Below are 72,089 nucleotides of genomic sequence, written 5' to 3'. Positions count from 1 at the left end.
TCCTTGAGTCGCGCGGTCTCCTCGCTCCATCCCAGGCTGGCTTCCGTCGGGGCCGGTCTGCTGCGGACAATTTGGTGCGGCTGGAATCTGCTATCCGTACGGCCTTTGCCCGACGTCAGCATCTCGTTGCTGTATTTTCTGATCTGCAGAAGGCGTATGACACCACATGGAGGCATCACATCCTTGCTACGTTGCATGAGTGGGGTCTTCGTGGTCGGCTCCCGGCTTTTATTCAAACCTTTCTATTGCGACGCTCTTTCCGGGTGCAAGTCGGTGCCGCCTCCAGTTCATCTTATACACGGGAAAATGGGGTCCCGCAGGGCTCGGTGTTGAGCGTCTCCTTATTTCTCGTGGCCATTAATGGTCTGGCTGCAGCCGTGGGGTCGTCGGTGTCTCATTCTTTGTATGCTGACGACGTCTGCATCTCCTTTATCTCCACGACTACGGGAGTCGCCGAACGCAGGCTGCAAGTAGCCGTTCGCAAGGCAGAATCATGGGCTCTGACTCTTAGTTTTCAGTTCTCTGCAGCCAAGACTCGAGTTATGCACTTCTGCAGGCGTCGGACGGTCCACCCTCATCCTGAACTTTACCTCGACGGCCACCTGCTTGAAGTGCTGGACACTTGCCGCTTCTTAGGACTCGTCTTTGATGCCCGGCTCACATGGGTTCCTTATATTACTCAGCTGAAGCAAAAGTGCTGGCAGCACCTCAGCGCCCTCCTCTGCCTGAGCCACACATCTTGGGGTGCGGATCGCTGCACGCTGTTGCAATTATACAGGGCCCTTGTGCAGTCCAGGCTTGATTATGGGAGCCTGGCCTATGGGTCTGCATCAACCTCAGTGTTGACGTTGTTAGACCCCATACACCACTGTGGGGTTCGGCTTGCCACTGGCGCTTTTCGTACGAGCCCTGTGGATAGGCTACTGGTGGAGGCCGGGGTTCCCCCGCTGCGGCTTCGCCGCCATCGTCTGCTCGCCGACTATGCTGTCCACGTGCATTGCTCGCCGGGCCATCCCAATCATCGCCTGCTTTTCCCTGCCATGGTCCTCCATCTGCCCGACAGGCGACCTAGGTCTGGGCTTCCCATAGCTGTCCGCGTCCAGTCCCTACTGTCGGAACTAGGGTCATTCCCTCTTCTGCCTCCCTTCCGGGTCCGTGCACCTATGCCTCCCTGGTGTTTGCCCCAGCCGTCCGTCCGTCTGGACTTGGCACAGGGACCCAAGGACTCGGTTCTGCCTGTGGCCCTCCGTCGCCGTTTTCTTGCGCTCCTCGCCTCATTTTCGGGCTGTGAGACTGTCTACACTGATGGTTCCCTGGTTGATGGTCGCACTGCCTACGCTTTTGCTCACGCTGCCCATGTTGAGCAGCGCTCCTTGCCGGCTGGCTGCAGTATTTTTACTGCAGAGCTGGTGGCCATATTGCGCGCTCTTGAGCATATGCGTTTCTGCTCAGGTACGTCCATCGTCATCTGCAGTGACTCCCTGAGCAGCCTCCAGGCCATCGACCGCTGCTATACCTCTTCTCCTCTGGTGTCCTCTATTCAGGAATCTGTTTCCGCCATTACCCGTTCTGGTCGTTTGGTGGTCTTCGTTTGGACGCCAGGTCACGTTGGCATCTTGGGGAACGAACGTGTTGACAGGCTGGCCAAAGGGGCGATCGACACCCCAGCTTTGGAGATCGGCCTCATGGCTCGCGATCAGCAGCTTGTGTTGCGCCGTAAGGTGCTTGGGTTGTGGACTCCTGAGTGGCGTGGCATGACATCCCCGAATAAACTGCGGGCTGTCAAGGAGACGACCGATGTGTGGCGCTCCTCCCTGCGGGCTTCTCGCAGGGACTCTGTCATCCTGTGTCGGCTCCGCATCAGCCATACCTACCTGATGCACGGCCATCTTTTGCGTCAGGAGGATCCCCCCCTGTGTCGGTGTGGGTCCCGGCTGACGGTCGCCCACATTTTGTTGGAGTGTCCCCGACTGCGCACCCTCCGGCAGTCTTTAAATCTCCCAGGCACTTTGCCTTTGGTTTTATGTGACGATGCCTCCATGGCTGATGACGTTTTAAATTTTATCCGTGGTAGTCCTTTTTATGGTTCCATTTAGGGAGGTCCTGCCCCTTTCCCTTTCTGTGTCTCTTGTCCTCGAGTCTCTCATCTTTGGTTGCAGATTTTAGTGTGTAGTCGGATGGTTGACTCTTTCCCTTTTTTTGTTCTTGTGGTCAGTCAACCAGTCTCCTTCCATCTTCTTTTCTTCTGTTTCTTTTTGTCTGGTGTTCATCTGTACTCTTCGTGTCTGTAGTGTTCGTTGCCGCATTTGTGTTCTTTTAGGGCCTGGGGGGGGAGTCTCTTTCCCCTTGGGGTTTTACCTGCTCTGCGAATTTATGTCTCGCCTGTTTTTGGAATGGGGGACTGATGACCTTAGCTGTTTAGTCCCCCTTAAACATCCCAACAACCACCATCAACTGCTGTAGTTATTACGGCTGAGCAAACGAAACTAGCGAAATTGAGAATTCTGGATAAGCCGTAGAGTTCAGAACGGTATCGATTCTGCTCGAGCAATCTGTCAAGTGACACGAGTGCAATTGATAACCGAGAAAGTACGAAAGAACCCCAACAAGAGTGTTCTGCTTAAAGTTTCCTGAGACGCAGGAGAAATTGGCGTTAAATTCTCCCACTGTACACACTTGTATTTTAACAAATTTGCGATAGGATACTCATACAGTACACTTACTTCATGGGATAGTACGACACAGATGATGCAGGTGTGTTGTATGCGCTTCAACGCATATGCGCCAACATATGTGCCAGCTGCAGTTGTATAAGAGAGCTTCTGAGAAGTGGTTGTGTAAGTGATTTCTGTAACATACAACGTCATCGTGAACTGACGCCGTTCGAACTGCGTATGACGGTCAGTGACCGAAAGGTTGGGAATTCCGACATCGGCACTGGTGCAGGAATTCGGCTTCATACGTTCAATCGTGTACAGGCTATATCGTGAATGGCTGAATGAGGGGCAACAGACGAACTATAGACCGTCCAGCTGCCCTCTATGACCGTGACATGAGGCATCTGAGATGGCATCTGAGAAGGGCAGCAGTGCAATAAACCACGGCTCAGTTCAACACAGGACGTGCTAGACGGGAGTGCGGTCATTTGCCACGCCGGACATCTGCTACGATTTTACCTGCTCCGAAGGGTTGGGTCCCTTGTCTCCCCCTCCTCCTACTCACCCGCCGCCCGACCCCTGGAACTGCATTTAGTAACTTCACTTTAGTGGCAAATCAGTAACATTACCGTCGCTGTCACGCAGTAAAGGTACTTACTGAGCATCTCCGTTGGTTTACTTAACATAGGATCAGAATCTCTTTGGATTTTCCGCCACATTCCGTTGTGGAAACTATTAAATACATGTCGCACTGAAATTCGCCCCAAACTTCGAGCCTTAGTAAAACTTCGCCTATCTTGGAGATTTTACGTTCGTCTAAATTACATGTGCCTTTTTTGGTACTTCTGCAGTAGCTTTCTGTCGTGTTTTGTGTACCATGGGGGATCAGTTCCGTATCTTATTAATTTATTTGGTATGAATCCCTCGAGTGCTGTGATACTATTTCTTTGAACTTAAGCCACATATGGTCTGCACTTACATAGTTTGGAAGGATTGGGGACTGCGTCTTAGAAAGACGCCAACCGAATTTTTAGCTACTTTTATAAACAGATATATTTCGCGTTTTGTTTTGGTGAATTTCTTTGTTACGGAATTGAGCCTCGCTACGGCTGTGTGTTCACTAATCCCTGCATCCGTCGTTATGCTCAGGGTTATTTGTGGCTAAGAGGTCAAGTGTGTTTTCGTAACCATTAACAATTTGAATGGCCTCGTGAACTAATTGTTCAAAATAGCTTAAAAAAAGCATTTAGAACAATTACGGAAGGTGTTTTCTATCTACAATAGTGTCTGAAAAAGTAATTTTGTCAACATACGGAAGGTAGATTGAAGTCACTGCCAACTATAATTGTATGCGTAGGGTACCTATTTGTGATGAGACTCAAGTTTTCTTTGAACTGTTCAGCAACTGTTTCATCTGAGACCGGGGGTCGGTAAACGGAGCCAGTTATTAATTTATTCCGGTTGTCGAATATAACCTCTGCCCATACTAAGTCACAGGAACTGTCTGCTTCAATGTCGCTTGTGAGCTGGAATACACATTACATTATTTTTCCTTAAGTTGTGCTTCTTGTTTCTGTTGTGCTGATCATTACAATTACCGTTTTTACCTCCAAAACCTAAGATGTTTTCTCTGTGAGCCTGTAAATACCAGAACTAAACCATGTAGAACAACAACGTACGTTACAAGCACAGCATTCCGTATTACTCCATTTCCTTATTTCTAACATTTTAAAATTGTACGTCGACTTTAGATGACATGTCAATCATAGATGTTCTTATTTCTATTTAGCGAACGTATTTTCAGTCATGTTTTGAACATTGTCCCGCTACACCTTATTAACTAATGTTTCGACGCAAGGGATATCGGATTTTAGAGAATAAATTAATATGGAGTACGTCGTTCTTCTTTTCAAACATTCACATACCTATTTTTTCTTTCCTTATTGTCTTTTGGGCGTGCAGTTGTAGTAATTAAAGTAGGCACAAATGCAGTGATGGAAAAACAAATGATTAGCGTACATTCGCATTCTCTTTACATTGTTCCTTTCTTGTTGCTCCCATGGCGATGGACTGTTTCTATCGCAATCAGTAAGCGTGAAAGGAAGCTGCCGTACAGACAGGGGGATCTATATTTATACTTGCCAGTACTAAATACATACTGACATAATCGTCGGTATTGCTTTCGTTTCCCAAAAGTTATAAATATTTCGATTTCGGAAAAGAAACTCTGTATTTCGCCAAGATGTCGAAGAAGAAGGTCCCTTACGTATTGGTTGTATCGAGTAAGATGTGGAGACGGCGGTTTGAAAGCGGACAGAAGAAGTACGAGGAAGGGCGTCCCTTACCTGAGGGATCGCTACTTAAGTTACCTGCCGAAGGGGCAAGTGTGGCAAAGGTCTGGCATGCCAAATGTCCGGCGTGGCAAATATCCGGCATTCGCTAGAAGCGTCTCCCAGTGGGCATTTCGTAGGGACATGGGTTCCATGGCGTATGGGAGTCGGCGGTGCACTCGGGTGCCACTATTAACCCAACGTCATCGGGCTCAACTGCTTGCATTTGTCGCCAGTCCACAAGGATGGACACAGGAACAATGACGTAACGTGATATGGTCGGACGAATCACGGTCTCAACTGCACTATGCCCGTGGGAGGCACCGTGCTTGGCGCAAGACTATCTTAGTCGAGGGTCCCATCTGCCAAGCAGGTGTGGTCCAAAGCGGTGCTTTCTCTATCATGGTCTGGGTTGCATTTTCCTGATATGGAATGGGCCCCGTAGTTGTCCTGAACGCAACTTTGAATGGTTCGCGGTATGTTGAGCTGCTCTGGGACCATCTTCACTCATTGTTGGCCTTCCAACATCCGGTGTTTCAAGGTGACAGCCTCCCACCACACTGCTCCCACGTCTCCAGGGAGTTGCTCCAGGAGCATGCAGGGGAGGTCGAAAGACTGAGATGGCCACCCCAGGGCCCAGATTTAAGCGCCATCGACCGTATCTGGGATGTCGTGGAATACAGGTTCTGTGACATGGATCCTGCACCCACGAACAGATCAGAATTGGCTGCCACTCTGCAAACGATTTGGTGTCAGCTGCTACCAGAGGAGTATCAAGCACTTGCAGACTCACTTCCACCGCGTCCCACTGCAGTCCGCAGCGTCAGAGGAATACCCACGCTATGTTAGGTGCTATCCTACGACATTTGTAATTTGGTGTTCGTATGGATAAATAAACAATTACAGTGATCACGTAAGTGATGCTGACAATCAAAGGGGAAAATGTTTGCTTTTTTAAAAATATTAATTTGTATGGAGTGTAGCCATGTATGGAAGTGAAACGTGGACGATAAATAGTTTAGACAAGAAGAGAATAGAAGCTTTCGAAATGTGGTGCTACAGAAGAATGCTGAAGATTAGATGGGTAGATCATGTAACTAATGAGGAGGTATTGAACAGAATCGGAGATAAGAGAAATTTGTGGCGCATCTTGACTAGAAGAAGGGATCGGTTGGTAGGGCATATTCTGAGGCATCGAGGGATCACCCATTTTGTATTGGAGGGCAGTGTGGGGGGTAAAAATCGTAGAGGGAGACCAAGAGATGAATACACTAAACATATTCAGAAGGATGTAGGTTGCAGTAAGTACTGGGAGATGAAGAAGCTTGCACAGTATAGAGTAGCATGGAGAGCTGTATCAAACTAGTCTCTGGACTGAAGACTACAGCAACAACAATGGACTCTCAACCCAGTATAATATTTTATGTGGTTATTAGAAACTATAATGATTTACTAAGTAGGTTACAAATAATTTCCTTTCCTATCTCTGTTCAGATATTACAATAATGGGTAACAAGTTACTAGCTTTTAGACTGCATGTAAACAAGATTAAAACAGTTGAAGGAAGGAAGAAAATGGATCAAGAATTAAATGCTCAATAGAGGAAATAAATCGTATTAAGCTGGTTATAAATGCGATCGAGAGGATAAATTACAGCGACAAGACCTGCTATGGGAGCAGTGCACCAACCGACGCAGATCGTGGGATGAGCGAAACCTGGAAAATTGGCCCTGTCCTTTACTACGAACTTATTTGCTAATCGTCGTTTTCACATATTATCTGCAGCCTAGGAGAATCTACAGTCCTTGTCCAAGGGTTATTTAGGGCTGGGCAAACGATACTCGCGTTTGAACCGGCTGGGGAATTTCCGATACGCCGCAGCGTTCGGTTCTGATCCGAGATTGTTCGAACAATCACGTGATATTTGACTCACGCGTCACGAGTCCAAAGGATGCGTAAGAAACTACGAACTAGCCTTGGCAATAAGCTATGGCTCAGCATAAATTTCACAATTTCGTGAAACAGTGGAGGAAACAGAATTAAATCCTACCCACTGCACAAACTCCCACTATGTTGGAACAAATTTAAAATATGAGTGCTCGTACAGTATGTATGGATATATAAACATTTATGCCGACTTTTAACTAAACATAACCAAGGCGAAAATATTGCCCTATAAAAAATGTTGCTTGACTGAACCCAGAATAATATTTTTACTTGATTATAAGAGGCGATAATGATTTACCAATTAGATCGATAATGAGCAATTCATTCCCTGTTCACGTATTTGAATAACAGGTAAAAACGTCAACAGATTTTTAATCAGTTTAAAAACAAGACGGGCACTATTTAGCTGAAATGATAAAGACAACTAATCATAAATTAAATACCGAACAAACAAAATGTATAGTAATAAAGTGACTGTAATTCTTTACGTGAAAATAAATTACAGGGAAAAGACCCGTCTTGGAGCTAATACGAACAGGCTGATACCGCTGGACGACCAAAAGCTCTGTCATTACACAGAATTATGGTTGCAATCTTTTATTATTAGTTACCGTTGTTACGCGTGACCTACGCACTTGAAAATATTTTTTTCCTTGTTTGAGAATTTTTTTAATTCTTAATATTCATAATGCATTGAAAACGTTAGGACAGGTCGTTGTGATGGTTCCAAAAAAAGTCACTAGATCGCAGGCTATATCGTTGTGTTTAATCGTTAGGCAATGTTCGATAAAGACTGATTTCCTGGATTTGTGCACTCCAAGTGCCGCTGATAATTCGTCCCGCGCAAAAAGCCTAGCACATTCACGCGAAACATATCAAACACGTGGTACTCTGAGGCGATGAGTACTCTTCATAGGGCCGAAACATCTTATATATATTATTGGGAGGCAGAAAAACGGTTTCAATCCATGTCTGTTGACATTTGGTTATTTTTTTGTTAAAATCGATAGTGCGTTGAAAGCTTTAAGCCAGGCTGTTGTCCAAATAATCGTAGTATGCATAGCATCAACGGAAATCGTTCGAGCGCGAGGTGATAAACAATTCATCAAAGTCCAGAGTTTTCGCGAGAGGCAACTGATCTCAGTTCAACAACCGTTCAATCATAATATCTGTTCTCGACATGTAACTGTCACGTTTCTATTTTTTTATTTTTAAGGACTTGTAGTCCGGGGTGATATGTTACAATACAGCATCACCGGTCTATTGCGGTCTAGCTGTGTTGGTGAGGCAGTAAAAAATTTCCACAGGGCAGTGACTGCGTCACTGCAATTCACTTTGGAGGTGTGGCGGTGGGACTTGTAGTCCCGTACCACCCTCTGACGGTGATAGTGCTACATGAGTGAGGCAGAAAAATTTTGCCTAACATGGGCAGGTGAAGGTGTGGCGGTGGCGTCACGTTTCTTAGTAACTACCTCTACTTATAACCATGTGGCTAACAACCAGCTGCGAGACAGTACTTACATCTCGTTACCCATTTCAGGAATATTTGGACATTTTCGGCATGAAACATTCTTCTCGCGCAGAAGTTCCCAACTAGAGGTAATTATTCCCTGAATGGCAAATTCAATTTTCTGAGAGGTAAAAGGAAAAAGGTTCAATCGTGTTTCGGCCCGAAGAAAATAAATTACGTTTAAAAGATCATTACTGTTGTTACTATTTTGGGAGACTTCGACTCTGATTACGCAAGTTATCAATAATTAATTTGTTTTCGAATACCAGCAGTAAAGCATGATAATGCTACAATGAAAGCGAGTGCAAGTACGAATGTCAGTCATGTACAGATATTGGAAATATTTCCAGTGTTTGGGGACCTGTTTTTACTACAGGTTCTGTATGTGACGCTTAGAGGTCTTGAAGAAACTGGACAAAGTTTTTTGGTTTATGCATTGTTACTACTGCAAGTCTATTTAAACTTGTTGGCAATGCTACTTGGCAACCGTAACTGTAAAGCTTCAAGAAGTCAAGATATTTGTTATGTGGATTGAAAACTTCTGAGTGCCGAGTCCGATGATTAGAACGACTTCAGCAACTCATCTCCTCCGTTGGAATGTTGAGGAAAACAAGTTTTATGATTTCGATTTTGTTTCGAACACTGCAGTGCAAAGAATTTCGTATTACCCTCGCTGCTGTCAAAATGTTCCCATTGCCCAGAATGTAACGGCTGCATCACTGAGCGGGATCACGTTGTTTTTTCTTGGGAATGTATTAGCATGAAAACTATCACATACTTTATTATTCTCTTAATTTACATTTGTTTGACGTCTTGTTATCTCAGTCTGTTATTGTGCAACAAAATTAATTTGATTGGCTCCGCTACGACAGTGTTAACGAGCACTTCTTTCAGTGTCCTTTTCCAAATGGTTATCGGGTAAAGAATATGTTAACAACGTAACAGAAAAATTGCTGTTGAATGTGTGCGTGTCGTTGGCTCTATTTAGTTTGATATCTGCCGCCCACTATTTCTGCAAAGCAGCAAGTAGTAAATTTATTTCAGGAAAGCCACATAAACAGTGGAATAACATTTCCTTTGTAAAATTTTCGAGAAATAATGCATCACATTTTGCAAAGCATAATTTTGCTAACTTAATATTTTCAATAATTCTAAAGAGGTATTTCTTGTCTTTAAATTACTGTTTCCAACACCCTAAAAGAAAATTAAGTTTTGGATCACGAATGAAGAGAGAAAATCTAACGCATCTGCAAATACTGCATAAACTTCAAGCAAGGTGTAGGATCCGATCTTCATAACTCGATTTGAGTTCATTCAATAAAACATCCGACAATTTAACAGTCAAATTTATGAATCTGAGACATACTGATGACTGGAATGCCCTTAAATGAATTCAGACCTCTTTTCAAATGTTTGCTAGATTTATGCTTCCTGTGAGTAAGATATCACTCTTAAGATGTCAATTACTATAAAATGTTACTAAGCTTTAGAAATTTTATTTTAGATCCCATGTGGTACACTGAAGTATGAAAATATGCCAGGAAAAGCCAGCAGTTGATTCTGAAAATCATGTTTCAAGGGAAAATTAAATGAACTTTTCTTCTAACAAGGCATATAAAATGATCATAAAGAACGAAATAAAGTAGCGCAGCAGTCTTTGACACAGTGGTGAGGAGTTCATCTGTAACCTGTTAGGTTCTCAACCCATTACTCAGAAATGTGTTCTATAATCTAGAATTTCCCTGTGTGCTTTTTAACGAGTATCCTGGGAAACTTTTCGCGTGAATTTTTTTGCACCAGGGCCTATAAAAAAATTGCAAGTCAAGTCAGTAGCACCACCCATTTGCACAATATTTCCATGTGACAACTCATTGACAGTTAGCTGAACATGGATTTAAAGAATTCTGAATCATTCTACAGTATATAGGATGTGGGTAATTGAATAGCAGAAAGTATGAGAGAAATAACACAATTTCATTGTTATGTGCTACATGATGACTGTGGGAACATATTACAACATCCTACATATCGCTCACATAGCGATCCTCATATTACAACATCCTACATATAGCTCACATAGCGATCATGAGCATAAAATGAGAACAATTACTTCACGTACAGAGGCATTCAAATACTCATACTTCCCGCGCGTGAATGGAACGGGAAGAAACCCTAATAACTCATACAATGGGACGTACCCTCTGCATCGCACATCATAGTGGCTTGCAGAATATAGATGTAAGTGTAGATGTAGAATGCTGTGAGTGTTATCCCTTGTGAAACACATGTATAACCATTATCTTCCTCACAATAGTCTACCCTCTACACGCGTACCTTGTACTAAACATCAGTCAGTAAAATTGAGTATGCACAACACGCTTAAGTATCTCCGAGCTGTGGATAGTTAGGCTGATCAGATTTCAAAGAGAAAAAATCAGGAGATATGTGTTTATACGTGACCTAATTACTACGCTTTGGGTTTGTTTCTTGTCAATGGAAATGGAAATGATCGTATGGCATTGTTGGCCAGGAGGCCATTCGGGGGAGTTCGGCCGCCGAACTGCATGTCCTTTTTAGGTGACGCCACATCGCAACTTGCGAGTCAATGATGATGGAAATGATGATGGACACAGAACACCCAGTCCCATGCCGGGAATCGAACCCTGGCCCCTGCGTGGTAGGCGGTAACGCTACCGCTACGCTACGGAGGCGGACTTTCTTGTCAGTTACCGTCATATTTCGAAATCGATAAGAGGCCCATGACGATGCAGCAGCTGGAAAACCCATAGCAAGAGTGTACCTTCATTTTGTGAATTGGAAAGGAAAATGTAGTGCGTTACACATAAATAAAATTCCTGTCTTCAGAAATAAGAAAAGCTGATATATATACTTCCTATTGTAGTAGCTTAGATATTTTTTCTGCAATGTTTGCTTACTAGTTGTTTAGGTACAATTTGTTTAGCCTAAGAACTATATAGTATTACTAAGCAATAATCAATAAAAATTATACATTTCATGCTAAAATTTCGTTTGACTGAAAACTGCTAGCACAAGCGTGCATTCATGCCAAGCAGTATTCAGTAACCGCTCACATTCTTCACAAAATTAGCTGGCGTACAGCTGCAGTCCAGTTGGGGGAAATGGTTTGGTTTTGGTTTTACTTGTCTCGAGGGCCGTTAAGTGGAAGTTCGATAAGCTGCACATGGGGTAGGTAAATACCTTCTTTTGTTTTCAACGTATCTCTTACACTTTCTTTAGTAGTAAGACTATTTAAACCAAATGTGACAGACTTATATACTGTGAAAATATATATCTCTATACCGTTCTGCTTCCAGGAAATTTGTTTTTCATAAATACTTAATTAAAGAGAAATATTATTGCATGCATTTAGTTTCTCGATTAAAAACCGGGACAATTACTTTTCCCGAATGATTTTCTCGGGGCACCTGGACGTTTATGTGAAAACCAGGTCTGTGCCGACAAAATCTGGACGTCTGGTCGGCCTACAGATAGTTCCCACAACAGATCTGAAATTGCTGCATTATTCACTTGGCAACAATAAACGAACTAACTGATAGTACAACAGTAACTATGTAATGGCTACTATACCGCTGTACGGTCCACTAGTACCATGGAAGTAATTCGACGGAGTCTTAACAAATGCCTGATTATCCTGTCCTTTCTTCTTTAGTGTTTTCCATATTTCATTTCTTCGCCGATTCTGCGAAGAACAGCCTCATTCCTCATCTAATCAGCCCACCTAATTTTCTACGTTTTTCTCCAGCATCTCACCTCAGACCTTTAGATTCTCTTCTGTACAGTTGTTGTTATTAATTATTGTTATTAGTAGTAGTAGTAGTAGTAGCGGCAGTCGTTGGAGACAAATCATTCATGGTCTAAGGTATTCTAGTTTCGCCCAGTTCACAAGCAAGGATTGACAAACCGTAGGCCTAGGTATACCACACACGCTTTAATTTGAATGAGGACCCCAACAGGAGTTGCGTCCACCAATGCCACCAAACCAGTATTGATAAGAAAAGGAGGCCAGCATTGGTCGTTGGAGTAGAAATCTTCAATTCTGTTGCACACATATTTGAATCACTGCTTGACCATCATCAGCATTGTAGATAAAACAGGAATAAAATAATCAGACTCTACTACAACATCTGTTCAACTATACAAGTAAGAACGTACAGAAGAGATCGTTTTCATTAACAACCTGGTATTAAGGCCCCGTGGACTCGTAAATACAAGCAGAAAAATTGCAGTGTATTACTGAAGAGTACTTGTCAGCCCGGAGGTACAAATGCAACCGGGCCAGCTGCTTACAGGGACCTACGCAGCTAGCCTCATTGCCAACATCGGACACAACAGCGTCCTCTTTAATGATCGTTATTACAAAATATTTTATTAATGATTGTAGAAGACATATCGAAGTGTAGTATCTAATCCATGCACACATCAGAACCTTAAACGTAAAAATTTGTTGGATTACATAGTCAGCCGTAGCATGTCATAGTACACTTTGAATATTTTATTCTTGCTGGTCATACAGCGATTGAAATCGATATGCAACAGAAATAAAGATTTCTACTTCAGCGACCATGTTGACCTTCCTTTTGATAAGAAAACATATTAATTTGATGGATTTTAAGTGGAGGTACAGGGTGTGAGTGAAGCAAGTGACGATAGGAAGAGGAGTGGCGAAGAAGAAGAAAGTTCTGTGACACGAGTCCACGCTCAATTTGGATAGTTAGCTTTCTTTTCTGAGAAGGCATTTTAGGTTAACATACACTGACAGTTGCTCCATTATCCTATACAAAAAAAAATGTTAGAAATAAACCATAGCTATTGTCTCACTGTCTGATTACTTCGTGGATTAGTAAAATACCTAGAAAAACAAAACATTTAATTTCATAATTTTAAAAGGAAAAGTGATCAAACAAAATTCTCACCTTTCTGAATTTTAGTTGTGTGCTAATGTTGATGGCAGTGGGGGCAAGGGGGCGTGATGCTATAGTCTGATTAAAATTGCTTTATACTTGTAAAAATTTGAAAATTTCCCCACGAATCAACTGTTCAAAAAGATTATTGACTATCAGCCGGTCGTCGTAAACTTCATTGCACGATATTTCGGCTGGACAACTGCCAACCATCTTCAGGTGAGCCGAACGAGGAGTGACGAAGACGTTCTCCGCTCCGTCTTATATACTTTATACTTGACACTTCACACGTTGTAGCTGGTTTTCTCTAATCAGAGCGCTCAACGTCACGCCCCAACCGTTCTTTCTGCATGTGTTTGGATCCCGAATCATAGGTCAGGCAATTTTATTTCGTATTTCATAATACATGATAACCACACCGCTGGTAACACATGTACATGTAACATATTTCTATTGATCAGTCAAGGTATTGTGATAACGTTCAATTTCTTTCCACTTATACATCTACATTCTGATCGGTAAACCACTTGTTCGAAAGGAGTTCTTTAACCTACAGCTGTGGTTTTATAACATGAAGAATAACATGTACATTTGCACCTACCTTGTGAATTGATAATGAACATGTGCGATTCTGTTTTGATTCATAACGTCCATACTTCCATACTGATATCACAAATACGAAAGTAGCTCTGTCTCCTATGCTTTCACGACTAAACTGCTGAACCGATTTTGATGAAATTTGGCACGGAGACAGCTTGAACACTGAGGAAGAACATAGGCTACTTTAGAGAGTGTTTAGTACAAGATAATTATAAGTTAGAAGAATATAACGTGAAATGTGTAAAAACTATTTACTCTTTGACTTTTGAGCTTTGTCATATTTACGAATATGCTTTTATTGTTTGATATGTTCTATATAACACAATTCAGCGTAATAAATACAATACTTACACCATCTTCAACGTGTTTAATCCATACTTTTACTCTACTTTCAGTCACAAGCCCTTAAAATTTTAGCCCCTGATCGTCATGCGTCACTTATAGCTTTTGAGACGCTTGGAGACACACAACAACTACGTCCTTGAAATGTCATAACGACAAACAGAGACACGTCGTGCCTTTACTTGTAGAGCGTGGGAGGCTTTCAGTGAGCTGCACTTGATCACAGTGTGCAAGAGCAGCCGCAGGTAACATGCAGAAGCTTATGGGCTACTGACGTTATTGCACGTACAAATGACATAAAATTTGTGCTGTACCGAACTTCAAATTATTTACCTTATTTCTTCGTCAATTTAACGCTATTTAATAATTCTAGGAAGTCCACATTTGATTTTAGTACCGCCAGCATCACTCATCATAAAAAGACTACTGATAACCGTCAACAGCTCGTGGTCTTCTGGTTAGAGTCGCTGGGTCGCGCGACCGATTCCCAGCCGGATCGGATTTCCTTTGCTCGGGACTGGGTGTTGTCGTTATTATTATTTTATAATCATCTATGTGCAAGTCGCCGAACTGACATAAAAAATGACTTGCATCAAACGGCCAAACATCCAAAATGGGGTTTCCTTGCCAATAAAGCCACATGCACTCTTCATTTCATTTTACTGATATGCGAGCGCAGCTTGTGATACAGCTAATTAGTATACACACATCAGAAAAAGTTTTGGATCACCTCTGTTCCGAGAGTTCTGGAACCTGTACAGAAAATTGGAACAGATATCAACATAAACATCATTTCCGCCATTTTTATTGCTCATGAAAACCACACATTGCATGTTGTACCACCATACGGCAAGGTCTTCAAATGTGGTGGTCCAGATTGCTGTACACACCGGTACCTCTAATACCCAGTAGCACGTCCTCTTACATTGATCCATGCCTGTATTCGTCGTCGCATAATATCCATAAGTATATCAAAGCACTGTTGGTCCAGATTGTCCCACTCCTCAACGGCGATTCGGCGTAGATCCCTCAGAGTGGTTGGTGGGTCACGTGGTCCATAAAAAGCCCTTTTCAATCTATCCCAGGCATGTTCGACAGGGTTCATGTCTGTAGAACATGCTGGCCACTCTAGTCGATCGAAGCCGTTATCCTGAAGGAAGTAATTCACAAGATGTGCACCATGGGGGCGCGATTTGTCGTCCATGAAGACGAATGCGTCGCCAATATGCTGCCGATATGGTTGCATTGTCGGTCGGAGGACGGCATTCACTTATCGTACAGCCGTTACAGCGCCTTCCATGACCACCAGCGGCGTACACCGGCCCCACATAATGCCACCGCAAAACAGCAGGGAACCTCCACCTTGCTGCACTTGCTGGACAGTCCGTCTAAGGCGTTCAGCCTGAACGGATTGCCTCCAGACAGGTCTCCGACGATTGTCTGGTTGAAGGCATATGCGACACTCATCGGCGAAGAGGATTCGAATCCTGAGCGATCCATTCGGCATGATGATGGGTCCGTCTGTATCTCGCTGCATGATGTCGTGATTGCAAAGACGGACCTCGCCATGGACGTCGGGAGTGAAGTTGCGCATCACGCCGCCTATTGCGCACAGCTTCAGTCGTAACACGATGTCCTGTGGCTGCACGAAAAGTGTTATTCAACATGGTTGCCTTACTGTCAGGGTTCCTCGAAGCCATAATCGTAGGTAGCGGTCATCCACTGCAGTAGTAGCCCTTGTGCAGCCTAAGCGAGGCATGTCATCGACAGTTCCTGTCTTTTTGTATCTCCTACATGTCTGAACAACATCGCTTTGGTTCACTCTGAGACGCCTGGACACTTCTCTTGTTGAGAGCCCTTCCTGGCACAAAGTAACAATGCGGACACGATCGAACCACGGTATTGACTGTCTAGGCATGGTTGAACTACAGACAACACGAGCCGTGTACCTCCTTTCTGGTGGAATGACTGGAACTGATCGGCTGTCGGACCCCCTCCGTCTAATAGGCGCTGCTCATGTATGGTTGTTTACGTCTTAAGGTGGGTTTAGTGACATCCCTGAACGGCCAATGGGACTGTATCTGTGATACAATATTCACAGTCAACGTGTATTTTCAGGATTTCTGGGAACCGGGGTGATGAAAAACTTTTTGTTTGTATAACTTCAGACGTCCTGCTACTGCGATGCTGTTGCTCTCGTTGGTCGGCATCGGACTTCAGTCATGCAGATATGGAAGCGATGGGTTCAGGAGGGCTGTACTCAACGCCTTGCAGGATCTGAACGGTCTCACGCGATTAGCACGCGAGAGGCAGGCATATAGTTCACTTGTCTGTGGAGGATGACCCAGTCTTGTAGCCTGAGGCAGCAAGAGGGCTAGTTTGCACCAGGACAAGCATGCGCACCGACCGTGCGGCGATTTTTGGACCAGCACGGGCTGTCACCACGGTGACGGAGAAAGCATGTGCATGAATAATGCTGTATGGCACGTTTTTGCGTCAGCTTGCTAAACTCCGCCATTCTTGTAACTTACAGAATTTTTCGTGCAGAGGTGCAAAAACTGTGTGAGTCTACTTGTTGTTTAATATTCCCCTCGGACGGTAAACGCGTCAACTATTAAAGCAGGCGATGCAGACAACTGTATACATCATTATTCCACGCGATCCTTCAAAATGTCAGAATGTACCCTACAACATTATTCGTCCACACGTTTCCGTTGTTGAGGCAGAAGAGGTCCTTACGCATGTGCTAGTGCGCCGAGGACACAGTGGTGGCACAGCATCGTCTTTTCAGACTAGTCCCTTTTCTGCCTGCAGTATCGCGATAGACTTATCCATGTGTGGAGATTCTAAGAAGGACCCCCAACACCCAGTGTGGCTTTCGACCTTCCTTCTCTGCTGATGACCAACTCTTACACCTCACTCACCTCCTCTCCCTCCAGCTTAACTCCCGTCACTCCAGGATTTTTGTCTCAATAGACCTTGAAAAGGCCTACAACCGTGTATGGCATCCTGGTCTCCTGTTTAAACTTCAGACCTACGCCCTTCCTATCAACTATGTCCGTCTGATTGCCTTCCATCCATAACGCCAATCCCCTCACCTTCTACCCATGGGTGTTCCCCAGGGTTCTGTCCTCTCCTCTCTCCTCTACCTCCTGTACACAGTAGATATGCCTCAACCCCCCTCTCTCATCCACCTCCTACAGTATGCCGATGACACCGCCTTCCTTGCCCTCGCTCCCACCCTTCAACAGTCCCAACACCTTCTCCAGAATCACCCTGACTTTTTACCACATGGTGTGGCCCGTGCCTCCTCAAAATCAATCCTTCCAAGACCCAGGCTATCATTGTAGGTCATACCACTCGCTGCTTCCGGCTCCTTGATTTTTCCCTTACCATCTGCGCCCGTCCTGTCCACCTTTCCCCCACCCTCACCTAGCTGGGACTCACCATTGCCCGTCAACCTCACCTGGATCCGTCATCTCCGCTCTATCCAATCCAAAGCCCACAACCGCCTCTGTCTCCTTAAATTCCTCTCTGGCTGGACATGGGGGTTGAACCCCTCTACCATCCTCCGCACCTACAAATCCTTAACCCGTCCCATCCTCTGTTACGGTAGTCCCACCTGGATATCCGCCTGTCCCCCTCCCCACCCCCCCCCATTCTATAAGTCCCTCCAGATCCTCAACAGCCATGCTCTCCACCTCGCCTTCGGTATATGCCTCCCGTCCTCCATCCAGATCCTCTATGACCTGATTCCTTTCCCCACTCTGCTCCTTTTCCTAGAACATACACGTGTCCTCTACCCCTCCCGCCGACTTGATCTACCTCATCCCCTGGTTGCTCGTCTCCTCTCCAACTCTCGCCTGCTGCCGTGTCTTCACCATTGTGTCCTCCCCTACCATCCGCCTTTACACCCTTTATCTCCTCTCCCATGGTGGATTCCATCAACTCTCCCTCCTGGAAGATGCCCTCTCTCCTTCCATTTATCCCTCCTTTTATCCTCACTTTCCCTTCTGTCCTTTTCCTGGGCTCCCTCTCCCCCTCTTCCATCCTGTTTTTTCTCCACTTACTCACTCCTTGACTCCATTCTCTCCCATCAAGTCCTTTTTCTTTCCCCTTCACTGTCTTTTCCCTGCTCCCCCCTTTTTCTGTGTCCTCTCCGTCCATCGGCTCCCCCCCCTTTTTGCTTTCCCCCCCCTTTTTTCCCCTCATCCATCCGGGTTCTCCCCCCGCCCCCCAATCTGCTTTAGGCTCTGGTGTGTTATCTTTGTCTCTAATCTCTGGTGCAGTGTTTGAGCGTTCAGTGTTGTGTGCCCCCTTTTTAAAGTACTGCGAACAGAAACCATACTGTCGCCATGTTTTTTAATTGTGCCTGTGTACATACAGTGTATCTTCATTAGCGTCATCAACCTCGTGTTTTTTTTCTATTTTAACTTTCGCAACTTTTAGCCATTTCCTTCTTTTTAACAAAGTCACCATTTTATCACCTTTACATATTGTTTGTCATCTTCCCATTATGTTTTTTAACTCTTCTATCACCTGTAGAGCGGCGTATTAAGCTTATGTCAGCCCGCCACCCCACCCCCTCTGGCGGGGGGGGGGGGGGGGGGGAGAACCGAAATTCAATAAAGGAAAAAAAATCTAAGGAGGACGAACTTTGACAGACTGCATCGTCGTCCATAAAGGGACGAGCACCTGGCGTGATGCTATGGGGTGCAATTGAGTACACAGCATAATCGCCAATAGTTCGCATGGCTGTGCTCTGGACTTCAGCCTGTACAACAGCTGCATTTCAGTGCGGCGCCCTATCTTCGAGAACTCCGTTATGTTATCCTTGAACAAGTTAACGCAAGACTGTATTGTGACCAATGCTGTTTTAATCTACCTCGCTACAAAGGGTGTTCGATCGTCGCCTTAGCCAGTGCTTTCTCCAGGTCTAATGTTTACATGTTCTAAGGGACCAAACTGCTTAGGTCATCGGTCCCTAGACATATGCACTACTTAAACTAACTTATGCTAAGAACAACACATACACCCATGCCCGATGGATGACTCGAACCTACGGTGGAAGGGGCCTCGCAGTCCGTGACATAACGCCTCAAACCGCTCGGCCACTCCGTGGCTCCCTTGATCTCTCACCTACTAGAAACATCTCGGCGTGGATTGTCGTGAGACTACTCGTCAGCCATTATGAATGATGAATGTCTATGATTTCTTGACGTAGTAAAGTAGGAGATATGCGATCTGCAATTATTGCTTACAGTTAGTGGTTTCAGCAATATCCAAATGGGGCCTGTCATTAAGTACGACACACTTCCGTACTTCTTGTGGCATCTTCTTACTATCGGATGGGTTACTCTGCGGCTCATATTTTACACTTTCATACGATTTCGAATTTTTCAACACTTCAATTTTCGTATATAATACAAATGTTATTACTGGTACCGTACTTTCAAACATATTATATAAAAGTTTACATGCCACTGTGTGGCTATTATAACCGCATCCGAACAAGCCTTGGAAGGCCCAACGGTGCCGACCAACCGCCATATCATCCTCAGCCGATAGGCATCATAGGTTGTGGATGTGGAGGAGTTTGTGGTCAGCACACCGTTCTCATTGTCAGTTTTTGTGGCCGGAGTCGCTAATTCTAAGAACCCCTTCAGTTGGTCTCACAAGGGCTGAGTGCAGTCTGCTTGCCAACAGCGCTCGGCAGACCAGGACGGCCACCCATCCAAGTGTTAGCCAAGCCCGACAGCGCTTAACTTCGGTGATCTGACGGGAATAGGTGCTACTACTGTGGCAAGGTCTTTGGCGTGTGGCTCTTAAGACAATGACTTTTAATTCTACGAAGTTTTCCTGTAGTCTCTTGATAGCGAAATTGTTTTTATTACTGCTGCTAGAGTTGCAATTTTCCCATTAGTTTTTCTGCTTCAATGAGTATTCTGCTAATAGCGCTATCTGTGGAACGATGCTGTCTTGTAAGTTCTGATGCGTAGCATCATTTACTGCAGACATAGTCAACCTTTTTTACCTACCGCCCACTTTTGTAACTGAGTTAGCAGTAAAATTTTCTAACAGCTCACCAATTCCACACTAATGTAAAGTTTATAAATCAGAGTTTCAGCAAGTTAAAGCATATAATACTAATAATATACCAAAAATTTTACTTCAAAGTTATATGAAAACCTAAAGAAAACCTCTCTAACCTCCAAACGTCTTCTGCCCCCCACCCATCATGAAAGCTGGAACGCCAGTTAGTGGTCGGTAGGGACCAGATTGACTACCACTGGTTTAGTGTCTTGCCTGCCTTGGCACGGGCATTTCCCTTGTTGTTCGCCGATGCTAAGTGTCGTGGGTAATTCATTCCGTAAACTGTGATATTCACGCTGCTCATATGGAGTCTTTGTAATACATTACTTGCAAGTGGATGCGCAACCTCATATAAGTGAACCTGATGAACTGTTTTCAGGTGCTACATCTCTAGATTAACACAATTTGTTAATTGTGATGTTATTCCGCTCACGTGGAGATTGTCTGACATACAGTAATGTTACCATACAATGTATGCGACGATCTCTTTGTCTTAGGTAAGAAATATGTAGTGGTCTAATATTTGTCCATGATGTAAATATATCCTTTAGGTGATTTTACGTTAATGTTTCATCAAGCTGTATAATAATATGTATGAAGAGATATCCTATCTGTTGGTGACCGTACACAGGAAAAGATTTTCTTTTTCTTGTCGTGTGGTATGCATTTACGTCGTGAGTCGTGGACCTATGTTGCATTACGAGTTTCTAATTATCCATTTTTCCTTCTATGCCATTTTCTGTGTAATTACAAATCTGAATATTGCTAACAACTTTACCCAAAGCTACTAATCAATAAGAACAATAAATTGCGGCCTTGACTAACAAAATATTTTTCTCAATCCTATAACTGCAATAAATGACGAAGTTAGGTAAAGAGTTGAAGCAGCATAAAAAAACGCTGTCGTATCTGGCATCCAAGTTCAGTTCGCACCTATATCCACCTAGGTTACAAAGTTGTTGCTGACATAGATATGCCCTGTTTACTACACTTCACTCCTCGTGTAGCCCCAAATCACTAACAAACTCAATCGCGTGTTCTTCGTACTACACCGTTTACGGACTATAAGCAAAACTTCGATATTTGTCTAGTGATGGAATTTTATTAGCCATCCGTGCATTTTACGGCAAGATGTACATGCTTTTACTATGCCAAATTTCTCGCCAGAGGAAGGTAAAGCAGTGCTTTTTGTGGTATCGTCTAGAGATCACGGTGCCACAGCAAAGACGGTAACGCACTTCAATACCATGGACGTTAGTGAGGTTGTAAGCTTCACACTACGTGTTTTGTACAAAATGTAGCCCAGATTTACCTCCTACTCTATAAAAAATCTACTTATTAACAAAACTATGTACCCACAAATTGTTATCCAACTTTTAACTCGTATGCTAACCACTGACCAAACAGAACCTAATTTGAATTGAACGGTAAGTGGTCTGAATGCAGCTTGTCTTTATATGAAATGCACAACAATTATGTGTCCCTATTAAAAATTTCCACTAACCTCTCGTCTTGACAACGTTGTTACAGATTTCTCGAAAGCGCAACAGTGGCTAAGCTAGATTTCTATTTTTTAAATAAAATATCCAAACAGTTTTCAGACTGTAGCATACCATAACGTGCAATGTGGTAATACATAATGATATAACTTCTTTAAAAATTGGGATGGGGAGCGTAACCATTCCTATGAAGTGATATTCCAAGAAAACGATTTTAGAATGAAGTATATATTCAAAAAGATCCACCGCTTCCGGTTTCGTGGGGACTCTAGCAACACACTGACCTGATACGTAAACAAAGCAGTCGAAATGAAAAAAATGGTTCAAATGGCTCTGAGCACTATGGGACCTAACATCTGAGGTCATCAGTCCCCTAGAACTTGGAACTACTTAAACCTAACTAACCTAAGGACATCACACACATCCATGCCCGAGGCAGGATTCGAACCTGCGACCGTAGCGGTCGCGCGGTTCCAGACTGTAGCCACCCCGGCCGGCTCAAAAAGACAGAGTAAAATCTCGCGTCATATTTACACATAACATTGATCTGAACAATACAGTGCTTAATAAAGTGAACAATCATTTAAGAAAGGGTACAATGTGAACAGAGAATTTCTATAAAAACCAAATAGTTTAATCAGCTAATATCTTAACGCATGGCTCAGGGAGGTGAGGTGGTCTTTCTCTCAGCTCTGAGCGAGTAAACTAGCACATGTGATCATTTCGACAAAATAGCTGCGCAGGACTGCAGTCTTACCTCGAACTTCTTCTCTTCAATATTAATAACATTATTCTAAATTCATATTCTTTCGCCTTCCAAAATATGCATCATATTCATAATCGGTGTTCTTTACAGTAAATCTGAGCCGTGCGTGGCTCATATTCCCGCCATCATGTATTTTACACCCTGTTTTTAACGTACTTCCACCTCACTACGTTAATTTAAATTATCGTCGGTCGTTCGTCCTACCGGGCGACGCGTTTTGGCTCGCCGATCGTTCATAAGTCGGCTGTGTGTGTGTGTGTGTGCATCGACTCCAGATTTATCTTCGTGCGTGCTTAGTTACTGTTGGGTACCGTTCATGTCTTCGTGCAAGTGATTGTCAGGTTGTGTGTGTAGTTGGCGTTATTTCCACTGACGACTATTTTAGACGTTGTCGGCACCCTCTTAAGGTGGCCCCACAAGCGAAAGTCACACCCTGTCAGCTCAGGCAACCTCGGGGGTCATGCAAAGTCACCATGACCTGAAATGATATGGTTACGAAACAATCCGTGCCGTGTGTGCCGTTGCTCCGTCATTTTGAAACCTACTGTTGACAGGAAAATGGGGCATTTCACGTAACAAAACTTTCTATCGTGGTAACATACCGAACCGACGTTTTAGTGGTTGCGTACCCATCATCAGCTTCAAGAAAGTATTGACCTATAATACCACTCGATGACTTGGTGCAACATACAGTAGCCTTGCTGCTGTGCCGTTGTCACAAGTGTAGCTGGTATGGATTTTTCTGGGATCAGTAGTGAAAATACTGTCAACTGACAAAGCCACTGAGATGGAAGTCAGCTTTGTTCTGCATCTAAAGGTTGGTAATGAAACTGTCATGGTCGTGCACTGTGCTATCATCCATCCAGCATACTGTCTGCGCATTAGCAGATTGTTAGGTTGAAGTTGCAGCTTGTGCGGATGGGAAGTGAAAACAATTTTCAGTATTCCTTCCTGGTACAATGCAACTGTAGAGACTCTGCATGATGGATTCCTTGAACACTTGTACGTTGCAACTGTAGAGACTCTGGGTGACGTATTCTTTGAACACCGGTACGCTGCAACTGTAGAGACTGAGTGATATATTCCTTGCACATTGATACGTTGCAACTGTAGAGACTCTGAGTGACTTATTCCTTGAACACTGGTACGCTGCAATTGTAGACACTCTGAGTGACGTATTCCTTGAACACTGGTACATTGCAACTGTAGAGACTGAGTGATGTATTCCTTGAACACTGGTACGTTGCAACTGTATTTCTCTGAATGACGTATTGCTTGAACACTGGTACGAAGCAATTTTAGAGACTCAGCGTGACGTATTCCTTGAACACTGGTACGTTGCAACTGTAGAGGCTCCGAGTGACGTATTGCTTGAACACTGGTACGATGCAACTGTAGAGACTCTGAGTGACGTATTCCTTGAACACTGGTACGTTGCTACTGTAGACTCTGCGTGACGTCGAACAGAGCGTTGTAAGCTTCTTACCAAATAAGTTCGCCCAGTCTCGATATTGTCTCCCGTGCGAGCGATTGGGGATCTCCCTCCAGAATGTTTCTTCGGTGCAGAAGTCGTTGATTCACAATTGCGCACTGCATGTGCTGATCCTGTCCGATGTTGAAGTGACGCCGAAATTCTTGATGCACGGCTTCCAGACTTCCGTTCTTGTAGTATGCCTTTTCCGTAAAGGCACGCTACACACCATTCCATTGCTCCATCTTTACTGTTTACTGAATGGCGAAACAGTGCAAGCAGCAGTCTACACGTCTTTCGGCGCCACCTACCTCGCAGCGCTGCCACAACACGTTCCAAAATCTTGCATTCTGTTGAGCCACCCTGTACTCTAAGTAAGTCGCTTCGTTTGAGCAGTCTGCTCTATTCCATTTTTACGCATATATGCTGCATTATATTCTACCCTCCTCTCCTTTGTACGAGGTCTGTTCCAAACATACCCGAACTTTGTCCACAAAATTTTTCTACGGTTAGCTTTTCCTTGTACATGGTTTCCTTCGAAATACTCTCTCCCATAATTGATTCACGGCTCTCAACGCCATTTTCAGTTCCGGAAGCAGTGTTGGTTCGCCTCTTGCTGGATCGCGCGAAAGGTCATCTGCAGATTTTCTTTTGTCTCGTCCGTCGTTGCAAATCTTCGTCCTTTGAATGGGATTTTCAACTTTGAGAATGCAAATAAATCAGCAGTGGCCAGGTCTGGAGAGTACAGAGGATGAGGCAGCAGAGTGATTTGTTTTTGTGCAATAGTCACGCACCGACGGGGATGAAAGTGTGAGCGCTGCAGTTATGGACTGTGCAGCTCGTCCTGGCGGAGGTTCGAGTCCTCCCTCGGGCATGGATGTATGTGTTTGTCCTTAGGATAAATTAGGTTAAGTAGTGTGTAAGCTTAGGGGCTGATGACCTTAGCAGTTAAGTCCCATAAGATTTGACACACATTTGAACATTTATATACGAGGGCGGTTCAGAAAGTAACCTCCGATTGGTCACAGTGCGGGTTGTGGGGGGAGTAGCGACGCCATCTGTGCGTTCACGCACTCAACAGGTCAGTCGGCATCAAGCCGTGGTCGAGTGAACGTCGTACCTGCGCTAGTTTAGTTTTTGTGGCAGTTTGAAATGTGTGCTGCAATAGAAAACCCCGCCAAATGTGAAGTGCGTGCTGTCATAAGGTTTTTTACAGCCAAAGGATATTCTGCAGCAGCTATTCATCGTGAGCTTTGTGCCGTGTACGGACCAAGAGTTATGAGTGAAGGAGTTGTCCGTGAATGGGTACGTTTATTTAAAAGTGGACGAGAAAACGTTCATGATGAAGAGAGGAGTGGTAGACCATCATTGGTGACTGACGAACTCGTTCAGACAGTTGATGCAAAAGTTCGTGAAAATCGACGTTTCTCAATGTCGGAGTTGTCTACTGGTTTTCCACAGATTTCTAAGACTCTCTTGTACGAGATAGTGACAGCAAGATTGGGTTACCGTAAGTTCTGTGCACGATGGGTGCCCAAAATTCTTACCGACCACCACAAAACTCAATGAATGGCCTCTGCATTAGACTTTCTGTCACGTTATGAGGACGAAGGAGAACCATTGTTAAAAAGAATCGTGACCGGTGACGAAACCTGGATTAAGTACGTGAACCCTGAGACAAAAGAACAATCAAAGATGTGGGCACATTCAAATTCGCCTACCAAACCCAGAAAAGCCTCGCAAGATTTTTCTGCCGGAAAACTGATGGCAACGGTGTTTTGGGATGCCAAAGGGGTGTTGTTGGTTGAATTCATGGAACGTGGTACGACCATTAATCAAGACGTGTACTGTGAAACAATAAAAAAGTTACGACGGGCTACACAGAACAAACGCCGTGGTATGCTGACTTCCGGTATCGTTTTTTTGCACGATAACGCCCGTCCTCACTCTGCTCGCAGAACAACGGCCCTTCTTGAGTCCTTCAAGTGGGACGTTATCAACCATCCACCTTACAGCCCAGACCTGGTGCCAAGTGATTATCACCTCTTCATGCATTTGAAGAAATGGCTCGGGTCACAGCGGTTTGATGACGACGAAGAGCTCAAAGATGCGGTCACAGGCTGGCTCCAGGCACAAGCGGGTGATTTTTATGCAGAAGGAATTTCAAAGCTTGTGAAGAGATACGATAAGTGCCTCAATCGCTATGGAGACTATGTAGAAAAATAGTGCAAAGTTGTAGTTGTAAGATGTATATATTAAAATATTTTTATTTAACTTGGTGTATTTTTTTAAATCAACCGGAGGTTACTTTCTGAACGGCCCTCGTATTTATTAATTTTTTTTTGAATGTGTGGGTGCGTTATGGCGATGCAAGAGCCATTAGTTGTATCACCACATTTCAGTCCGTTTCCTTTCACATTTTCTTACAGCTGTCGCAACATGTCCCGATAGTACCATCGATTGACAGTTTGCTCCTGCGGCTCGAATTTATGATGAACAAGTCCTTCAAAGTCAAAGAAAACTATGAGCATGGCTACGACATTTGACCCGACCTGATCAGCTTCTTTTTGGTCTTGTAGAACCTTTCCCGACCCATTGTAAAGATTGAATCTTGGTCTCAAGATCATAACCGCAAACCCACGTTCATCACTAGCTATGATTTTCTTAAGAAACATCGCGTTCTCATTTCTCGACCCAAAAACTCTTCACAGATTGAGAGGCGAAGGTCTTTCTGGTTTTGACTGATGAGCCGTGGGACGAACTTGGAGGCAAAACGATGCATTCCAAGATGTTGTGTGACATGACAGCCTTCAAATGTTTCGTTCTTCTTCAACCTCTAGGACAGTCAGTCTTCGATTGGCACACACAACTTCGTTGACATTCCTGAACTGAGCGTCGTCGGTAGAAGTCGAATGGTGCTCTGAACGAGGGTCATCTTTAACTTCCGCCCGGCCATTTTTAAACCCTATGAACCGTTCGTAACACGGAGTGACGGCATAAGCATCCATCATTGTAGGCTTCCTGCATCATTTGGTGTGTCTCTGTAAATGTTGTCTTGAGATCCACGCAAATTTAATGCAGACGCGTTGCTCCTTTAATTCCGCCATCTCGAAATTCGCGAACTGTGCGACTCAACGTTGTACTCAAAACAGCACTGAGCAACGACTAACGGAGATACAACAATGAAACTTCCAGCAGTTTCATATGAAAAACAGGCCTGTGCAGGGATGCCTACCGCATTTTGCACCAACACGTCATTGGCGCGAAATTACGAATGTTCCGGAATTTTTTGAACAGACCTAGTATGTTACGGTTTCATACACCTAAACCAGTCGCGGTTTCAATAAATAAACTACTAGCCATTAAAATTGCTACAGCACGAGGATGACGTGCTACAGACCGCGAAATTTAACCGACAGGAAGAATATGCTGTGATATGCAAATGATTAGCTTTTCGGACCATTCACACAAGGTTGGCGCCGGTCACGACACCTACCACGTGCTGACATGAGGAAAGTTTCCAACCGATTTCCCATACACAAACAGCAGTTGACCGGCGTTGGCTGGTGAAACGTTGTTGTGATGCCTCGTGTAAGGAGGAGAAATGCGTACCATCACGTTTCCGACCTTGTTAAAGGTCGGATTGTAGCCTATCGCCATTGCAGTTTATCGTATCGCGACATTGCTGCTCGCGTTGGCCGAGATCCAATGACTGTTGGCAGAATATGGAATCGGTGGGTTCAGGGTGGTAATACGGAACGCCGTGCTGGATCCCAATGGCCTCGTATCACTAGCAGTCGAGATGACAGGCATCTTATCCGCATGGCTGTAACGAATCGAGCAGCCGCGTCTCGATCCCTGAGTCAACAGATGGGGACGTTTGCAAGACAACAACCATCTGCACGAACAGTTCGACGACGTCTGCAGCAGCATGGACTATCAGCTCGGAGACCATGGCTGCGGCTACCCTCGACACTGCATCACAAACAGGAGCGCCTGCGATGGTGTACTCAACGACGAACCTGGGTGCACAAATGACAAAACGTCATTTTTTCAGATGAATTCAGGTTCTGTTTACAGCATCATGATGGTCGCATCCGTGTTTGGCGACATCGCGGTGAACGCACATTGGAAGAGTGTAGTCGTCATCGCCATACTGGCGTATCACCCGGCGTGATGGTATGGGGTGCCACTGGTTACACGTGTCGGTCACCTCTTGTTCGCACTGACGGCACTTTGAACAGTGGATGTTACATTTCAGATGTGTTACGACCCGTGGCTCTAACCTCCATTCGATCCCTACGAAACCGTACATTTCAGCAGGATAATGCACGACCGCATGTTGCAGGTCCTGCACGGGCCTTTCTGGATACAGAAAATGTTGGACTGCTGCCCTGGCCAGCACATTCTCCAGATCTCTCACGAATTGAAAACGTGTGGTCAATGGTGGTCGAGCAACTGGCTCGTCAGAATACGCCAGTCAGTACTCTTGATGAACTGTGGTATCGTGTTGAAGCTGCATGGGCAGCTGTACCTGTACACGCCATCCAAGCTTTGTTTGACCCAATGTCCAAGCGTATCAATCCCGTTATTACGGCCAGAAGTGGTTGTTCTGGCTACTGATTTCTCAGGATCTATGCACCCAAATTGCATGAAAATGTAATCACCTGTCAGTTCTAGTATAATATATTTGTCCAATGAATACCCGTTTATCATCTGTATTTCTTGTTTGTGTAGCAATTTTAATGGCCTGTAGTGTAGTTACTATAACGGAAGCGGATCCCTCTATATTAATTGTGTAACGATTTAACAATCAACCTTAATACTGCTGACCGTCGGTGCCCGGTCAGTGGCAGATGCCACGCGGCAGCTACCAGTGCCGGTGCGGGCACGGCGAGCGAGTACAGGGCCGCAGGTATGCGAGCCAGCGCGGCCGCGGCCACGCTCGGCCCGACGTGTCGGCTGGCGTGTTTGATCGGCGTCGCCGCGGGGGCAGGCGCGGGCCGCAGCCAGCCCGGCCGAGGCGAGATTGTTTTGTTTAATTGTTCCGTGGCCCACGCGGCGGCGGCGGCTGGCGCTGGAGGCTCATCTGCATAACAGGCGCGCCTGCGCCTCCGCCTCCACCTCTCGCCTGCTCGCCACTCGCTGCCCGGCCTTCGGGCGGCCCGGCTATTTATAGAGGCTGCGGTCCCAGATGATGCCGCGGACGCAGCCGCTCAACAACCTCGGCTCGGCTCGCCACGCCGCGCCGTACCGCTGCCAGCCGCATTCCACGGGCTCGCCACCACACCCACGCGCTCCCGTATCCAGGTCAACGCGGTCTGCACAGCCACCACACTACGAGTCTCCGCTTCTTCAGAAAAACACAGATCCATTCTACTACTCTGGTAACGCCTTCCGCGTAATTCCTAAATCATGGTACGTAATGACTCACCTCCCCCGGCTTCCACCTAAGAAACGTGATATTTATTGGAAGGAAAATCAGCATTGGCCATATTTTGTTGTTTTAGTGTCAAAAAAATCGATTTTCGGTCACTTAGTGATCATCCTCAGTGCTGTAATATACAATTAAAATTGGTAGGCACTGGTATCAAGCTATAATCACAAGCTTAGAGCGATCACATAAAAATCTCAAAGCTTGTGATTATAGCTTGATACCAGTCAGTGTCTACCAATTTTAATTGTATATTATAGCACTGAGGATGGTCACTAAGTGACCGAAAATCGATTTTGCTGACAATAAAACAACAAAATACGGCCAATGCTGATTTTCCTTCCAATTCTATCCAGTATTTGGTCGTGGTGCACACAACACGCTATGGAGTCGCCAATCAAGTGATATTTATTACTTTACCTTCGTTCGTAAACTAACTTTTTCTGCTCCTGGTCACGATCTTATTTCACGATCTTATTTCGCACAACATGTTTCGGGAAATGTTTCCCATCTTAAACTGCGTTTTTCGTGTGCTGTCCCCTTCATTCTTGACGTTTTCGATGTGTGTAGTGCTGCATTGTTCCGTTGTCCTTAATGATATATACAAAAACACGCTCAATTTTTAGTTTTCTATAGACCTTTATATAGCGTTAACCGTGACTTTCGTCCACCCCGATAGCTGAGTCATGAGCATGACGGATTGCCGTCCTACGGGCTCGGGTTCGATTCCCGGCTCGGTGGGGGATTTTCTCCGCTCAGGGACTGCGTGTTGTGTTGTCTTCGTCATCATTTCATCCCTATACGGCGCGCAGGTCGCCCAGTGTGGCGTCGAATGTAATAAGATCTGCACCAAGGCGGCCGGACCTGCCCCTTAAGGGGTCTCCCGGCCAATGACGCGAAACACTTATTTCCATTACCGTGACTTTCGACAGAACATCTACTTACCTTAGTCTTTTGGCTCATTGCGCAGAAACACATACATCACACACAATTTTCTGTGCGTAGTACACAATGACAATAGTAAACACACAAAAACAAAATACTTAACAAAGACATTCTTACATCGTGTATGACAATTAAAAATACTCAACACTCAATAACCATTCAAATTATTACAAAAATTATAATTGTCCATCTACATTATAAAAATATAACCATTATAGACTCCGGAGATGCGTCTATACTATGTCATACTAATAGTTAAGAATAAGGCACCTTCATCCACCTATGCGTGTTTTGGAAACATCTCATCATTCTTGACTTTTTTGATTGTTGTTATTTTTATGTTAATTCAATGGTTATTGAATGTTGAGTGCTTTCTATTGTTATTCACAATGAGTCTCTCAGTTGTGGTTGCCCTCCCCAGAATGTTATTTATAGTTCTGTATGCAGTCAACAAAAAAAGATATATTCTGTCATATAGAGAGTTATTATCTTACCAATGTGGATCATTATTTGCCTGTGTACATTTGCAAAATTATTTATTTCTATGTATCACTATTTTTATTTAATTACACTATCAAAGCATCTCAAGATATTCACTGATTCGCTTCCCAGTTTTTTGTTTAATACTTTGCCTTCATGTTTTTTTTTTGTTTTTTTTTTGTGATATGAATATACCTCCAGTCCTTCCATCACATACATTTTACGACAGTTATTTAATCGATGAAGTACCTTGACAATTTGCTCTATTTGTCCACTCATTTGGAAAATAACTAAAACTAAAGAAAATATTGTATTATGTTTAATAAGCGTTACGTTTTGCACAACTGGACCACAGTAAAAGCTAAATATGACTACATTCGAAATACACTATTAACTCCACATATCGCTAGTTAATTAAAAATTGTCCGTGTTCTTCTACTTTATAGTAAAGACAACAGGACAATGCAGCAACTCACATATTTATAACATCATTTATGGTACAACACACGAAAAACGCACTTGAAAACGAAAATCATGTTTCGAAACGCGTGTTGCAAAATGTAAATGAAAAGAAAATCATGACTGGTAGCAAAAAGAGAAAAAAATTTAATTTTAGACTAAGCCACTGTTGTGAATGTCACAGGCATTCAACAACAGTTTCTAATGGATAAAATCAATTTATTGTTTTTATTTTGTCCGTAGCTGAGCGAGTGCTATGTCTGACTACCACATGTAAGACCTGGGTTTAATTTCCGGCCGGCCGCGGTGGCCGTGCGGTTCTAGGCGCTTCAGTCCGGAACCGCGGGACTGCTACGGTCGCAGGTTCGAATCCTGCCTCGGGCATGGATGTGTGTGATGTCTTTAGGTTAGTTAGGTTTAAGTAGTTCTAAGTTCTAGGGGACTGATGACCTAAGATGTTAAGTCCCATAGTGCTCAGAGCCATTTGAACCATTTTAATTTTCGGTTGTGCCACGGATTGTTTTCCACGAGGACTGGAACGGCATGCGCTCTGACCCGTGTCAGATGAGGAGACAGAACGTTCAAGTGGTTCAAAGGGCTCTGAGCACTATGGGACCTAACTTCTGAGGTCATCAGTCCCCTAGAGCTTAGAACCTAAGGACATCACACACATCCATGTCCGAGGCAGGATTCGACCGTAGGTGTCGCACGGAGAGAGAAGGAGCGGCCCGCTGATCTGTTAAGCACACGACGTCCGGGAGAGGGATATGTGTGCTGCACACCACTCCATACCGCATCGAAATAACGGCATTGCAAAGCATGAAACGACAATCAGTCGGAAAGCGTGTCGTTTATACTGAAAAAATCATTGGTCCATTTTTTCTGTTATCTAATCGGTTTGGAAGTTCGTTCGAACGTAATCTCCGCCGCGAAACTCACTTTCAGGTATTACGCTAGAAGGATTAGATTAGCTTAGATTAGGTCAGACGAGTTCTTTGGTCAGTGGGTCCTTGTTGAGCACATCCACATCCACATGTCCGATTATTTTTGTTCATTATGTGATACGAATAAAAAATAAAGTAGCAGAAATAATAACAATAATAATGATAACGTACAACACATTAGCTGGTTCGCTTTGTAAATGCGTCAATGAAACGGAAGGAACTGGCCTGAAAGCCTTTTAGGCTTGTTTCAAATTGAACTTTCAAATGGTTCAAATGGCTCTGAGCACTATGGGACTTAACTTCTAAGGTCATCAGTCCCCTAGAACTTAGAACTACTTAAACCTAACTAACCTAAGGACATCACACACATCCATGCCCCAGCCAGGATTCGAACCTGCGATCGTAGCGGTCACGCGGTTCCAGACTGTAGCGCCTAGAACCGCTCGGCCACCCCGGCCGGCAATTGAACTTTATGTGTAGCTAATCTTTATATGGTTGCTGATGAAAACAGTGGAATGACGTTGACAGTCGCTTTACTTTTAAGTTACGAACACAGTCGTTGTCACGTTAAATACTGTATGATCATGGATTTGCGTAAAAATTACACATCAAAAAAAGGTGAGCGTTTAATACTGATTCTAGTATTACGTCATTTATACCTTTAAATTGAAATCCTTAGAATGTCACAGGATCAAATCTGATCAGATAAAAGCAGCTGACAAATTCACAGCTCACTGAGTGGATAAACTGGTTTTTATTTGATTTGGTGAGAAGGCGAGAAAGAAAGAAATGTCGTATCTGGCGACTGCGTTATCATTATATTTGTGATAGCTTTTGTGAGCGGTTTTAGTATCATCTGATTTGTCTGCTCCGTAGGAAGTATCTTTACGCTGCATATCTCCCAATTTCGAAAAGTGGATACCTGGTCACTTTAAAAATGCCGCTATAATTTCTATATTCGATAAGGGTGATCGTATAGTCAATGTCAATTATTGAGGTATTCCCATGCTATGTGTTACAGTAGATAAACTCTTTCTACAATCTTACTCTAGTAGAGTAAATCTGACCTCAAACCTAAGGTTGGTTTGAACTCCACAGTGCCTTCTTAGGTGTTGTCCTATCCCGTACATTTCCTCCGACCTTTGAACTGACTTATCTAGCCAGTTATAGAGGGAGTCACAGTTTAACGCGGACTCTGTCCGCAATCCAGCATTATTAAATCTTTCTCAGGGGGGAAAGAACGAATAAATGACGTGCCGAGAATCAAACATCTGATATTTTGGTATTCAATTCCGGAAGTAATCTACTGAGCCCGGAGCCACATCAGCTTAAAAATAGCTATGAGAGCACTCTTCCCAAGCCGCGGTATTGTACCCGATTACCCAACGGCTCAACTGGTTCTCTTGAGAAGCGACATAAAGTTGTGCAAGAGGTCTGCGACCTGGATGTAAACTGAACAGCACAATGAAAAAAAACTTTTATGACGATCCATGTAGCTTTGACATAATTAGTGCTCTCAAGTTTACAATTTAGCCTATTTTTTGAGTTGGTACAGACTGCATTTAAGTGATGACAACCGCTATATGGCGTTTCCTAACTGTATCACTGGTCACTTCCTGCATTTATAAAACACATCCAAATACTTTTCGTTTGCTCAAGGCCTGAAAAAGGTACGTAGCTGCACGTCTCTATGATGGGTATAAAATATCAGCAGATGTTCCAGGAATTGACCTCAGCTGTTATTAAGACATGATGGCTACTAATTTTACCTATGCTTCGTTGCAATGAACTAATCTCTATTACAGAATTAACTGAGCTACAGTACTTAGACGACTCTATAACCCATGATCTCGCACCAAAAAGCTGCAAGAAGTATTAAACTCTTGCAAGTATTCATATGACCAATGGGCTCACCATTGACGTTCCTAACAAGGAGGCATTGGCCTAACATACACCAGAGATAATCCTACTAGGTCAAATGTCAAATATACATCTCAGATGGAGCACTCGAACTAGCAGACGATGTTCATTACCGAAGTACACTTCACAAAAAAAGAAAAATAAAGAAAAATTGAAGCACTCAGAAGGGAAGTAGGGAACCAAATGCAACTTCGTGGTGTAGGGTACCGCTCATTTGCAGATAAGAGCGCATTTTACTTTATCTCTACATGTACATCTACATGTCTACATGGATACTCTGAAAATCACATTTAAGTGCCTGGCAGAGGGTTCATTGAACCACCTTCACAATTCTCTAATATTTCAATCTCGTATAGCGCGCGGAACGAACGAATACCTATATCTTTTCGTAAGAGCTCTGATTTCCCTTATTTTATCATGGTGATCGTTTCCCCATATGTAGGTCGGTGTCAACAAAATATTTTCGTATTCGGAGGAGAAAGTTAGTGATCGGAATTTCGTGAGAAGATTCCGACGCAACGAAAAACACTTTCGTGTTAATTATGTCCATTCTAAATCCTGTAACATTTCAGTGACACTCTCTCCTCTATTTCACAATAATTCAGAACGTGCTGCAATTCTTTGAACTTTTTCAGTGTACTCCGTCAATCCTATCTGGTAAGGATCCCACAGTGCGCAGCAGTATTCTAAAAGAGGACGGACAAGCGTAGTGTAGGCAGTCTCCTTACTATGTCTGTTACTTTTTCTAAGTGTCCTGCCAATAAAACGTAGCTTTGGTTACCAACAACAGTTACTATGTGTTCCTTCCAATTTAAGTTGTCCGTAACTGTAATCCTAGGTATTTAGTGGGATTTCCGGCCTTTGGATTTGACTGATTTATCGTGTAACCGAAGTTTAACGAATTCCTTTCAGCACTCGTGTGAATGGCCTCACTTTTTTCGTTACTTAGGGTCAACAGCCAATTTTCGCACCATACAGGTATCTTTTCTAAATCGTTTTGCAATTTGTTTTGATCTTCTGATGACTTTGTTAGTCGATAAACGACAGTGTCATCTGCAAACAACCTAAGATGGCTGCTCGCATTGTCTCCCAAATCGTTTATATAGACAAGGAACAGCGAAAGGTCTATAACACTACCTTGGGGAACGCCAGAAATCAGTTCTGTATTACTCGATGACTTTCCATCAAATAATATGAACTGTGACCTGTCGGACAGGAAATCACGAATCCACTCACATAACTGATATTCCATAAGCACGCAATTTCACTACAAGCCGCTTGCGTAGTACAGTGTCAAAAGCCTTCCAGAAATACGGAATCAATCTCAAAACCTTGACAATAGTTACGGATTTGATATTTCACTTGCGTGAAATGAATGTATTAGCGCTCCAGTACTTCAGGGGTAAGATTCCCATACTGGCTAGGAGAGGCCGTTGGCCATCTGGCGCTTTCAGAGCCAGTGAGATGAGGTGCCGATGCAAAAATGCTCATGACGTCAGCAAAGAGATACGTACGGAAAATACATTTATTCTGGCGCGAATCAAGTAACGACTGTTAATAAATATTTGCAAACAAAAGTACCGTTTTGCCACTCAGACATGAGGAGGGCTCTAGGGGTTGTAAATACTATCGTTCAGTAATTTTACAATGCCAGGAAACGTTGATATTAATAAGTGAATAACTTTGCCATAACCGAAGATGTACGATCTTTCATGAACTATACCGATTCTGCGCTCAAGTTACAGACCGTGCGTCATAGTCGGCAGTCGTCTATAGGATGCCTTTCGATCGAGTCATATGGTAGACCATGCTCTCGTACCATTGATAGTTAGTTTACAACGATTGAGAACAAGTTCCTTTTTACGGTGTTTCTTAAACAAACTCACCATAATGGCATCCCGTTTAACAATTATTAGCAGAAATAACTCTTCCCGCTTAATTAGTTAAAACATAGACAGTAGCATTGCACTTTCAGAATCCGACGGTGCTGCTACTACTCTGCAAGGGGACATAAAACTACGAGAGAATCTCCACGTAACAAGTTGGAAGAATTCCAAGACAAACTGGCTTAATTGTCCCAAAACTCGGGCGGGGAAGCGTGGCCAGTTATACAGTATACCCCTTGTACTGCCATCTACGGACTCACCGGCTAAACGGAAACATTTCTGGAGGTTTAGTACGAGTGGAGTGTTCTTGCAATGGATTGAGAAGGTAAGTGATGTAATTTCAGTAATCGCGAAATCTAGCCAAGCTTAGGCAAAACTTGCCGATATGAGCCCACTTATCATTACGACGCCGCACCTCTCCTGGACTGTTTGCGTTCTCTGTTTCGGTTATGAAGGGTGTAGAATCCGTTGCATTCTCTCCTGAGCAAGCTGACCCACAATTATTGTAATTCGTCCTTGGCTTCCCGTATGCTGGCAATGGGACAGCGTTGAGCCTTAGGAGGCCAGCCATGACAAAACTCTTTCACCTGTCGTATAAGATATATGTTGTTGTTGTTGTTGTTGTTGTTGTGGTCTTCAGTCCCGAGACTGGTTTGATGCAGCTCTCCATGCTACTCTATCCTGTGCAAGCTTCTTCATCTCCCAGTACCTACTGCAACCTACATCCTTCTGAATCTGCTTAGTGTATTGATCTCTTGGTCTCCCTCTACGATTTTTACCCTCCACGCTGCCCTCCAATGCTAAATTTGTGATCCATTGATGCCTCAAAACATGTCCTACCAACCGATCCCTTCTTCTAGTCAAGTTGTGCCACAAACTTCTCTTCTCCCCAATCCTATTCAATACCTCCTCATTAGTTACGTGATCTACCCACCTTATCTTCAGCATTCTTCTGTAGCACCACATTTCGAAAGCTTCTATTCTCTTCTTGTCCAAACTGGTTATCGTCCATATTTCACTTCCATACATGGCTACACTCCATACAAAAACTTTCAGAAACGACTTCCTGACACTTAAATCTATACTCGATGTTAACAAATTTCTCTTCTTCAGAAACGATTTCCTTGCCATTGCCAGTCTACATTTTATATCGTCTCTACTTCGACCATATATGAGACAGTCGAAATACCCTCAGATTTCAAGAGAATGCAGTAATTTCAGTTCTAAAGAAATCAGTTGCTGACATATGTGAAAATTACTGATTTATCAGTTTAATAAGTCATGGTTGCAAAATACTAACACGAATTCTGTGCAGAAGAATGGAAAAACAGGTAAAGCTGACCCCGGGGAAGGTCAATTTGGATTCTGCAGAAATGTTGGATCACGTGAGGGAATAATGACCCTACGACTTCTCATAGCAGATTGGCTAAGGAAAGGCAAAACTACGTTTAAAGCATCTGTAGACTTAGAAAAAGCTTTAGACAACACTGACAGGAATACACTCTTCGAAATTCTGAAGGTATCAGGGGTAAAATACAGAGAGCATTAAAGCTAAGAAATGGTTGTAAAGGCCGTGAGACAAGATTGTAGCTTATCCTCGATGTTATTCAATATGTTCATTGAACAAAAAATAAAAGAATCCAAAGAAAAATTTGGAATAGGAATTTAAGTCCACGGAGAAGAAATAAAAACTTTGAGGTTTGCCAATGAGATTATAGCTCTGTTAAAGACAGCAAAGAACTTTGAAGAGCAGCTGAACGGAATGGACAATGTCTTGAAAGGAAGATATAAGATGAACATCACCAAAAGCAAAAGAAGTATAATAGAATGTTGTCGAATTAAATCAGGTGATGCTAAGAGAACTGGATTAGGAAACGACACGCAGAAAGTAATAGATGATTTTTGTATTTGAGCATCAAAGTAATTGATGATGCCCGAAATAGAGAGGATATAAAATGTAGACTGACAATGGCAAGAAAAGAATTTCTGAAGAAGAGAAATTTGTTAACATCGAACAATGATTTAAGTGTTAGGAAGGCTTTTATGAAGGTATCTGTCTGGAGTGTGGCCATGTACAGAAGTGAAATATGGACGATAAACAATTTAGATGAAAAGGGAATAGAAGCATTCGAAACGTGATGCTATGGAAGAATGATGAAGATTAGATGGGTCGATCGTGTAACAGAAGGTACTGAATAGAATTGGGGAGACAAGAGATTTGCGGCACAACTTGACCAAAAGAAGGGATCGATTGGTAGGACACTGTCTGAGACAGCATGGAATCATCAATATGGTACTGGAGGGAAGTGTGGGTGGTAAAAGTCGTAGAGGGAGATCATGAGACGAATACAGTAAGCAGATTCAGAAGGATGTAGGTAGCATCAGTTATTCTGAGATGAAGAGACTCGCACAGGGTATGTAGTATGGAGAGCAGCATCAAATCAGTCTTCGGACTGAAGGCCATAGCAAGAATAACTTCAGTCTATGATTAAATGAACTTATCTCGAAGCGTTCATGAGATATATATTGATATTAATGGAACTACTTTCATATGCTACCGAGCGAGGTGGCACAGTGGACTCGCATTCGGAAGGATGACGGTTCAAATTCGCGTCCGGCCATCCTGATTTAGGTTTTCCGTGATTTCCCTAAATCTCTTCAGGCAAATGCTGGGATGGTTCCTTTGAAAGGCAACGGCCGAGCTTGTGCTCCGTCTCCACTCACCTCGTTGTCGACCAGGCGTTAAACACTATTCTCCTCTTCCTTCTCCTCCTCCTCCTTGCATTGAAACGTCCCCTTGGAAAAATTTATGAATTACTGTGCTGATAAACCTCTTACGTTATTTGAATTTCAAACAGCTGAGCAAAACTGAACGTACCCAGACATTTCTCTCTTTACTTATTCTGATCATCACTAAACTGACACACCATATTTTCAGCGCAACGCAATCTGACTTCCAATAATCCCTACAAAAGAATGGCCCTGACTGACAATAACCTACACCTTTCATGAATCACTTACCTCACAAAAATATTCGTTACTCGAACTACTGCAATACAGCGGGCGCCAATACTGCCCGCGAAATAAAAGATTCTAACTACTGAAGGCACTAACTACTGATAGGCATAATTAGCAAATGAAAGATTTTGGTAGAGAACAAACAATGTATTTACCCTAATATTGTTCAAAAGTCATGATATATATATCGGTTCATGACATCCAGTCTTACAAATTTACTCTCTCTGATGGACACACGTCCAGATCATCCGCTCTCAAAACTCCGCCATCTCACTCCCCACATCCGCCACTGCTGACGGCTCACCTCCAACTGTGCAACGCTATGCGCTGTTCACATCCAACTGCCCAACACTACAATAGCGAGTATTCCAACAATATTTTCATACAGAGCGCTACGTGGCGTTACCAATAAAAACCTAAACAGCCTACTTACAGTATGCTTCAGCGCACCGCGCCTTCGTAGCCGCGGTCGCTAATCCAGTTCGGACTTGCTGATGATGAAAAAAAAAAAAAAAACAGGTATGCCTTGTCATATTTTAAGTGCATGTTTCCACATCCTTGTAAGTAATAATTTTTTGCTATGGCATATTTTATTGTTTTAAGATGTAGCCTGCCAGCTGGTGTATTTCATTAACCATTTTTGCTGCACATCTGAAGATGCTGACCGAAAGGTAGTCTAAGGACCGAAAGTTTTGTGATCCCTGACGAAAATAAAAGAAATTGACTGTATTTACTGTACACTTCCTGGATCACTGTTTTAATCTGTGACGATGTTAAAATGGTTCAAATGGCTCTGAGCACTATGGGACTTAATTACTGTGGTCATCAGTCCCCTAGAACTTAGAACTACTTAAACCTAACTAACCTAAGGACATCACACACATCCATGCCCGAGGCAGGATTCGAACCTACGACCGTAGCAGTCGCGCGGTTCCGGACTGCGCGCCTAGAACTGTGACGATGTCGCTGCTTGTGGAGGCAAAAAATAATAATTACCCTCCAGTGTTTGGGTGCTAAGGTAGAAGAAGCGGTGGCGTAAAATTCCCGCGCATCATACTTTGTTCCAATGTCCTAAATTAAATTACAGATCTCTACGTCTCATGGAGTATGGGAATGTGTCATTGTTTGTTGGATGAGGATGTTAAGCAAAGTGATTTCCTCGGCGCTAACCGGGAGGTTCAAAAAATGGCTCTGAGCACTATGGGACTTAATTACTGTGGTCATCAGTCTCCTAGAACTTAGAACTACTTAAACCTAACTAACCTAAGGACATCACACAACACCCAGTCATCACGAGGCAGAGAAAATCCCTGAGTGGTTGTTCACTGAGATAACAATGATTGGCTTGGAGATGAATCTGTTCATCATGTCTGATGAAGACTGGTTTCAACACCTGAGTCATTGTGTCGACTCACAGAATCACAGGTTCTGGGTAGAGGAAAATCCGAATAACTTCCACAAAACATAATTGCATGATCAGAAGGGTGGGATTCATTGAGCAGTGTCTGCACGCGCATTACTGGTCCCATCCTCTTTCAATAGACGCTGACTTCGGCGCGTTACATTGCCAACGTTTTGAAACAATTTGTGGCAGCATTAAACGAGGAGAAAAAAACCTACACCTACTTCGAACAGAATGGACCAGCCGCCCATGCAGCCGACCGAACCTCGGAACACACTTATATAATCTTCACTCCTGACAGAGTTGTTAGCAGAGGTTACTATAGTCGCGGCCCATAGCTGTCCACCCAGTTCATCTATCTGTCAGTGTGCGATTAGAGTGTGTGGGTAGCCCTCAAGTCTAAGGTGTGTCGCAACAACCCTCATAGTCTTCAAGAACTGCAGCTAAATATTTCGGATGAGACTGCAGCAGTTTCAGCAGTCCAGGTTCGGTCCGCCTTCAGCAACTTCCTGACCAGGGCCCAAAAGTGCCAAGAGATGAATGGTCGTCACTTTCAACTGTAGTTCCTTTCCTCTGCTGTCTTTGTATCTGGAACTCTATTCTCAGGACCACTTTTATTTGCCCATCCACGTACTTCCCACTGAAAATGCTGCAGGAACGTCGCTGCTGGACTTGCAGCGAGTGGCAGAGAATTGTCATGAAGAAGGAAACGCATGACAGTTACGTTACGTAGGCTGCAAGAAATCATAGTGAACCCTCCAGCATGCACTTCACACATAGCTGGAAACAGTACCGTTCTCGGCATCTTTACGTTTTCACTGTGCGCTCAGAACTGAAAAGTGTGAAGGGACGCGGCTGACGGGCATACCAGAGACACTGCGCAACGTATCTGCGAAAAGCTTCATCAGATTTTCACTGTGCTCTTAAGTTAGTGACCAATTGGAGGTTGAAAAAAGTAGTCCTCGTGTTTTTCCCACCAAATATGTGACAATATGCTCTTAAAAGTGCTGTTAATATCACAAATCGCAAGAGACTGTTTGTCAACTGCATCTCCCGTGGACTTTGTCATTCTGTTCACAATACATCGTTTCGACCACAACCGGTAATTCACTGCTGAAGGATTTTGGTTCAAATGGCTCTGAGCACTATGGGACTTAACATCTGAAGTCATCAGTCCCCTAGAACTTAGAACTACTTAAACCTAACTAACCCAAGGGCACCACACACATCCATGCCCGAGGCAGGATTCGAACCTCCGACCGTAGCGGTCGCGCGGTTACACACTGTAGCACCTAGAACCGCTCGGCCACTCCGGCCGGCTGAAGGATTTAATCACCAGTTTGAGGAAACAGCCTTGCTACACTATCTCAAACTGTATGGTTGACAAAAAAGCTTGTGGCGGTATACTGGGAAAGGTATGCCTGAATCATGAAGTCTTGGAAGTAGGAATGGTCAAAATATTTCCAAGTCATTTTGTTGTCGGACGACGTAGCGGGTGGTCAGTACGGTAATTTGATGGCTGACTGTCCCGCTGTGACTGAAGATATCAGTCATGAACGACGTTGGCGACTCCGCCCATCATCTGAAAGGCTGGCCTCGTTGGACAGATGAGACAGGTGGCGATCGCCTTCTGACGACTTGACAAGAGATACCGGTTCGGCCCTGCGCAGCACGTCTTCTCACTTATTTATTGGAAGCACAAGACAGAAACTATCACCTGTCTCTTCCGTCAACTTTCGAACGTAAAAGAGATGTACTCCGTCTGTGAGCCCCAAATGATGACGCTAAACACGAGATACGCACACGTCTTCAGACTTGTTACCCCACTATCAGATTGCAGATGTCTGCTTCTTTGGATGCAGAATGAGAAGACCAAATGAGCGACTGCCAGTCAGAGGTTACCATGAGTGATGATAAAGGCCATTAATTCTCTATACGCACGTTTTGTGATCTGAAACGTAATGTTGTACTACACTGGTGCGCAACTGAATAATAAATAGCGGCCACATTAAAGAAACATTTCAACATGGCAGATACCAGAATATGCAACAGACATCACCCAACCTTTTATTTCTTGTCAGACAAACGTAGGCAACGAAATCTGTGCAGACGTCTTCAGAATCTACTGTGCGTATCTTAAACTGTAAGTGACATTTCTTTAATGATATCATTCTTGTCACTCATTGTATGCCATCCACCATAATTTTCTCTGCAGTGCCTCTCTCTTCATCTCAGAATACAACCTATGCCCAGCGTTCTTAATTATTTGTTGTGTTTGTTGTAATCTCTGTCTTTATCATTTTTGCCCCTGCGACTCCTTCTATTACTTAAAGTCTGAAGTTGTGATGTTCTCGTCATTAACCACAATGCTTCGTTCTCCGCGGCGATTGAAATTAGATGTAAAGTCTCTATCGCTTACCAAAACCACGAAACAAAACTGAAATTCACGTACGCTATGCAGGTTGTTTCGGAGGAACAGCAAATACGCATACGATAAAAAGAATCGCAACACAAAGAACGTGTTGTGCGACCTAAACGAACGTTGGTAGGCGTGTTTCTACACTACTGGCCATTAAAACTGCTACACCATGAAGATGACGTGCTACAGACGCGAAATTTAACCGACAGGAAGAAGATGTTGTCATACGCAAATGATTAGCTTTTCAGAACATTCACACAAGGTTGGCGCCGGTGGCGACACCTACAACGTGCTGACATGAGGAAAGTTTCCAACCGATTTCTCATACACAAACAGCAACTGACCGGCATTGCCTGGTGAAACGTTGTACCGATGCCTCCTGTAAGGAGGAGAAATGCGTACCATCACGTTTCCGACTTTGATGAAGGTCGGGTTGTTGCCTATCGCCATTGCGGTTTATCGTATCGCGACATTGCTGCTCGCGTTGGTCAAAATCCAATGACTGTTAGCAGAATATGGATTCGATGGGTTCAGGAGGATAACACGGAACGCCGTGCTGGATCCCAACGGCCTCGTATCACTAGCAGTCGAGATGACAGGCGTCTTATCCGCATGGCTGTAACGGACTGTGCAGCCACGTCTCGATCCCTGAGTCAACAGATGTGGACGTTTGCAAGACAACAACCATATGTAAGAACAGTTCTACGAGTTTGCAGCAGCATGGACTATCAGCTCGGAGATCGTGGCTGCGGTTACTCTTGACCTTGCATCACAGACAGCAGCGCCTGCGATGGTGTACTCAACGGCGAACCTGGGTGCACGAATGACAAAACGTCATTTTTTCGGATGCTGTTTACAGCATCATGATGGTCGCATCCGTGTTTGGCGACACTGCTGTGAACGCACATTGGAAGCGTGTAATCGTCATCGCCATACTGGCGTATCACCTGCGTGATGGTATGGGGTGACATTGGTTACAGGTCTTGGTCACCTCTTGTTCGCATTGACGGCACTTTGAACCGTGGACGTTACATTTCAGATGTGTTACGACCCGTGGCTCTACCCTTCATTCGATCCCTGCGAAACCCTACATTTCAGCAGGATAATGCACGACCGCATGTTGCAGATCCTGTACGGGCGTTTCTGTATACAGAAAATGTTCGACTGCTGCCCTGGCCAGCACATTCTCCAGATCTCTCACCAATTGAAAACGTCTGGTCAATGATGGCCGAGCAACTGGCTCGTCACAATACGCCAGTCACTACTCTTGTTGAACTGTGGTATCGTGTTGAAGCTGCATGGGCAGTTGTACCTGTACACGCCATCCAAGCTCTGTTTGACTCAATGCCCAGGCGTATCGAGGCCGTTTTTACGACGTGAGGTGGTTGTTCTGGGTCCTGATTTCTCAGAATCTATGCACCGAAATTTCGTGAAAATGTAATCACATGTCAGTTCTAGTATAATATATTTGTCCAATGAATGCCCGTTTATCTTCTGCATTTCTTCTTGGTGTAGCAGTTTTAATGGTCAGTAGTGTACATCTGAAAGGTGATGTCTATTCAGATTTCGCACCAGACACGTAAGAGTGACACTAGTAGCGCCATTAAGAGGATGCAAATCAGGTTTGCTTTAAATACGCTCTGTAACGGACGTGAACGTTAGTTACCTTTGAGATACGACGCGAAAAGCTGATGTTAGTCAAGAATGCCTGTAAGGCGACAATGACGCCATTATCAACATCTCACGTAGCACGAGGTCGTGTAATAGGGCTATGAGAAGCTGAATGTTCCGTTGTGATAGTGCAGAAAGGCTTGGCAGGAATGTAACCACTGTACATAATGGCTGGCAGGAGGGGTCACGAGAATGTACGGTCGCAGGAACACGGTCTCCAAATGTCCAAAAAAAAAAAAGTTCAAATTTGTGTGAAATCTTATGGGACCTAACTGCTAAGGTCATCAGTCCCTAAGCTTACACACTACTTAACCTAAATTATCCTAAGGATGAACACACGCACCCATGCCGAGGGAGGACTCGAACCTCCGCCGGGACCAGCCTCACAGTCTATGACTGTAGCGGCTGGGACCGCTCGGGTAATCCCGCGGGGCACACGGTCTCCGCATGGCCACATCGCACTAGCTAGAGGGAAGACCACCGTGTTCGGCGTTTGGCTCTGGCGCATCGTGCAGCATATGCAGTGGTAATTTGAGCAGCAGCTGGTATCGCAGTGAGGCCACGAACTGTTTCAAATCGGTTACTTCAATGACAGCTCCTAGACAACCGCCCTGTAGCGTGCATTCCACTGATCCCAAACCACTGCCAATTTCAACTTCAGTGGTTAGAGAGTGGCGTGGAGGTCTATTATGTTTTCTGATGAAAGCTGGTTCTGTCTCGGGTCCAGTGATGCCCATGTGTTGGTTAGAAGGGGGCAGGCTGAGGACCTGCAACCACATCCCTTGAGTGCTAGACACAATGGACCTACACCTGGAGTTATGGTCTGGAGCACAAGCACTCTCGTGGCTATCACACGCACAATGACTCCAAAACTGCAATGGCAAAAAGGGCATCCCTGGCCAAGAGAAGGCTTCTAATATCAAATATCGGCCTTAATCTGAGGAAGAAATTTCCGAGAAAGAACGTCTGGAGTAAAGCATTGTATGGTAGTGAAACATGGACTGTGAGAAAACCGGAACAGAAGAGAATCAAAACATTTGAGATGTGGTGCTACAGACGAATGTTGAAAATTAGGTGGACTGATAAGGTAAGGAATGAGGAGGTTATCCGCAGAGTCGGAGAGGAAAGGACTATGTGGAAAACACTGATAAGGAGAAGGGACAGGATGATAGGACATCTGCTAAGACATGAGGGAATGACTTCCATGGTACTAGAGGGAGCTGTAGAGGGCAAAAACTGTAGAGGAAGACAGAGATTGGAATACGTCAAGCAAATAATTGAGGACGTAGGTTGCAAGTGCTGCTCTGAGATGAAGAAGTTAGCACAGGAGAGGAATACGTGGCGGGCCGCATCAGACCAGTGAGAAGACTGATAACTCAAATGAAATGGATAAAGCCAGAAGACTGATGATAAAAAAAAGTATCAAGTTCGTCTGAAGTCGATCCAGGAATTAGTAGAGATTCGTGCTGCTGTAAAAAGAGCGATGCACGAAGCGTACAACCACTACCACCGTCATACCTTAGCAAAAGATCTTGCTGAAAACCCAAGGAAATTCTGGTCTTACGTAAAATCGGTAAGCGTGTCGAAGGCTTCCATCCTGTCACTCACTGATCAGTCTGGCCTGGCAACGGAAGACAGCAAAACGAAAGCTGAAATTTTAAATTTAGCATTTGAGAAATCTTTCACGCAGGAGGATCGTACAAACATACCGCCGTTTGAGTCTCGTACAGATTCCCGTGTGGAGGACATAGTGATAGATATCCCTGGAGTTGTGAAGCAGCTGAATGGGTTGAAAATAAATAAATCGCCGGGTCCTGATAGGATTCCAATTCGGTTTTACAGAGAGTACTTTACTGCATTGGCTCCTTACTTAGCTTGCATTTATCGCGAATCTCTTGCCCAACGTCAAGTCCCGAGCGACTGGAAGAAAGCGCAAGTGACGCATGTATATAAGAAGGGTAGAAGGACGGATCCTCAGAATTACAGACCAATATCCTTAACATCGGTTTGTTGCAGGATTCTCGAACATATTCTCAGTTTGAATATAATGAATTTCCTTGAGACAGAGAAGTTGCTGTTCATGCAGCAGCACGGCTTTAGAAAGCATCGCTCCTGCGAAACGCAACTCGCCCTTTTTTCACATGGTATCTTGCGAACCATGGATGAAGGGTATCAGACGGATGCCATATTCCTTGACTTCCGGAAAACGTTTGACTCGGTGCCCCACTGCAGACTCCTAACTAAGGTACGAGCATGTGGGATTGGTTCCAAAATATGTGAGTGGCTCGAAGACTTCTTAAGTAATAGAACCCACTACGTTGTCCTCGATGGTGAGTGTTCATCGGAGGTGAGGGTATCATCTGGAGTGCCCCAGGGAAGTGTGGTAGGCCCGCTGTTGTTTTCTATCTACATAAATGATCTTTTGGATAGGGTGGATAGCAATGTGCGGCTGTTTGCTGATGATGCTGTGGTGTACGGGAAGGTGTCGTCGTTGAGTGACTGTAGGAGGATACAAGATGACTTGGACAGGATTTGTGATTGGTGTAAAGAATGGCAGCTAACTCGAAATATAGATAAATTAATGCAGATGAATAGGAAAAAGAATCCCGTAATATTTGAACATTAGTAGCGTAGCGCTTGACACAGTCACATCGATTAAATATTTGGGCGTAACATTGAAGAGCGATGCGAAGTGGGACAAGCATGTAATGGCAGTTGTGGGGAAGGCGGATAGTCGTCTTCGGTTCATTGGTAGAATTTTGAGAAGATGTGGTTCATCTGTAAGGGAGACTGCTTATAAAACACTAATACTACCTTTCTTGTGTACTGCTCGAGCGTTTGCGTTTGGGATCCCTATCAGGTCGGATTGAGGGAGGACATAGAAGTAATTCAGAGGCGGGCTGCTAGATTTGTTACTGATAGGTTTGATCATCACGCGACTGTTACGGAAATGCATCAGGAACTCGGATGGGAGTCTCTGGAGGAAAGGAGGCGTTCTTTTCGTGAATCGCTACTGAGGAAATTTAGAGATCTAGCATTTGAGTCTGACTGCTGTAGAAATTTACTGCCGCCAACTTATATTTCGCGGAAAGACCACAAAGATAAGATAAGAGAGATTAGGGCTCCTGCAGAGCCATATAGGCAGCCAGTTTTCCCTCGTTCTGTTTGGGAGTGGAACAGGGAGAGAAGATGCTAGTTGTGGTACGAGGTACCCTCCGCCACGCACCGTATGGTGAATTGCGGATTATATATGTAGATGTAGATGTTTAGGAGAAGCTTTCTACCGTGGCTTTGCTCGCTTACGCGCATGTCACATATAGGGTGTAACAGGACATAGAGAATGCTCCACTGAGTTATTTGAGGTATGGAATCTCGGGCCGGAGAAGCCAGCAGGAGATTTGTGAGTAAACGTATCTGCCGCTTTGTCTAGCATTACTGTTTTCCACATTATTTACAGCTAATGTTTGTACAAGTTTACACGTACTCTGCTGTTTATTTACATGTACATTCTTTATTTCCTGCAAGACAACAAGGAGGACGAGCCTTGTTACTAGGAAGTCATGATGCAGGTTTTGTTTACTTTACTTGTCCATAAGATTGCTCTTACATTACCCCATGACAGAACGTGTGGTGGCACCGCCACACACCACACTTGCTAGGTGGTAGCCTTTAAATCGGCCGCGGTCCGTTAGTATATGTCGGACCCGCGTGTCGCCACTATCAGTGATTGCAGACCGAGTGCCGCCACACAGCAGGTCTAGTCTAGAGAGACTCCCGAGGACTCGTCCCAGTTGTACAGCCGACTTTGCTAGAGATGGTTCACTGTCTACATACGCTCTCATTTTCAGAGACGACAGTTTAGCATAGCCTTCAGCTACGTCATTTGCTACGACCCAGCAAGGTGCCATATTCAGTTACTGTAAGTACTATCTTCAAGAATATATTCTGAACAGATAATATTGTGACTCATGTACCGTCAAGAGTGACGTTCATCGTTAATGGATTAAAGTTAAGTATCAAACCAATTACGTCCGCTTTCTGAATTCTAATTCCTTGTCATGTTCCAGACCTCATGTCAGTATAGTTCTTCCCTCCTTACGCCAGCCTGCGTGAGCTAAAACGCGTGCATTTCGGCGTCCACTCGTAACACGGTGTTGGCTCTTCTGCTAACACAAAAGGACGTGCTATGAATCAACAACAGATCCGTTCATGCCTCAGGGTATTCAGAGACGTACAGTACAATACGACGGAGCAGTACCGGTACAGTTTCGCAGAACTCACTGACGTGCACCTTGTGTACCGGGAAGTAGACTGCAGTGCTCTCGCTGCTGAAAGGCTGTACAGGGAACGATTCCCTCACAGGCATCATCCGTCACGATCGACGAATGCGGGAGACTGGTTCATTGCAAAGAAAAAACGAGGTACCTGGCTACATGAGGATAACACCAAGAATATTTGTCAGGGTGCGTCAGAATTTTGTTCGCCGATGTCATACTTGCATTGATGATGAATGCCGTCAGTTTCAGCGTATTTTGTAAGATACGGTACAAATGGTACATTTATTGTGCCAATGATGGTATTTCCCGTTAACTGTAACTAACGTGAATAAAAAAGTACACAGTAATGTGATTTCATTCCTATTATCTCCTTAAGCTGGCTTCTCCGACCCCAGGTTCCCTACCTAAATTGTTCAGTGGAGCATCCTCTACCTCCTGTTCAATTTTTGTACATTCTTACGGAAACACCCTGCATACAGCACATACATTTAACATATTTCACACGTATATTTAAACACAGATTTTACTAGTACCGCTAGAGGATCTCAGTTTCATTTTCACACAGCTCAATGTTTATGGGTTTTACAGTGATATGTTTTTGTATGTGTTTTCAGTGGTATATACGAATATTGTGTGCAAAATGTGTTGCAACTAGACTTAATAGCAAAGAAAGTGGTCTAAGCATGAAGATTGCAACTAGTCTACTCCTACTGCTGCTACTACTAGTATGACCCTTTTTAATAACTGATAAACTGACACCTCACTTTTTAGTAACCTACTCGATATATCGTGTCAAGTGCACAGACTTATGTTAGTATGCCACTGTCTGGCAATTGACCAAACCTTATCTCCATTGCTAGCAGAAATGTTCGTGGAGACAGAATTTCTCAAGAGTGAACAATTGACGAGACATATAGCGTATCGCCACCGATATTTTGAGGATATTCTTTGTATATGGAAAGGTTCTAGTAAACAGCGCCAGAAGATCTTGGGAATATGAACCACTGGCATGCAAACGAAAAATTTCAGTATGGTTTTATGGTGTTACACTATTAATCTCCTAGATGTCAACATACAGATACAACAAAGTAAACATTTTAAAAATTTAGCAGAAAGAATCATTTGTCGACACATTCGTCTGTTTCCTTTCTACGCTCTACAGCTTACAGACATGGAGCAATGCACCACATGAACCACCGTCTGTTTTCCATCCCCATGTCCCGAGAATACAGTCCAACATTGTTGATAATACAGTTGACAATATGTCGGGGTGTGTAGGGTGCCTAGGTGAGGGCAGTGATTCTCCACTGAAGATGGGTGCAGGTACAGGAGAGAGGGCAGCCTGTGAACACAACAAACCCTTTACTGCTGTTTGTTTATATTAATTACACTTGGATGCTGGATGTGTTGATGGCGAGCACAGAAAACACACAGAGACATTTCTCTTGGCATGTTGACCTTCATCCCAGCCTTGTCACTTGTAGCACCGACCGTGCAGTGTCGTTGGGGTTTCTGAGGGACAGTGATGCCTCGGGAATACGGCTGCCTGCCTTTGGGTCCCAGCGACAAAGGTTGAAGGAGCCCTACACTGGAACCTTGGCAGAGGTGGGTATTGCTGAGCCCCTCGTCGAATATCCGTGTAGACAGCAGAGTGCTGACCTGCCTGTGTCATTTGGGAGCAGACAGAGGTTCGATCCCACGGACTTTCCAATACAATAAAATGAAATGGTGAGGTGTGTCCTCAGCTACATACCCTCAGACTCAGAGGTGAAACATTAAAAGTTTTGCCTGGTTTCGTTATCTAGCGGCTGGGATAGGTAGTTGCCACATTACAAGCCAAATACTGCGGAGTCTACAGTATACAATTTGAATATACACATGAATAGAATGGTCGAAGGTTCCTATCACTCGGTAATCGCGAATTTTTAATGCAACATAGTAATTTATAAATGAAAGATTGCAATTAAATAAAATCTGTACGTACTATCTTAACGACTTTAAACGATGAGTACGACAGTAGAAGTACTTTTGAGAATGCGGTATATATCTACAAAACACTTATTGGTGTCGATGGCCCAGTAGTTTAATAAAATATAAGTTGAATAACAGGCAAACAATAGATTCCTGCTTCAGGTAACTAGTTATGAACAACAACATAGCTCGCGAGATATTCACTTCTAGACGCATACTATGTCTTCACTGCAGAAGCCACGGAAATCTCACAAGTGCACTAGTCGGTACTACGAAATATTTCTATTATCCACGACCACACGCAAACTGCTCCACTCTCCCAGTCTTTTCCGCGACCGTGCATCTGCCGTGCTGTACTCTCCATGACTCACAGTGTCCTGTGACGTACTCCTTAGAACTCCCTCTGTCCTCTCTCGAAACGATGCTCCTCCCCCAACTCCATACGTATCCTTTTAGGAACGATCGCTGTGATTGGCTAGAGCGCTCCCGCCCTGTCTCCAAGCCAATGCACACTCACAAACATAATGAAACACATTAGAAATACTGGATTTACATTTAAATAACTTGAAATTAAATAAATATTCCTACAGATGGACCATAAACATGCTCTAACACATATAATTAAATACATAAACAAATTAAATAAACATATATCAAAGGAATAGAAACAAAAGGTAGGCCAATAGTCTAAAGTCTCTGTGCTTTTTAAACAATATTTGATCAATTTCTTCATGAATAGTATATATCGCATATAAACAAGGACATAGATGAGTAAATATATTTATAAGCGTGCTTCTACCGTATTTTCGTGTAACTGTGGAGTACTTATGGCCTTACACGATTAACAGTAATCGGCTACTTTTACCACAAATAATTCATGTACTATTCAAGTTACATGCCTGTAATTCATACCAATTTAGGTTCACAGTAATAGCTTTCTAAAGACACATCGATTGACAAAATCGGATGAACCGTTTAGATTTTGGAAATTCGTTGCTGGGTGTTACTTGTATAATTTACAGTCAGATACTAAACTTTAAACTAATAAAGATACTGAAAATCTGATTATACCATCAGAATCGTCGTACAAATAATGGTAATGTACATGTTCCTTTTTGAGGTATCATGATTCATCTGGCTACTATTAATTTCCATACGAAGTGTGAAATGTCTGCCATGATGGTTTCACGAAGTCCGCCATCTTTGGCACTCTCGGCATACAAGTCTCTTTAATCGACACAGCGTCACTAAGGAATTCCCAGCCAAGTATGTACCCCGGCAAACGTTCGGCACCACGCGGCCGCCGAAGAGCCGCGGCCCGCCGAGAGGCCACAACGAGGCCGCGCCAACTCCGAACTTAGAATATTTTCAGGGCGCCCGTTACGTCACAAGCCCCAGCGACGCTAGTGGCGGCAGTGTGATCAGTACAGCGCTGACCGGCAAAGACTGGAAGTCATACTACTGCCGAGCTGTTCGCCGGCCCTGGACAGGTCCCGGGGAGGTCTAAATGCAGCTGCCCAGAGCTGACCCCATGAAAAGAACCATCTTTCTCTGACGCACTAAAATGTCCAGAACACAGTTGGTGGCCGCGGTCCAGTGGCTGTCTAGCATTAGTGGGTAGAACTGTGGAAAGTCCCTGAAGATTGGTCGCGTCTCAGGCTGTTGATTCGTGGGAAACGGTGGTACGGAAGCGGCCCGCTATTGCTAAAGTTGCTGAACGGGCATGGCTCTGCTCCGCTACACAATCTTCTTCATAGAAAAATTTAGCCCTCTGGATTTTTGCGGAAAACTGACTGCAATATAAGCACTGAATAACATTTTGTGTCCTTCTACTTCACTCACAATGACACTTGGTTCTTTACACTATTTACCTCGTCTCAAAAGCACTGAGTCTGTGGTTCATCATTGCTTCTGTCCTTTGTCAGAGTGTTCCTCGTTGTAACCATTATTGCTGGAATCAATCAGAAAGTTGAATATCGGTAAGGTTGGAATTTGGGTTACTTTTCCCTTGAACAAGGATTAAGCAGCACCTATTACAGCTAAAATCATTCAGACAGCTGAGTTTGTGGTTCCTACTATTACGAACTGGCGATGATGTTCTGTACGACACCTCTTCACGCGATGTAGAAGGTGCTCCATTCAGACTCAGCCAAATGCTAACATCAGATTTACGGAGGCGAACAGAGTCCAGCGTAAGGTCTTATTAAAGTAAGGTTTTCAGTAGGTAGGATATCAAGGGCTAGGTCGGGTAGGTAAGTTAATGAATGAGCGATATTTAGGGCGATAGTTACAGCGATGGTGGCGGGTACTTTGAAGATCGGTCCCGAAACTTCGCATCGGTTGCCGTTACTTAATAAGTGCACCACTGTAACGTCCTTGCTCGTAACAAGTAAAAATGACGACCACTGTGTTTGCCAGAGAGTATAACCAGTGCAGTCCTACTCTTTAAAAGAATTCTGTTTTTGTGATCATCTCTTTAGGACATTCCCTTGCAGATATCTGGGTATGGAACAATGGTGAACTCTCGTGACCTGCGTATCGGTTATATAGGGTAAATGGCCACTGGTCCTGCTCAGCAGCACAGTATTCTTGCATGGAGAACTGGGCATGGGAACGTCCCTACTTTCAAATGCACAGAGTTTTGGAGGCTCTACAGGCTACTACATAAGTATGAATGGCGTACCACTCAAATCCGGTGTCCAGTTAATGGTATTTGAATTTTCAGCCATTTACCCTCTTGTGTGCCAGTGACGGTAGCTATACCACAGTGCAGCGATAAAAATCTTCCCCCACTGCTGTTAATTCAAACGGTGCAACTTTGCTTGAAGCTTACGAAACCCTACGAACCGATGTTCAGCCAACGCGCACAGCGTGTAGCGTTGTATCTGTAGTCGGTGGTTTCTACAGCTGCGTTGGTGGTTCTCTTAAGTGAGGGTGCGAAGTATCAGTCGTTACACGAGTGTCTACATTATTCAAACAATCTCCAAGTATACCCAAGTCGTGAGCAGTGGTGTCTGCCAAAGTCCGCGTGTGGAGCATCAGCGTTGCAGCCAAGATGCGTATCAATCTAGTATTGTTTACTACTTCTTTTTTAAGACTGGTGAGTTGAGTGTCTACCGTTCGCTGGTTGACTTCTAGATCCACTTGTACCTTCTGTAATACTGCCTCATTAATCTTTTCTTGGACCTCTTATCGGCTGTATCGAGAACTGTTTTCAGGATTGACCACCTGTGTCTAGCGAACCCCTTTTTGTCGAACTCGAGTGACTGACTCCGTAGTTTGACGTACCTGTCTCTGAAATATTGTAAATGCTGATTGTAGCTACTGATATGCACCCTGCGTATCGATGAACCTTGTCTGGTTTTGCAATGGGAGTTGCAGATTGCTAAAAGTGTCTTCTAACAGCTGAATTTCGTATTCCATTACCCAAATATTACAAGACAACAACAGGGTCCACTGATGAACTGAAATTATCACGTCCAGTTGTTGTATGAACATGTTTTCACTAATTAGGGGTTGTACCTTGTGAGCTTCTGCCACCCCGCAGTAGCACAGCGGGCTTACTGCGTTTTTCTCCCCCTTCGTCCTGAGCTCGATGCCTGCCATTGGAACTGCTCTCTCTCCCTCTCATTCTGGGATAGAGTCGTACCATACCCTAAATGCTGAACTAGTCCTTTTGTGACTTTATTATTCCCATTCGTGGCCCAACTGCGTAGCAATAAGGCAGAGTAACTGTACGAGTATCCTGTTTTATTTCTCTAATTTTACCCTTCTTTTCCTTTTTTCTAGACACTCTCATTACCCCTTCTGAAAGTGTTGTTGGAAATAGAGACAGCGCCTCCGGCGTTCCTTTAAAAGGAGAAACGCGATTTAGGTGCTCCACCGAGGTGCGGGTTAGTCACTGCAATTTAATATTAACAAAGGATTTCATTTCTGTTAGTATATAGGGTCCTTGGTAACATGTTACAAATTTCTCAGTCTTTCCCTTTGATGCAAAGGGATTCGTTAGCATCACCCATTGTGCAGCATGGTTCTTCGGTAATGTTACTTTTTTAAAGTCGGCAATTTTCTGTGTTTCCAAGACTTTCATTTTCTACAATCTTTTTAACTTGGCGCCACATCTTTTTCAACCTTTTCGATAAATTTTGATCTGATTATATGGGGCTTACACAACTCAAAAGGAGACGGCATCTTCTGGCCGAAAACGATCTCATGTGGGGATTGTATTCTCGTGAATTTTTGAGTTATAGGCTGTTACTGTATAAGAGAGTAGGGCTTCCCAGCTGTTGTGATGACAGTTAATGTAGTAAATCACAAAATAAATGCAATTATAGATTTTAATTGATCACGATGTATTTATTTTATGTGTTAATGTCAGACAAATGTTTAAGCCATATGAAAACATTTTAATTAATGAATATGAATATTGTATTTAAGCTGTTGAATCTATTTATGTACTTCGGTTCCAGTGCTCTCTACCGGCTATAGCCAGTGTATGTATAAGCATAGGATGGCGTTACACAACTCGTTCTAAACCAGCGAGTACAGATCAAATGACGTTGATACTTGCGTCGAAATACTTTTAATATTACGTTACAGCTGCCAGCCATGTTATCTTTTTTTATATTCTTACGTTCTATTTTTTATGTATTCTTAAGTTTTTTGTATAACTGGTCTTGAGTCAGTTGAACTTCTATTATCATAGTAGTGTCTGCAGCTCGTGGCCTAGTGATCCCCGGCACGGTAGCTCAGGGGACTGGCCACTCCCTGTAACAACAAAATTGAATGAAGTTCTCGTCGATGATGTGTGAGGAGTATTATCCGACATCCTCACCGAACTGCTGACGATTTATGACAAAGAAATAGATAGGAGAAAAATCACCGAAGTGACATTACATCAAAATATAACGTCAGATAAAAATACTTATACTGGGTGGCCGAACAACCCCAGATATGGTCTCCTGGGCAATCATTTCATTTTTTCATATTCAGAATAGTTTTTTTTTAAATATTTTGTAGCAGATCTGATGATGGTAGTAAATATGAGCTCTGAAAGGCATATAGTACCTTAAGAGCTAGGAACACTTGTTCAGTAGAGAAGATGTGTTCCACATTATCGGAGATGAACAAGTGCTCATAGCTCTTAAGCTATGCCTTTTACAGCCCATGTTTACTAGACTTTTTTATTATTATGGTGTAAGGAACGTGTCCTCAAAGTCTACAAAGCGATTTTAGCTACGCTCTGTATAGTCATAAAGTAGTGAAAATTAATATCAAAACAGGGCTCCTAGAAAGGTAATATACAATGTCAGAAGCACACATTTGTCACAATTTTTATGAAAGTAGTAGATACATACAAGAAATAAATAGTAATGACGAGATTTCTTTTGTAACACGTTTATCAAATTAAGGCGTTTGCATTTCCTGGATGTAAATTGGTATAAAGACACTCACAATCCTGTTGCGTTATTGCATTGTTAGTATTTTGTCCAAACTCAGTTCTTCCTAATTAACTCATCAAAAATTCTTTTCGGCATTGATTTTGTTAGGGTCTATAGTTCTTGATGCGAAATTGTCGCCCATTCGTATCACTCTTTTCAACTGACATACGGCCTCAAATTGCCTTCCATTGCGATAAACAAGCCTTAAAAGTATTCCCCAAAGACTTTCCGAGGACTCAAATCCAGCCTACGTGCTGGCCTGGACAAAGAGTCGATATGTTGATCATGAAACCACTTTTTTGTTGTGCAGAAATCTGGTCATATGCAGTATCTTGTTAGAACATTAGAGTTTCGTCCTCTAGGTCCTCGCACATTCTAATCCATTCTGTCTCTAGCGCCTCAGTGTTCATATAAGACTTCATTCTAGTACTGACCGAAGCTATGCGCGATTTACATTTTGCACAGAATGCTGCCAAGATCTTAACACTTCTACCATTTCTGCTCATTCTTGCCTGCTACTTTATTCTCAGATCACGCTAGCCGCACTGAAATCCATCTGGAATGTCTAAACTGAACTTCTCATTACTGAAGATCATTTTATTCCACTCTCAAGTCCGCCTTTATATTGATTTCCACTACTGCATGTGATCAAGAAGCATGTGGGTAAATTGCCTAACACGATCGAGGATTAGTTTACAGACTGTCTCTTCGTTTGACTAACCCAATGACTTCTCCCACAGTACAGAAAAAATCGCTGCCCTGAATCCGACCATTACTTTGACTACCTTACCGACGCGCGCAAAGTGGTGAATCGTCGTTAGGGGACACGTGTGCAACGGGCGGGATTGTAGAGAAATAAGACAGCGTCCTGCGAGCTGGACGGCTGGACGGCAGCAGCCGAGTTCCCGGTCCGCTCCCGAGGCGTGGCCGCCCGTCTTGGTGGCCCGAGGCGGGGCATTTGTTTCGCATCGCTTGCGAACTATAAAAGTTGGTGCGCCGCGGCGTGAGCAATTATAAAGAGCGGCGCCGCCTATCCAAGCCGCTATCACCGCCCGCGCACCGAAATCACGCCTGGCCCTCTCTCTCTCCACACACACACACACACACACACACACACACACACGACCATTCCTCTCCTCTCTAGCGGCGCTCGTCTGCATTCCGGCCGCAGATATGCCTTAATACCCCGTCCGGCACCCTCGGCGTTGTTAGCCGATCATTACGGCGCTTCCCGAACTTTCCAGCCACGGTCGGATGATTATTTGTATCTGACAGTCTGATTTGCCAGACGAGACTGCGCCCCCCACCCTTCACCCCGTCCACTCGCCCCCTCGGGGGATGGAGCCATCTACATAACATTAAAATGCTCAGGCAGCGGGCCACAAATAATCGTATGCTAATGATAATGATAGTTTCGTGATATCACGCTCGGATTTTTGTGTAATCGTAAAATATCTCGGACTAGGTGATCACGAGAGCCCCCGCGTCCCAAGACGCTGCTGAATGCCGATTATCGACAGATAACTTGCGTGGGATGTACTCTCACCGAAACCCAGCTTACTTGTTTGGCTAGTATTGCCGATCTGGAAATTCTGTATCAGATGTAGAGAGAAATAACATCACTTCGGAAAAAAGAAGTGAAAAACTAGGAAAAAAGGAAGCGTTCGTTTAAATTTACACCCAGCATATTTTTTCATGTGGCTTGTTACTACCACTGTTGTCTTAGCCTCATACTATACTTGCAAGAGGCAGTTGTTAATTGAAGAGCAGGTAGGTTTCCGCCCAGAGAGTCCCTGCGTATGTCAGGCTGACAACCCGACTTACTTTACTGAGGACGGTTTTGAGAGTGTACTTCAAACTGGAGTGTTCGTTTACCTGTCATCAGCATTTGATATCGTAAAATTGAGAACACTTAGTTAAAAAAATTGGTTCCAATGGCTCTGAGCACTATGGGACTTAACATCTGAGGTCATCAGTCCCCTAGAACTTAGAACTACTTAAACCTAACTAACCTAAAGACATCACACACATCCATGCCCGAGGCAGGATTCAAACCTGCGACCGTAGCGGTCGCGCGGTTCCAGACTGAATTGCCTAGAACCGCTCGGCCACTCCGGCCGGCACTTAGTTAAAAAAATCTTTTTTAATCAACAGTCTTCTGACTGGTTTGATGCGGCCCGCCACAAATACCTCTCTTGTGCCAACCTCTTCATCTCAGATAAGCACTTGCAGCCGACCTCCTGAATCATTTGCTGGACGTATTCCGGTTTCTGCCTTCCTCTAAAATTTTTACTCTCTGCAGCTCCCTCCACTACTACGGAAGCTATTCCCTGATGTCTTAACAAATATCCCATCATCCTGTATCTTCACGTCGGTTTTTTCCATATATTCCTTTCCTCTTGTGTGGCATCACACCTCAAATATTTCAAGTTTATTCTCTCCGGTTTTTCCACAGTCCATCTTTCACTTCCATACAATGCAGTTCTCCAAGCGTACGTTCTCAGCAATTTCCTCCTCATATTAAGGCCTATATTTATATTAGCAGACTTCTCTTGGTTAGAAATGCCTTTTTTGCCAGTGCTAGTCCGATTTTTATGTCGTCCTCGATCCGTCCGTCTTAACTTATTTTGCTGCCTAGGTAGCAGAATTTCTTACATTCACCTACTTTGTGATCACTAACCCTGATATTAAGTTTCTCGTTATTCTCGTTTCTGCTGCTTTAATTACTTTCGTATTCCTTCGATTTGGTTTCAATCCACATTCTGTAATCGTTAGACTTTATTCCACTCAACACATCCTGTAATTCTTCTTCACTTTCGCTGAGGACAGCAATACCACCAGTGAATATTGTCATTGATATATTTTCACCTTGAATTTTAGTTCCACTCTTGAACTTTTCTTTTGTTTCCGTCATTGCTTCTTCGATGTATAGAATGAACAGTAGGGGCGAAGGACTACATCCGTGTCTTACACTATTTTAATCCGAGCACTTAGTTCTTGGTCTTAAAACTCTTAATATTCCTTCTTAGCTCTTGTACATATTGTATATTACCTGTTTTTCCCTATACCTTACCCCTATTTTTCTCATGATTTGAAACACTTTGTACCATCTGAAATTGTCGAACGCTTTTCCCAGGTTGACAAATCCTATGAAAGTGCCTTGATTTTTCATTAGTCTTGCTTCCATTATCAATCGCAACATCAAAATTGACTCTCTGGTGACTTTACCTTCCCTAAAGCCAAAATGACACCATTTTCTTTTCGATTCTTAGACTTCTGAGTAGCGGAGTCGAATTGCAACTCAAGGAAAGCAGATGGCGAAACGAGAACAAGGGTTGCAGCAAGGCGATATGCTGTGGCCGCTGCAGTATGTACACGAATGACCACTCTGATAAGAAGAAGACAAAATGTTCTACTTGCACAGGTAATACGAGAATTTTACTCCAGGCAAAATCTCACAATGTAATTGAGAATGGCCTAATCAAGGATCTCTTGACCTCCACGAAAACCACGTTTGATCTTTACATTTTAACGATAGTGAGGCAGGAAAGGAACTAAACATCGTCTGAAATGGTACATACTTGGAAAATAAGCCCCTACTCAACATAGTTGGGCAACACCAAAACCCTGTTTCGGAGAGATCTCGGCACCCAAGAAAACTAACACTGTCTTTAAAGATACCTGTAGAAAGATATTTGGTTGCCTGAAGCCAACCAGAATGGGTCATTTGTGTTATTTATCGGGTACTGCTCCACCAGGCATCAGAAGACCGTTCCCGTGCTCAAAAGAATGGAAGAAACAGTTAAATGACAAGCTTCACTCAGCGTACAAGTTTCAAACCGTGTCCATTCGATTTAAACCCGGGAGAAGTTCGGTAAAAGAAGTGCAGCTATCTGAGGAGTCCATAAGGTTACTCTGCCAACAAGGACGTACACACATCGTCAACGAAGTAGTTCTTCCTTCGTGTTCTCGCCTGGACTGGTGTGGCTGAAGAACTTCGCACCGACGCCCTAACGGCCAGGGGCGGTCAAAACAACTTAAAAGCAAGTGGCGTTGCATACATAATTGCGAGTGTGGTGAAATTCAGACCGTGGAGCAGCCTCTGAAATGCCCGTTACTGGATGTGCCCTGAGAACAGGAGGAAATTATAAAATACAGTGAGATTGATGCAATACACAATTTCAGGAAGAGAAAAGTATGATACCTATTTAACGTTTGTACATATCTAATGTATTTTTAAATTTGATTAATTTAACTATGTGACAGATATATTTGACATAAACATACGTGTGTTTCTCTATATGGCAAGTATGTTGTAGATTATATACCGGGTGATCAAAAAGTCAGTATAAATTTGAAAACTTAATAAACCATGGAATAATGTAGATAGAGAGGTAAAAATTGACACACATGCTTGGAATTACATGGGGTTTTATTAGAAACAAAAAAAGCAAAGTATTGCTAGACGCGTGAAAGATCTCTTGCGCGCGTCGTTTGGTGATGATCGTGTGCTCAGCCGCCACTTTCGTCATGCTTGGCCTCCCAGATCCTCAGACCTCAATCCGCGCGATTATTGGCTTTGGGGTTACCTGAAGTCGCTAGTGTATCGTGATCGACCGACATCTCTAGGGATGCTGAATGACAACATCCGACGGCAGTGCCTCACCATGACTCCGGACATGCTTTACAGTGCTGTTCACAACATTATTCCTCGACTACAGCTATTGATGAGTAATGATGGTGGACATATTGAGCATTTCCTGTAAAGAACATCATCTTTGCTTTGTCTTACTTTGTAATGCTAATTATTGCTATTCTGATTAGATGAAGCGCCATCTGTCGGACATTTTTTGAACATTTGTATTTTTTTGGTTCTAATAAAACCCCATGTCATTCCAAGCATGTGTATCAATTTGTACCTCTCTATCTACATTATTCCGTGATTTATTCAGTTTTCAAATTTATGCTGACTTTTTATCACCCGGCAGGTACATACACTCTTTAAATATTGGGTTCCAATGTTATATTTTAAGATGTAGTTCGTACACAGGAAACTAGGTATTCTACGATATTTTTCACATCATATTTGCCTTACTATGAACTTTGGTGCTGTCAGCTCGATACACTCGACAGCTAACAACTTGTTAATATGTCTCGACTGTAGCATCCATAAATACAATTGCATAAATGAAAAGCCGTTCACAGTCGATAAGCTGACCTTATTAACAAATAGTAGGAAACTGTGTAACCAGAAAAATATTGATGATCAACGCAGTAAACTACCTAACAAACCATAATAACAGGTCAATAACGTACAGTTAAAAAATTAATAGATTACAATTTTAAAGTACAGCTTGGTGGAACGATATCATCTATGGTGCCCATCCAAAAGATGTTGATAGTATTTCAAAAGATTTGAAATTGTGTCTAATTGATGTTGTCTGGCACAACTTGGAAATACCTATATTCTGCGTACAAATTTGTGGGTGCATTTGTGAATAAGTATGGTGTTAATTACACTGAAGAGCCAATGAAACCCGTACACCTGCCGAATATCGTGTAGGAACACCGCGAGCACGCAGAAGTGCCGCAACACGACGTGGCAAGAGCTCGAGTAAAGTCTCAAGTAATGATGGAGGGGATTGACACCATGCATCCTGCAGGGCTGCCCGTAAGAGTATGAGGGGGGAGAGATCTCTTCTGAACAGCACTTTGCATGGCAGCCCAGATATGCTCAAAAATGTACATGTCTGGAGAGTTTGGTGGCCAGCGGAAGTGCTTAAACTCAGATGAGTGTTCCTGGAGCCACTCTGTAGTAATTGTGGACGTGTGGGATGTCGTATTATCCTGCTGGAATTTCCCATATCCTCCGGAATGCAAAATGGACACGAATGGATGCAGGTGATCAGACAGGATGCTTACGTACGTGTCACCTGTCAGAGTCATATCTAGACGTATCAGGGGTGCCATATCAGCGCAACTGCACACGCCCCACACCATTACAGAGCCTCCACCAGCTTGAACAGTCCAATGCTGACAAGCAGCGTCCATTGATTCATGAGGTTGTATCCACACCTGTACACGTCCATACGCTCGATACGATTTGAAACGAGACTCGTCCGACTACGCAACATGTTTCCAGTCATCAACATTCCAGTTGACGGACCCAAGCGAGGTGTAAAACTTTGTGTCTTGCAGTCATCGAGGGCATGTGAGTGAGCCTTCGGCTTCGAAAGCCCGAATCAATGATGTTTCGCTGAATGATTCGCACGCTGACACTTGCTGATGACCCAGCATTGAAATCTGCAGCAATTAGCCGACGGTTGCACTTCTGTCACATTGAACGATTCTCTTCAGTCGTCGTTAGTCTCGTTCTTGCAGGATCTTTTCCCGGCCGAAGCGATGTCGCAGATTTGATGTTTTACGAGATTTTTGATATTCAAGTTACACTCGTACGAGAAATTCCCACTTCATCGCTACCTCTGAGATGCTGTGTCCCATCGCTCGTGCGCCGACTATAACACCACGTTCAAACTCACTCAAATCTTGATAACCTGCCATTGTAGCAGCAGTAATCGATCTAACAACTACGCCAGACACTTGTGTCTTATATAGGCCTTGTGGACCGCAGCGTCGTATTCTGCCTGTTTACGTATCTCTGTATTTGAATACGCATACCTATACCTGTTTCTTTAGCGCTTCAGTGTATAACGACTATCATTCAACGGCTACGAAATATTAACATGTACCTTATGTTCAGTAGCACCGGCAGATCAGACACATGTCTATCATCAATCAATCAAAATGACAGTCATAATCGAGTTATTTATTTTGTCGCCAACCGATTTCAACCCGCGATGGGATCATCTTCAGGGCAATTTACACCATTTGGTTGCTCGCTGGAGTTGTCACCCTACCTGTGCACGGTTGGTAACTATCAATACGCATGACATAAGGCGGGGTGACAACTCCAGCGAGCGACCAAATTGTGTAAATTGCCCTGAAGATGATCCCGGTTGGCGACAAAATAAACAACGCGATTGTGACTGTCATTTTGACTGATCGATTATAAGTAAACCAATCGCTGCTATCTCCACGCCACTACGTTGTCTAAAAATTTACATGTCTATCACGTTTGGGTTAAGGCCTGAAACATCTACTACATGTAGTCCGAGTAGCAGTTACAAAATCCTGTTACATAAGAATGATAGTAAAATCTACAGAGGAGCACATGCTGTTACGAAGTTTCCTGGAAAGTCCGCACTGATCTGGAATAAAGGCCACAACCTCTCTGTGTTAAGATTCAAGACTCACTCCATTACATAGTGCAGCTCCGAACTTATAAATGCTTTTTATCGTTAGGAAGATAGAGCTTTCTAAGACAGTGTTTCGATTGGTTTGAATGTGTTCTTTATCTTTTCCAATTTAACCACTGATTTTTTCATCTCTGCGTATCTACTACACTCAAAACCTACTATCATCTGTTTTGCATAGTTTGCCTGTTGCTTATGTTTTTCCCTTCTACTGATTCTGTAGCACCAGCTTAGCTATTCAACGATCCTGCAGCTGACGTCCCACTAACCTGTCCCTCCCTCTGGTAACGGTCATCCATACATCTTTTCCACACCTATTCTTTTTAGTACTTGATTTAGTTCTTTACCAGTCCATTTTTACAACATTCCTCGATAGCACCCACATCTCAAATGCCTTCAGTCAGGAGGATGGCTGTTTCATAGTGAGCTCATTTCATACATCGCGCACCTGCACGCCATGCTTAAGTCACTTGTTGACTCAGAGACGACCAGTCCCCAGCCACCACTAGCAATTAAAATGTGGACGCTACAACAATATTAGGCTCCGAGAATGAAATTTTCACTCTGCAGTGGAGTGTGCGCTGGCATGAAACTTCCTAGCAGATTAAAACTGTATGCCAGACCGGGACTCGAACCCGGGACCTTTTCCTTTCGCGGTCAAGTGCTCTGCCATCTGACCTACCCAAACACGACTAACGACCCGTCCTTACTGCTTCCATTGTCCCAGTACCTCGTCTCCTACCTTCCAAACTTCACAGAAGTTCTTTTGCGAACCTTGCAGAATTAGCACTCCTGGAAGAAAGGATATTGCGGAGACATGACTTAGCCACAGCCTGGGGAATGTTTCCAGAATGAAATTTTCACTCTGCAGCGGAGTGTGCGCTGGTATGAAACTTCCTGCAAGCTTCGCAGAAGAGCTTCTGTGAAGTTTTGAAGGTAGGAGACGAGTTAGTGCCAGAATTGAAGCTGTGAGGACAGATCGTGAGTCGTGCTTGCGTAGTCAGATGGTAGAGCACTTGCCTGCGAAAGGCAAAGTTCCCGAGTTCGAGTCTAGGTCCGACACATAGTTTTAATCTGCTAGGAAGTAGACTGGCTTTCGGGTCACGTGGCGTCCACCACTGGCTGTGTGGTGTGATCTTTGTCCTGAATGCCCAAATTACGAAAGCTTTGCTAAGGACTGGATCACAGCTAAATATTTGTAATAAAAGGTACAAATTTCATTGCTGCCAGTTTCTCTCGCAGCAATTTAAGCTGTGCTCTTGGGTTATTGCCTAACCGCACCAGAAGAAATCGTGACGTGTTTAAAATTAAATAGCCAAATATTTGTGACAAGCAAGAATATATGTGTGTCATTAAGCTGCACTGTTAGGTTCCTGCCTATTCACATCCTCGTAAATCACGACATATTCGGGAAAAACGGCCAAATCATCGTAACAAGCAATTTCATCTTTCGCTTTTTCAACCAGACTGAAGTCACGATAACCAAGAAATTGATTCCTGAGAGAGCGTGTTCTTATATGTAAGTGATATCGACTACTGCAAAACATACTTCTTTGATGAAGGTGAGAATTATTATCATTTATCTTAGAATCATCCCAAGGCTTATATCGCCGATGTGTCATTACTGACATTTAATTACAACAAATCACGTGCAAATGTAATGTGTTTGTGATAAATCTTCAATACTCCGTTGCCTTGAATCGGCACACTCTCACAACACGTAACTTATAATTTTAAACCAAAGAAAAAAGCAAATGCAATATGGTGGTTCCAGAATAGCCAACGAGAGATGTCACGTGACCGATTTCTGATTTTAGCTTGTAAAGTTTTCATATGTTTTCTGCCATAGCAAATAATTCACCTTTAATGTAACATTTTCATATGTTTTCTGTCATTGTCAATAATTCAACTGAATTGTAAGTTTTTCACATGTTTTCTGTCACTGTAAGTAATTCATCTTTACTGTAATGCACTGAATGAGGTCTTTGACTTTGTGTTTATATGCGGTTCGCTTGCTCGCCTGTCAGTTGTGCAGTGCTGGGGCATTCTTATTTGAGGTACAGCAGCGAGCGGTGAGTTTTTAGAGAAGATCTGAGATTTTTGAATCTGAGAGAAATTACATGGATTACTTCATTATGGAGATGAAAACTTGTTTGTAAACATATGTTACAGATTCTATTGATGCAGAAGATGTTTTTGCAGGGATATTTCAAGGTAACCATTGCATGAGCAAGAACGAAACGTTTGTTTGTTAATTGAAGGAAATCCTTGTCCCTCAGATTACTAATAATATTCATGATTAGGGTTAATTCGATCTCTTTTCATTTTGCCACAATTAACGCATCTGGTTGGAATGTCTGTAGTTTTTGCATTGAGGCAATATCGCAATTAGAGTCTTTTTATGTTGCACAGTCATTTTTGACAACAATCAGGCTTTAATTTTTCAAAAATGACCTTCTAGAAATTAAATCCCTCCTCCATCATTGTCAGTAAATTTTTGAATGTTTTGTCGTGTGCATGGCACCTTAGACCACATGAAGCCACAAATTGTTTCCGACAAGCAAAAAACAAATTTTATAGAGAGTAGTTTACTTTTTCTTTGGCTGCTACATCTGCTGATTACCACTTGCTTTCGAGAACGTCATTACACCGGACATTAAACAACATGCTGTGCGTGAGGTAAGTTACCTTTATTTCAGTGCAGATCTCACTTTCCATTGGTACGAGGAAACATTTCGTAGTCAGAATTTTTAGGTACTGTGCTTATTAACAGGATTAAATAATGGTGAACAGTACTGGTAATATTAAACAGTTATTTTCTTCCGAGCTGAGGAGTATTTTATTTCGTGGCTGTTTCAAGTGTAACTTTGCACTTCATGTTACGCAACTTTCATAACATACTTCAGTATTGAGTTACAATTAAATAATTTTCACTCAGTACATTATTAGTTTCTTTCATAATTTAATTTTTTTTAACCTCAAATTCACCACTTCACTGGGATGTAAGCTATGTTTCACAACACTGTTCACATGCAGCACACGGGGCCAACCAACAGTCAGTATTTCTCAGCAGTTGAATACGATATCTAAAGCACACGTTTAACGGTAACTAAAGCACACGTTTAACGAGGTGAACGTTTTTTAAAAAAAGAATATTCAGTATTTTCATTTATAGACAAATTATTGTAGGAATCTCACAAGCTCAACTCCAGGCGAATTTGGTTATACAATCTTCATTTTAGTCACTCGTCCAAGCGCCACTGCCCATGGGAAAGTGAAACGTCCCCTTAGAAAAATTTATAAATGACAGTGCCGGAAAACCTCTACGTTATTTGATTCTCAAACAGCTGAGCAATATTTCTCACTTTACTTATTCCGACCAACAGTAAACTGACACACAATATTTTTTTTAGTGCAACGCAACCTGACTTTCAATGATCCCTACAAAAGAATGGCCCTGACAATAACCTATATCTTTCATGAATCACTTACCTCACAAAAACCTTCGTTACTCAAACTACTGCAATACAGTGAGCGCCAATACCGCCAGCTAAATAAAAGATGCTAGCTACTGAAGGCACTAACTACTGAAGGCACTAACTACTCATAGGCATAGTTAGCAAATGAAAGATTTTGATAGAGAGCAAACAATCTATTTACCTTAATAGTGTTCAAAAGCCATAATATATATATCAGTTCAATCAGACACATAAACAAACTCAAAAATAACAAAGCATCAGGAGAAGATGGAATTGTAGCCGAATTTCTCAAAAGTCTAGGGTCTAACTCAAGAAATGAGCTAGTTAAAATTATTCAAAACATATGGGTTACTGAAGAAATACCAGAAGATTGGAAATGTGCCCTAATACATCCGTTACATAAAAAAGGGGATAAATCGGATGTGAACAACTATAGAGGAATCTCCTTACTTGCCGTCACATACAAGATATTATCAGCTTGTCTTCTTGAAAGAACACAAAAACTGCTAGAACCCAAAATCTCAGATTTCCAAGCTGGTTTCAGACCAAACAGATCATGTCCAGAACAAATTTTAAACTTGAAATTGATTACAAGGATGAGACAAATGCGAAGGAAGCCTACAGTATATGTCTTTGTCGACTTTAAAAAGGCATGTGATTCAATTCACAGACCCACACTATTTAAAATTCTTGAAGAACAGGGACTGGATAAGAAGACACGGAACATCATAGAGCAGACATTAACAAATACAAAATGCAAAGTGAAATTCATGGGAAAACTTTCAAAATCATTTGAGATAAAAACTGGGGTTAGACAAGGTGATGGATTATCACCTCTGTTATTTAACTTAGTTCTGGATAGAGTCCTGGCAAAATGGGAAAAAGAACTCAAAAAAGAAAAGTATTGGAAACCAATATCACTGGGAACCAAAAAAGATGACCTACAAATCCCCTACTTAGCCTACGCAGACGATCTTCCAATAATGGCAGATTCTAGTGAAATGGCAGTCAAACAGATAGAAACCTTAAAAGAGTGTGCAGGAAAAGTTGGCCTACAAATATCTTTTGAGAAAACGGTGTTTACAACAACAAATCTAGAAATTTCTAAGTTACAAACCAAATATGGAGAAATTAAGAGGGTACCATACTTTAAATATTTAGGAGAGATAATTTCTGAAAAATACTCACAACAAGAAAGAATATTAAAAGCTCGTAGGGGTCTAGGGCTGGTCCAGAACATTTACAATAAAAAATGTCTATCTATAAATACAAAAATTAAACATTATAAGTCGGTAATTAAACCAATAATGCTATATGCCAGCGAAACCTTGACACTTAAAAGGAAAACAGATATGGAAAACCTGAAGAAAGAGGAAAGGAAAATCATTAGGAAAATTCTGGGACCAAGATGGACCAAAGAGGGGTATAGATTACAGAAAAATTCTAAAATTGAAGAATATTCTAACATAGAGATAGACATGAGGAAGAGGCGTCTAAAATTCTATGGCCACATAATGAGACTTCCCGATCACAGACTTACAAAAAAAATAGTAAGATACGTAGCATCCCTTGTTAATGGAGGAGAATGGATCAAAAATGTAAAGAAAGATCTGGAATTAGCCAACATTACTACTGAAGACATGAACAAAAGAAACAATTTCAAACTTAAAGTTGACAAATGGGAGGTCAAACCAGAGACAAAAGCGCCGAGAACTGGAACAAAATGGAGCGAAGAAAGAAAAGCTGAATTCTCGCAAAGAATGAAGACCTGATGGGCAAACAAGAAGAATAAGAAGCCCCAGAAGTGAACCATCTTTACTTAGCGTCTTCCATGTTGGGAGCTTTACGACTAATAATAATAATAATAATATATATCAGTTCATGACATCCAGTCTTACAAATTTCCTTTTTCTAACGGACACACGTCCAGATCGTCTGCTCTCAAACTCTGCCATCTCTCTCCCCACATCCACCACTGCTGGCGGCTCACTTCCAACTGTGCAACGCCACGCGCTGTTCACATCCAACTGCCCAACGCTACAATAGCGAATATTCCAACAATGCCAACCAGCCACAAACTGCACACAGCACAGCTAGTGATTTTCATACAGAGCGCTACGTGACGTTACCAACACAGAAACCTAAACAGCCTACTTACAAAAGGTAAATCATTGCAAGCAGGAAAGAGCATGTATCTGTTGAAGCAAAGCTAGAGCTTTGACAGGTGCCAGGCAATCAGAGCACTGGGTTCGCATAGTTCGGTTGGTCGCCTCATTCAGATTGAAATACAAAGCATTTGTTTCCTGTATATCGATCCGGGCAGTACATCAGAGCAGAAGTGTCTCAGATTCTTGCCTTGTGTATTTGATATGGGCGAATTCGACTAGCAACTTTTAAACACAATGAGACTGCATGGGCTGCGAGCATACGGATTGCACTGACATGATTTTTAACTGCGGGAGGTTTGGAGCTGGGTATAATAGTATTCCTTTGCCGTTGCGTTTCGCATTACGACTTGTTGACGATGTTGTGCCTTTACTCTCGTTTCCGATTGCATCACAAAACGTAGTGATCGGTATCCGTCAGTGAGAACCATTTGCAAACTCAAATGACTTACAAATATGTTCTCTTAACTTGCAAGACTATTTTGCACCAGTCTGTAAATTTATTTTTCGTGTTTTCTGCCGTTCTATTCGGAGAGCATTTTAATATTCTGATTTGATGTTTGTCTTTAACCATGATGTTTGACGTTATGTATCAGATACATTTACGTATTATATTAGATTTTTCACACATTTGAGCTTCCTTTGGCCGCAAATCGTATCAAGTGTACCTCAGCTCCATATTAGTTTCCTGCAAAACTTTCTCCGTTCACTTCTATCGTAATTTGTTCAGGGGCTACGCTACGCGTGCTTACAGTTTATCTTCCGCAACAAAATTTTCAGCAATCCAGGTACGGACGGTATGACTGAAGTAGTTCTATGAATTATGTAGCGGAGGAAGTGGTGTCATCGTACATTTTTGGGTTCACCCCACAAGCTCACTGTTTTCAGGTTGTTGGATACTGTTTGCAAGAGATGACAAAAAAATTTGTCCTACACGTATATACGTTATAAGATGCAATTTTAACACGTTTTGCCGCCTTGTGGTATGAGGTTTGCACTTAATGTTCTATTTCAATGCTCAGTTTGTTACTTACGAGTAACCTCCCCCTCCCTTTCATTGTGCTTTGCGTAAGCTTCACAACGTCCAGACCCAACCTTCGAAATCAGATTGCGTTATCAGTGCGCCATATTCAGTGTCTAGGAGTATATTTCGGGGAAGAAAACGGCTTCATAATTCTTTATCAATGGTCAGCTACAGTTTCAAAAGGAGTGGCAAGCTTATAAGTTTATTCTGCGTGTTTCCAACCATCCTCGCCTCAGTTTCACAGAATGCTGTGCTCCAAACGTATACTCCGAGAAACTTCTTTCTTTCCGAATTTCATATCAGTGTCTGATGTCAATAGAGTTCTCCTGTCGATGTAAGCTTTCTTAGCATCTGCCAACCTACTTCTGATATCTTCCTTGCTTCGGCCATCCCGTATGATCTTACTTCCTACAAAGGAGAACTCTTTCGTTTCTTCTTTCAATACCGTGTCGTTTACAATGTTGGTGTTAATAAAGTTGGTGTTCGACTCGTCACATGACTCTGAGCTTTGTTGACACTTAAGGCATATTCTGTGCTACCTACGCCATCATTTCTTTCAACAGGTCTAGTAGCTCTATATTACATTTGGCTCTATCGTCTGTATCGTCGGCGCGTATTTTACCATATGTATCTGATACCCCCGCTCATACGAAATTTTCTTTGTTTCTTGGACTTACAAGTTGACAGAGGCGATAATCTGCATATTTGCCCTGCAGCCTTTTTAGTACATACTTCTCACGAACTCATGAGGAACACATTATACAGAGTGAGCATATAGTCTTAAGTAGCTACGAAATTTTATTAATAAGAGTCTATGTTAGATACTGTAATGAGGTTTATAGCAAATGATAACGTAACTAACAGTTTTTATGTGTATTCCTACGCTTCCATGTATCTGTGCGGTTTTTTGGTAGCTTAAGTCACGAATTTTTTTATGGATACACTACTGTATGCACTCTGATTTCTTTACTCTCTTGTTACGGGTAGCGCAATTCAGAAGCGCTGCTGTGACAGTGGCATCTATGCATGAGAAAGCGCAGTGTGTTTTGTGGCTTCATGACACACGGTCTCCCATCTCAGCTCACCGACAGTTTCCAAGTGTCTATGGTCGTGACCCCCTCAGATGTGAAGAGCATCAAAGGACGGTACGAGAAGCTTAAAGAGACTGAGTATTGGTGACAAGGCAGGAAGCTGTGGACTGGAGTTAGTGATGACACTAGGAAAACAAACATACCTCAGGGGATTGTGGTGAAGATTTTACACAGGCGGCTGCATTTGCGTGCATATAAAATGTAGCTCCTGAAAGTTTGGCTACCAGACGATACACCTAGATGTGCCAAGTTTTCTGGGAAAATGCTGCAGCGAATCGATGTGGACAATGACCACATTAATGAAGTTTATTTCTCCTATAAAGTGATTTCTTACATCTCCGGGAAGGTAGACCGTCATAATGTCCAAACCCAAACGAGGGGTCGGAGAACCCAAACACCGTTCAAAAATGGTTCTGAGCACTATGGGACTTATCATCTGAGGTCATCAGTCCCCTAGAACTTAGAACTACTTAAACCTAACTAACCTAAGGACATCACACACACCCATGCCCGAGGCAGGATTCGAACCTGCATCCGCAGCGGTCGCGCGGTTCCAGACTGAAGCCCCTAGAACCGCTCGGCCACACTGGCC

This window comes from Schistocerca serialis, chromosome 4 (assembly GCF_023864345.2).
Source record: "Schistocerca serialis cubense isolate TAMUIC-IGC-003099 chromosome 4, iqSchSeri2.2, whole genome shotgun sequence".
NCBI lineage: Eukaryota > Metazoa > Arthropoda > Insecta > Orthoptera > Acrididae > Schistocerca > Schistocerca serialis.
Note: the sequence above shows the minus strand (reverse complement) of the source record.